The following is a 72,089-nucleotide window of genomic DNA, read 5'->3' on the forward strand; positions in this document are numbered from 1 at the left end:
ACGATGAAGAGGCTTGCATTTGCAAGAAATTAAGTGGGAGCGCTGAGACATATTTATAATACTTTATGTAGATGACATATAATTGGTTATAAATGATGTAATTATATACTTGATTAAAAAGGTTTCATTGAGAAATTAACTTCAATGAAAGGATATGGACTGAAACAAATTTTGTGTCAAGATCTATGAAGATAGATTGAAACACATAATAAGTTTAAGTCAAAGTACATAGAATGGATATTGAAGTAGTTCAATATAGAAATATTAAGAAAATGTTCTTATCATGTGAAGTTTTAACAAGATTTGAGTGTATCTGACACTCGATGAGTAAAAACACATGAGTGATTTTAGATCATGAATAATATGTACATAATCAGATATCTTGTGCTCTAAAATGTTATGAGCATATACCGGGAATGATTCATAAGATGATCATGGGACGATGATAAGAATATCCTTGAGTACTTTAGAAGAACTAAGGATATATATATATATTTTTGTATGAAGTAATGACAAACAAATCGCTGTAAGGTGTTACACCGATATTGGTTTTGTCACATATGAAAATAAAATTTCAAATCTCAAATTAGACTAAGTATTGTTTTAAAAGGTAGCACAATGAGCTAGAAGTTGTCTATGCTAGATTTAGAAGAGTTCTAAATATCGCGACGGATTCTACAAAAGAAGGCAGAGTATGTCATTGTTTTGACAATGACAAAGGATGTTAAGTCAAGAGGTTCTTTGAGAGCTTGGTGTAGTTCCGACAGTAGTCGAACTTTGAAGCTATATTGTGTGTGACAATATTAGTGACATATTTCCATCATGGAATTAAGGTTCCACCAGAAGACCAAACATATTTAATGCCGACTCATTTGGAAATGAGTGATGCGTTAAGACGCAAATGAATTACAAAATACATACGTTTACGAGCATGTCGATCCGTTGACTAAAACCTCTCCCATGAGCAATACATGATAAAGCACCATAAGGCCAAGGTGTTATATCTTTACAAATGTAAACTAGATTATTGACTCTAGTGCAAGTGGGAGATCAAGGAGATATGCCCTAGAGGCAATAATAAAGTGGTTATTATTTATATCTTTATGTTTATGATAAATGTTTATATATCATGCTAGAATTGTATTAACCGAAACATTAGTACATGTGTGATATGTAGACAAACAAGAAGTCCCTAGTATGCCTCTTAAACTAGCTTGTTGATTAATGGATGATTAGTTTCATAATCATGAACATTGGATGTTATTAATAACAAGGTTATGTCATTGTGTGAATGATGTAATGGACACACCCAATTAAGCGTAGCATAAGATCTCGTCATTAAGTTATTTGCTATAAGCTTTCGATACATAGTTACCTAGTCCTTATGACCATGAGATCATGTAAATCACTTATACCGGAAAGGTACTTTGATTACACCAAACACCACTGCGTAAATGGGTGGCTATAAAGGTGGGATTAAGTATCCGGAAAGTATGAGTTGAGGTATATGGATCAACAGTGGGATTTGTCCATCCCGATGACGGATAGATATACTCTGGGCCCTCTCGGTGGAATGTCGTCTAATGTCTTGCAAGCATATGAATGAGTTCATAAGAGACCACATACCACGGTACGAGTAAAGAGTACTTGTCAGGAGACGAGGTTGAACAAGGTATAGAGTGATACCGAAGATCAAACCTCGGACAAGTAAAATATCGCGAGACAAAGGGAATTGGTAATATATGTGTATGGTTCATTCGATCACTAAAGTCATCGTTGAATATGTGGGAGCCATTATGGATCTCCAGATCCCGCTATTGGTTATTGGTCGGAGTAAGTACTCAACCATGTCCGCATAGTTCTCGAACCGTAGGGTGACACACTTAAAGTTGGATGTTGAAATGGTAGCACTTGAATTATGGAATGGAGTTCGAATATTTGTTCGGAGTCCCGGATGAGATCCCGGATATCACGAGGAGTTCCGGAATGGTCCGGAGAATAAGATTCATATATAGGATGTCATTTTATGTGAAATAAAATGTCGCGGAAGGTTCTATGGAAGGTTCTAGAAGGTTCTAGAAAAGTCCGGAAGAAACCACCAAGGAAGGTGGAGTCCACAAGGGACTCCACCTCCATGGCCGGCCAGCCCTAGTGGGGTGGAGTCCCAAGTGGACTCCACCATAGGGGGCCGGCCACCCCCCACATGGGAGGTGGGAATCCCACCTTTGGGTGGGAGTCCTAGTTGGGCTAGGTTTGCCCCCTCCTATGGAAGGTTTTGGTTTCGGGTCTTATTCGAAGACTTGGACACCAACACTTGGGATCCACCTATATAATGAGGGGCCAAGGGAGGGGGCCGGCCACCCCAAGACCATAGCTTGGCCGCCCCCCCTTGAGTGGCCGGCCACCCCCTCCCAAACCCTAGCTTTGCTCCTCCACTTCATATTGTCCGGTTTGCTTAGCGAAGCTCCGCCGGACTTCTACACCGCCACCGACACCACGCCGTCGTGCTGTCGGATTCAAGAGGAGCTACTACTTCCGCTGCCCGCTGGAACGGGGAGGTGGACGTCGTCTTCATCAACAACCGAACGTGTGACCGAGTACGGAGGTGCTGCCCGTTCGTGGCGCCGGAACCGATCGTGATCAAGATCTTCTACGCGCTTTTGCAAGCGGCAAGTGATCGTCTACCGCAGCAACAAGAGCCTCCTCTTGTAGGCTTTGGAATCTCTTCAAGGGTGAGACTCGATACCCCCTCGTTGCTACCGTCTTCTAGATTGCATCTTGGCTTGGATTGCGTGTTCGCGGTAGGAAATTTTTTTGTTTTCTATGCTACGTTATCCTACAATTAATAACAAGGTTATGTCATTGTGTGAATGATATAATGGACACACCCAATTAAGCGTAGCATAAGATCTCGTCATTAAGTTATTTGCTATAAGCTTTCGATACATAGTTACCTAGTCCTTATGACCATGAGATCATGTAAATCACTTATACCGGAAAGGTACTTTGATTACACCAAACACCACTGCGTAAATGGGTGGCTATAAAGGTGGGATTAAGTATCCGGAAAGTATGAGTTGAGGCATATGGATCAACAGTGGGATTTGTCCATCCCGATGACGGATAGATATACTCTGGGCCCTCTCGGTGGAATGTCGTCTAATGTCTTGCAAGCATATGAAAGAGTTCATAAGAGACCACATACCACGGTACGAGTAAAGAGTACTTGTCAGGAGACGAGGTTGAACAAGGTATAGAGTGATACCGAAGATCAAACCTCGGACAAGTAAAATATCGTGAGACAAAGGGAATTGGTAATATATGTGTATGGTTCATTCGATCACTAAAGTCATCGTTGAATATGTGGGAGCCATTATGGATCTCCAGATCCCGCTATTGGTTATTGGTCGGAGTGAGTACTCAACCATGTCCGCATAGTTCTCGAACCGTAGGGTGACACACTTAAAGTTGGATGTTGAAATGGTAGTTCTTGAATTATGGAATGGAGTTCGAATATTTGTTCGGAGTCCCGGATGAGATCCGGACATCACGAGGAGTTCCGGAATGGTCCTAGAATAAGATTCATATCTAGGATGTCATTTTATGTGAAATAAAATGTCGCGGAAGGTTCTATGGAAGGTTCTAGAAGGTTCTAGAAAAGTCCGGAAGAAACCACCAAGGAAGGTGGAGTCCACAAGGGACTCCACCTCCATGGCCGGCCAGCCCTAGTGGGGGTGGAGTCCCAAGTGGACTCCACCATAGGGGGCCGGCCACCCCCCACATGGGAGGTGGGAATCCCACCTTTGGGTGGGAGTCCTAGTTGGGCTAGGTTTGCCCCCTCCTATGGAAGGTTTTGGTTTCGGGTCTTATTCGAAGACTTGGACACCAACACTTGGGATCCACCTATATAATGAGGGGCCAAGGGAGGGGGCCGGCCACCCCAAGACCATAAGCTGGCCGCCCCCCATAGAGTGGCCGGCCACCCCTCCCAAACCCTAGCCAAGCTCCTCTCCTCCATATTGCCCGCATAGCTTAGCGAAGCTCCGCCGGACTTCTACACCGCCACCGACACCACGCCGTCGTGCTGTCGGATTCAAGAGGAGCTACTACTTCCGCTGCCCGCTGGAACGGGGAGGTGGACGTCGTCTTCATCAACAACCGAACGTGTGACCGAGTACGGAGGTGCTGCCCGTTCGTGGCGCCGGAACCGATCGTGATCAAGATCTTCTACGCGCTTTTGCAAGCGGCAAGTGATCGTCTACCGCAGCAACAAGAGCCTCATCTTGTAGGCTTTGGAATCTCTTCAAGGGTGAGACTCGATACCCCCTCGTTGCTACCGTCTTCTAGATTGCATCTTGGCTTGGATTGCGTGTTCGCGGTAGGAAAATTTTTGTTTTCTATGCAACGTCATCCTACAGTATCTTACAAGCATACAAATTGCAGTGTTGAATTCTTTGAATTTCTAGCTAGGCAAAATGACAAAATCTAGTAAACTTTGGTTCTTTTTTAAAATATGCTTAGAATATCAAGTATTTTAAATTGAGATATTCACATCTGTACCATACATCATTGAGTATTTCAAATATAATAAATAAGTAAAATGATTTTAGAAAATAAAAAATAAAGAAAATCAATGGAGCTTGGCAACAAGAATTGTCCGCTCGCTTATAAAATCCACAACTATTAAATACCATGATGATGTTTTTTTGATGCACATAACATGTCAATCAAGTAACACGAATTTCTTGCTTAGACTAATAAAAATGACAATTTAAGTAAAATAAAACCTATCCCGATGTGAATAAAGATAATAGTTTTTATAACAATGGTAAAATTACAGATTAAATAAAATCTATAGATTCACAACCAAAAGTTAACTGATATATTCTCATATAAAAAGTTTGGTTCTGTTTTTTTTTCATGTCCATTTAATTTTTAATTGATATATTCTCATATAAATGATTTTTGATTTTTTTTAAAAAAAACTATAAGATTAGTGGGCTTGGCAGCGAGAAATCCATACTCTGATTACCTAGTGACAATGTGAGATAGTACTAAGATCCTTAACTTCGAAATGAGGTCACCTAATATGGTAGTACTACATGTCTACATGGCATCACGTGAGGTCATTAACAGCATGACTTTTTAGAGCTCTTCAATTAAAAAGAACAGCGTGCAGTACTAAATATCATGGTGATGTATTTTATTTTGTTGCATATAACATCTAAATCCAACAAAAAAATGCAATTCAACAATATCAAGTTTGGACAACGAAAAATTTATAATTTACATAAGTATAAATAAATATAAAAGTTATCCCCATGTCAATTGCAATGTGAACAAAGATGTTTGGTATTATCTATGGAAAAATTATGAGATAAATTCAAATATATATTCGTAAAAAAGTTAGTTGATATATTCACATGTGAAAATTTTGGTTGTGTTTTGTGTAGACACACAGTATCTTTCGATATTTGTTCGGCAGAAAAATATCTTAGCATCATGTACTCAGTATTACTGTGTGTCCAACTCTGTGCACACGGTCGCCGTGAGCACTCCAGATCTGAGCATCGAACCTCAATCAGACGGCTAAAACGCCGTACGGCATCACCTGTAAAACTCTAGGACACCAGATCCGAAACTCTGAATCCCACAGCACACTACTCGGCGCACCCGTCTCGCTGGCCACTCCCCACCCCACTCTCTATAAATTCCCCACCGCTCCCTTCCAATCCCAGAGCACGCACCAGGCGCAGAGCTCGAAAGCTCAAAGCTCTCCATCCAGGAAACGCCGCCGAATTCCATAGCAAAATCTCGTACTAGTACCAAAAATCCGGCGAAGTAGCTACATCCAAGCAACCATGAGCTTCTCGTCCATGAGCAAGCAGCAGACGCTGTGCGCCGGCGGCGGCGAGGAGGACGCGCGGGGCGAGGACGAGGCGATGGAGCTCATCCCGGGCCTGCCGGAGGAGGTGGCGGAGAAGTGCCTCCTCCACCTGCCCTTCCTCTACCACCGCCTCTTCCGCACCGTCTCCTCCAACTGGAACCGCTTCCTCACCGCCGACACGCCGGCCGCCAAGCCCACCTCGCCTCCTCCGACGGTGTCGCTGTCCCTGCCGTTCCTCTTCGCGTTCGCGTTCGACCCGGCCTCGCGCCGGCTCCAGTGCCAGGCGCTGGACCCCTTCTCGCGCCGGTGGCTGCTGCTCCCGCCCGTGCCCGCCCCCTGCGGCGGGGGCGGGGGCGTCGCCGCCGGGTCCTTCGCCGTCGTTGCGCTTCCCTCCCGCGGCGAGATCTACGTGATCGGGGGAGTCGAGGCGGACGGCGGCGAGAAGCCGGTGCGGAGCGTGGCGGTGTACAGCGCGGCGACCAACGGGTGGGGGTTGGCAACGCCGATGCGGACCGCGCGCGGGTACATGTCGGCCGGCGAGGTGGGCGGGCGCGTGGTGGTCGCCGGCGAGGACGGCGACGCGGAGGTCCTCGACCCAGACACCGGCCGGTGGTCCCCGGCCGCGGTCCGGGCCGGGGCGGCGGTCGCGCGGTACGACTCCGCGGCGTGCGGCGGGCGGCTGTACGTGACGGAGGGCTGGGCGTGGCCGTTCGAGCGCGCGCCGCGGGGGGCGGTCTACGAGGCGGCGACGGACTCGTGGGCGGAGATGGCCCGCGGGATGCGGGAGGGCTGGACGGGCTCCTGCGCCGTCAGCGGCGGGCGGATGTACATCGTGGCCGAGTACGGCGAGTGGCGGCTCAAGCGGTACGACGCGGGGCGGGACGAGTGGCGGATGGTGGGCGGCGGCGGGGTGCCGGCCGAGGTCCGCCGGCCGCACGCCGTCGCCGGGGAGGTCGGCGAGGTTGGTGGGGGCAGGCGGAGGATTTACGTGGTTGGTGCCGGGCTGGACGTCGCCGTCGGGACCGTCTCCGCCGTTCAGGGCGCGGAGGAGGAGGAGGAGCGGGTGGAGTGGGAGGTGGTCAAGGGCCCAGCGGAGTTCGTCGGGCTGGCGCCGTGCAACGCGCAGGTCCTCTACGCCTGAGCTCTCGCCGCCGGCGGCACCGAATCCTGGGCACGTCGGTGGCGCGTCGATCGCCTGCGCACGTGGACCCGGCTGTCATAACGCCACCCTGCTGCCGCAGCTCACCGCTGACGCAGACTAGCTAGCTAGCTAGCTGAGGCGAGCGCACGGGCGGCAGAGGCAGAGAGCAGATCGAGGGGCAGGAAGGTCCTTTCCGCCCTTTGTTCTTCTTCCATCCAGGCTCGTCGTCAGAGCAGAGCAGAGCATTGCAGAGAGGGAAGCGTGTGTGTAAAACAAAAATGATTACACCTACAAGTACATACAGTAGCTAGTAGTGCAAGTGTTCCACCGCTGCCACTAGACTTTATTCCACCACTTTACTGCAGACGATCTTTTCCCCGCGTACGTGTACATGGTATTTATAATTTCGTGTACTACTAGTATGCTTCTGGAGCTCAAGTGAAGTGAGCTCGACGTCAACGGCATCCACCACCAAGCATCTTGGACATGGCAAAGCAGCAAACGGAACGAACTGACGCCAATAGCTTGCTCCCGGATTCGTTGCGTCCAATCTCGTCGTCCAGGACGAGACGCGCATATTCCCCACCGCCCCAATCACCATGGAATTGTCAAATTTAGCAGGGGGCGCATGATCTCCATGGATTCCTACTTGCTAAACACAGGATCATTAGCAAGTTCTAAGCAAATAAAGCAGCCGATGTGATTGGGATGGACGGAGAGATTTCACCAATTTGTGTCCTCTCGCTTTCTTTTTCCTCCAACACGCAGCACAGCGGTCCTCGAGTGCCTTCTTTTTTCTTCCTTGAGGGTGTGGGCGCTAATCATGGCGCGATGGCGACATGTGTGGCCGAGGACGCACCTTGCCTGGCTGCCCGTAGTGGGAGGACGAATTGGAATGGAATGGGAGAGGACAGGTATAATGGCGGCGTGGGTGGTGGTGGTAGCCCGCTAGGGTCGGCCGTGCCCACCACTCTTCCACATTACTACAAGAAACTTTGATTCATTTGCTTTTCCTTCGCAAGTTTTAGAGGATTTCAATTCTGATTCAGGGAAAAATTTCCAAGGATCAATTTTGTCTCACCCCACGAGGAAAATTGCATGTTCCACCGGTTTTTCTTCCTTGTTTTACACCAACCACTAGTTCACAGGGCCTTGCTAGAAAAATAGTTGCTTAGGATGGTCGATGGCAACTAGGGCTGGAATTCGAGCCGAGCTGAGCCAGCTCGGCTCGACTCGCTAAAGCTCGGTCAACAGTCGAGTTAGCTCGACTCGACTCGTTTAACAATCGAGTCCAATTTTGAAACTCGGCTCGACTCGCGAGTAACTCACGAGTAACTCGTTTAAAATTGTCAAAAAAATATATAAAAGTATAATGCCATTGTACATGAATATTTGAGCATGAATGATGCACAACAACAATTATGATTATGGTATCAAAACAATATAAACTACAACAATAAATATATCATGAGCATAAGATCGCCATGTCGATAAAACTCAAATATACATGCCTATTATGGTGGGCTTGGGCCGACACGACACTACTTGCTCATTTCAGGCTGGATTAATTAGTTTCGCCAGATTACACAACCTACTATTCATTTTTACCGAGCTAAATGAGCTACTCGCGAGTTCGATGAACTTGGCTCATTTAGCTTGAACTCATTTAACGATAAAATTTAAAACTCGGCTCGGCTCGTTATACACCGAGTTCGAGGCGAGGCGATCCGAGTCACGAGTTACTCGCTTAGCTCGCGAGTTTAGAGTTTTAATTCCAGGCCTAATGGCAACAACTTTTCCGGAAAAAATATGTGGGCTCAAAAGCAATATCTCAGGTTATACGGAAATCTGGAGATTCTCACTTTTGGGCTGGCATTATGGCAACTAAAAAGCATTTTTTTCCCATTCGGTTCCTTCTCCATTCGGAATGGGTTTGAGATAAGGTTCTGTGAGGATAGGTGGTTGGGTACAACTACTCTTCGAGAATAATATTCGGTTTTGTACAATTGTTATCACCAGGATTTGACCGAGTCAGAGGTGGGCCGCGATCAAGATGGACTTGAAGATTATATACGGAAGAAATACGTGAATCGGCCTTATATGCAAAGTTTGGGTTAGTTTGCCCTTGTATCTGTAATATAGTAGATCGCATCTTAGATTAGAAGATAGAGTTTGACCCGTGCACGGTTAGGTGCACGTCTAAATTAGAAAGTCCCCTCGACTATAAATATGTATCTAGGGTTTATGGAATAAACAACAACCAACGTTCAACCACAAATCAATCTCGGCGCATCGCCAACTCCTTCGTCTCGAGGGTTTCTACCGGTAAGCATCATGCTGCCTAGATCGCATCTTGCGATCTAGGCAGCATAAGCTTTTTGTTGTTCAATGCGTTGCTCGTACTGAAGCCTTTTTGATGGCGAGCAACGTAGTTATCTTAGATATGTTAGGGTTAGCATTGTTCTTCGTATCATATGCTATCGTAGTGCAACCCTTGCATATCTAGCCGCCCTTACACCTATCTTAGGTGTAGGGGCGGCACCCCGCTTGATCATTATTTAGTAGATCTGATCCGTTACGGTTGCTCCTTGTTCTTCAAGGATTAGTTTAATATCTGCAATAGTTAGGCCTTACAAAGGGTTGGAGGATCCAGCGGCACGTAGGGTGTCGTTTGCTAGTCCTAGACAGGATGTTCCGGGGATCAACCTCGTGTTGGTTTTTAGGCCCTATCTAGGATCGGCTTACGATCACCGTGCGTGGCCGCGAGGCCCAATCGTGAGTAGGATGATCCGATTATGCGGTGAAAACCCTAAATCGTCGTAGATCGCATTAGCTTTATCTTGATCAAGCAGGACCACCATATATTCGTGCACCTCGTACGAATCATGGGTGGATCGGCTCCTTGAGCCGATTCACAGGATAACCTGAGAGCCGATCGAGGCTCGTATTTAATGTTTACGTGTATGCCATGCAGGAAACTAAGCGAGGCATCTCCATCACCTTCACGACCAGGTATAGGTCAGTGTGGCACGCCCTTGCACCAAAGATCGGACGTGTGTACCAGAGGCTTTGCGGGCCGTCGCTCGGAGGGACCAGGGCCAGCCGCAGCCCTAAGTTGTTCCCGGCTCTACTATGTTGCCCGTCGCTGCCCGCCGGTGGGTTTTGACCGCAACACATTCTGGCACGCCCGGTGGGACCAGCTTCGACATCAACCACATCGCCATCTACATCTGAGATGGCGGACGGCACGCCAGTCACGTACGAGGATCTGCCCGACGAGCTCAAGAAGAAGTATGACGAGGTCAAAGCAATCCTCGAAGCCGACCTCATCGGCTCTTTTCACGTAACCCGTTCACATGGCATCGGTGGAAGGGGTTCTCGCCTAACGGTGCACTCGATGGGATAGACCTCTCGCCCGTCGAAGAACGCACCAGGTCCCCGCGGCAGGAGATCAACTACATGGTGGCTCACTCGCTACACCGCCACTCCGAGAACCTGGTGAACACTTTGGAGCGTGTCGCTCTTCGGGTGATCCAGGAGATCATGAGGCACCAGTACTCGCCGTCAGGACCGGCTCTCGGGACACATCAAGGAGAGTTGCCACTCCAGTCCCGTCCACCGCTGCCATTTGCGTTGGCAGCACCAGAAGTGCCAAACTCACCGGCATTCGTCGTCTACAAGATCGGTGGTGACCCTAGTGACTGCCAGTTCTTGCAGGAGGCGCCTAAGGAGATCCCTCACGGGTACATGTGCACATATGTGCCAGACTGCGGTAATCGGGCGCTCACAAACCAGGCCGCAACATCGGGACTTCGGGAAAGCGGAGGAACGTCGGCAACAGATCTTGAGAAGCGTACGTGGCTAGCTAAATATGCCACCCCGACGAACCTCCGAGCACAGCTCCTGCAGCTTGGCTCGTAGCTGGAAAAGCAAGCATGGCTGGCTAAGTACGCCACCCCGGCGAATCTTCGAGTTCGACTCCGCAGCCAGCACCGCGGATCAGATCAACCACGATCCTCGGGGACCGATTCGGCATGGTGCCGAAAAGGAGGACAATCGGCTATTCCAAGCCGTACCCCGATGAATACGAGTTGGTCCCGCTACCACCCAAGTATCGGCTCCCTGACTTCTCCAAGTTCAGCGGATCAGATGGTTCCAGCTCCATCGAGCATGTGAGCCGATATTTGGCACAGCTAGGAACGGCCTCAGCGTCGGATCCACTACGCGTGAGGTTCTTCGCACAGTCCCTCACGGGATCGGCTTTCGGGTGGTACACTTCGTTGCCACCAGACTCGATCCGGACTTGGAAGCAGTTGGAAGAACAGTTCCACATCCAGTTTCACTCGAAGCTTCCGAGTCCGGCCTTGCCGATCTAGCACGTATACGTCAGAAGCGTGGAGAAACTGTGGCAGAATATATCCAGCGCTTCAGAAATCTAAGGAACCGATGTTATTCGGCTCGTGTGACTGAAAAAGAAGCAGTCGAATTGGCAGTGGTGGGCCTTGCCTCACAAATCAAGGACATGGCCTCCCAAGCAGACTATCCTTCGCTGGCGCACATGGTTCAGGAACTGTCAAGATATGAACAGCGCCACCGGACTTGTACCAGGACAAATTCAAGCGTGCGTAGTCCCGGTCGGGCAGAGGAAGACGAAGTTTCTGCGGGAGATCAAGAGGTAGCAGTGGCTGAATGGACTCGGGGGCAACCCCGTGTCCTGCAAATGGGTTAAGCCACCAGGCCCGCCCAGAGGGTTTGATTTTGACGTGACCAAAACTGAGCAAATCTTCGACCTCCTGCTCAAGGAGAAGCAGTTGAAGATACCCGAAGGTCTCAAATTCCCCACGGTTCAGGAGCTGAATGGAAAGCCATACTGCAAATGGCATAATTCGCTCTCCCATGCCACCAACGACTGCAGGGTGTGGCGTCAACAGATCCAAATGGCGATAGAACAAGGACGACTGATTTTCAACCGCATCGCCATGAAGGTCGACACCCACCCCTTTCCCGCCGTTAACATGGTGGAGTGCACTTACCCTGAAGGTTGCCAGCCAGGATCCTCGTTCAGTATCAACATGGTAGGACCTGGGCACCACTCTGGCAAGGATGGAGACGAGGGCAGCTGCTCTCGTAGCAAGGACACAGAGGAGGCCGCTCCACGCGATCGGCTCCGTCACGATGGCAAGCGCTACGTCACAGAGGGAGAAGTGAAGAACATAAGATATCAGCGACCCATCTCTGATCACCTCCTCAACAAGTATGTGAGTCAGTATGACCAACGCCGACGGTCCAGCGATGATGATGAAAGAGATCGTCTGGCTAGAGAAGCCAGAAGACATCATCGGCATGATCGCGATGAGGAGGAGTGCGAGCGCCGTGCCAAGGAAAAGACAAGGGAGCAAGGCAACGAAGATAGGCATTGGGACTGCCCCTTCTTCAGACACTGCTGGGATTCAGGAATGAGCCGATTGCCCACAATCGGCAATTGCCCAGAATGCAACCAGAAGAAGAAGGAGGCAGCCAACGTGTCCGTGTTCAAACGTCTAGGGCCTCTCCCAACACAAAGCGAACGCGCTGAGTCCCCTCGGTTGGAAGATCTCGAGGATTCGGAAGACGAGGGAGAAGAAGAAGAAGACAGGTACCACCGGCCAAGGTGGTGCCCTGATGGGCTCAGCCGTTCCCAAAAGCGCAGGGTTCAGCGATTGCGCATCTTGGAGGAAGCCGAAAGGTTGTACCTGCATACGCTAAGGAAGGCGCGACCTGATTTGGCTGCGAAAGTTCAGCGAACCCTGGATAAGAAGGGTCGACCACAGAAAATGGAGTGGCGTCCCAAGCAAAGGAAAGCCGATGATGATACATCGGCTGGCACAAACATGGTGCTCGTCCTTCCGACGGAGCTTAGTGCTCCAAGATTACACGATGCACTCAAGGTGGACGACAGCGAGCGCATCGACATGACAAAGGATGAGGTTGGGCTGGTCTTATCCACCGGCCTGATCGTGTAGCAAGAACAAACCGATGAGCAAGTGTGGCGAAGCCGATCCTTGGGATCGGCTCCAAAAAATCTATGAAGGAAAATTACAAGACCTTCATTGAGCGTTTCGATCAATATGGAGGCCGATTTTCAGCAATCGGCCAAAATTATCCTCACCACATGTTCTGCTTATGTTCAACATCAATCTACATGGCAGCGGTCACGTCGGCGGATGAGAGTCAACACGAATCCTAACGGAGCCGACGTGCAAATACAGTGCATTGGCTAACCACGAAGCCGATATCTGCGATCCACCGCGTATTCGGCTCGGGGGGCATCTAATAATCAGATGAACATGTGCAGATAAACATGTGTGCAGTAAAACATTGGGGGCCGATAGAAAAATCGGCCCCGTAAAAAAAAATCTCTAGCCAATGCACAGTCATCGACTCTAGTACAGTTACACAAGACCTACCGGCTATGTGCTCAAGGCCCAGATTTTCGCCAAGATGGTTTTCAGTTCGGCTTCAAGAGCTTCTGTTTCCTTGAAGGGGATGTACAATGAGAGCAGCCTCGGCTGCAATGAGCCGACAACCCTTTGCGCTAAGTTCAGCAGTAACATCAGTTAGGCATGCAAGGCAGCCTCTTTCTCATTAAGCTGGTGGTGTTTCATCTACAACATCAGCGTTCAGTAGAAGAAAGCTGATCAATGGGGGCAAGTTTGGCTGGCTCTTCATGGTGGCTATCTCGGATTACTAGATTACCTGAGGTCAGAGCCTTTTCGTTTGATCTGTGCATCCTTGCCGGTATTCTCGCCTTGATTGAGGCTCGGGGGGCAGCTCGCCCTGAATTTTTTTTTGCTCTGGAGAGCCGATTTTGTTGGAATCGGCTGGTTCTGTATTATAACTTGGAAGCCAATGGTAACACATTTGGCTGATTCGTCGCTGTTCTCGCCTTGGATGAGGCTTGGGGGGCAACTCGCCCGAAAGTTTCTTGGCTCTGGAGAGCCAATTTGGTTGGAATCGGCTGGCTCTACATCGCAACTGTTCTGAAGAGTGGTGCTTTTGTTACAGAGTTATCAGTTTTAGCATCCAAGCTGATTCAGCGACAGTTCCAGGATCCTTGTAAAGACGCCTGTTCAAGACCAAAACTCCGGCCTACTGCGATCGGCTGTGCTATCGTCATCGGTAGGGCTGGCTAACTTGGAGGGATGACTGAATTGACCTGTCTCGTAGATTATCGTGAGAGACCGATGCGTTGCCATCAGTCATTGAGCGTTGATTAGGCTAACAGTCGACAAAGTCAGGTGAGGAAGAATCGGCTAAATCAGCATAGAGGACATCGGCAAAATCAAAGGAAGTTTTCATTAATAATAAGATTTCTTACAAAAAGAAGCCAATTGTTCGACAGAAGGGAACAGATTACTACTGCTAACCCTGTGCTAGTAGATCCCTACTCTAAGGGCTGTTGCTGTCTTCGCCATCGCTGGGGTAGCTACCGTCATTGCTGCTGTCGGCGAGTTCCTCGTTGCTGCTACTGTGACCTTCAGCAGAGGCTTCTTCCTCGTCATCATCATCGTCCTCGTCTGACCAAGCCCAGCCCCGGATGCGTTTTGGCGGCGGTTCGTCGGAGGAGGTGTCGTCCTCCTGTTCCTTCTTCATGTCGGAGGAGATGTCTTCGTCTTCGTCATCCTCTTCTTCTTCTTTGGTGACGGAGGTGAATTTACCTCGGAAGGGAGGGTCATCGTCGTTGCTCTCCGCCTCCAGTGCTCCGTCAACCAGGAACCGGAGGTCATCTTCCCCGTCAGTGAGGGGCATGGCCCCATCTGACCAGACGAGGTCCTCGCCCTCTGGTATGGAATCGAAGTCCCACTCCCGCTTGTCCCAATGCTTGGGAGCACGCCGGTTGTACGCCTCCATCTGGTCATGCTCTGGGATCGACTCGCTTGAGGAAGAGGATTGGGGAGAAACGGAAGAGGAGGAAGAGGACGACATGGCTATGGAAGGAGAGGGTTTTTTGGCTGACGGCTAGTTTGGAGCAGAGGGATGAAGAGGTGAACTGTTCGATGCTGTAAATAAAGGGGATGGGATAAAAATTTATTGCTCGAGCAGTTTCCGAGGAGGTGGAGCCAAAGTTGTCAAATCGTGCAGAGAAGTTGAGAAGGCAGATCATCATGATGAAGAATACTGCTACGGTCCTGCTCTGCCATGACATGACCCCTCGAAGGAAAAACAGAGTGGTTTTGAAATTATCATTACCAAAACCAGGGGGCATGTGTTATCACCAGGATTTGACCGAGTCAGAGGTGGGCCGCGATCAAGATGGACTTGAAGATTATATACGGAAGAAATACGTGAATCGGCCTTATATGCAAAGTTTGGGCTAGTTTGCCCTTGTATCTGTAATATAGTAGATCGCATCTTAGATTAGAAGATAGAGTTTGACCCGTGCACGGTTAGGTGCACGTATAAATTAGAAAGTCCCCTGGACTATAAATATGTATCTAGGGTTTATGGAATAAACAACAACCAACGTTCAACCACAAATCAATCTCGGCGCATCGCCAACTCTTTCGTCTCGAGGGTTTCTACCGGTAAGCATCATGCTGCCTAGATCGCATCTTGCGATCTAGGCAGCATAAGCTTTTTGTTGTTCAATGCGTTGCTCGTACTGAAGCCTTTTTGATGGCGAGCAACGTAGTTATCTTAGATATGTTAGGGTTAGCATTGTTCTTCGTATCATATGCTATCGTAGTGCAACCCTTGCATATCTAGCCGCCCTTACACCTATCTTAGGTGTAGGGGCGGCACCCCACTTGATCATTATTTAGTAGATCTGGTCCGTTACGGTTGCTCCTTGTTCTTCAAGGATTAGTTTAATATCTGCAATAGTTAGGCCTTACAAAGGGTTGGAGGATCCAGCGGCACGTAGGGTGTCGTTTGCTAGTCCTAGACAGGATGTTCCGGGGATCAACCTCGTGTTGGTTTTTAGGCCCTATCTAGGATCGGCTTACGATCACCGTGCGTGGCCACGAGGCCCAATCGTGAGTAGGATGATCCGATTATGCGGTGAAAACCCTAAATCGTCGTAGATCGCATTAGCTTTATCTTGATCAAGCAGGACCACCATATATTCGTGCACCTCGTACGAATCATGGGTGGATCGGCTCCTTGAGCCGATTCACATGATAACCTGAGAGCCGATCGAGGCTCGTATTTAATGTTTACGTGTATGCCATGCAGGAAACTAAGCGAGGCATCTCCATCACCTTCCTGACCAGGTATAGGTCAGGTGGCACGCCCTTGCACCAGCATCGGACGTGTGTACCAGAGGCTTTGCGGGCCGTCGCTCGGAGGGACCAGGGCCAGCCGCAGCCCTAAGTTGTTCCCGGCTCTACTGTGTTGCCCGTTGCTGCCCGCCGGTGGGTTTTGACCGCAACAACAATATTGTTCGCCATAAGGGAGATACTTTACAGAAGGTGATGGAAACCTCTCCACCCTCTATGTCGTTCAGGCGTGGTCTCATGGTCCCAGGCTAGCTTCATGAAATGAATTGCTACTGACATTAGCTTCAATCCAGCTAGTTCAGGGGTGCAATGAATTTCGTTGGAATCTTGCCAAGAATGGTAAATTCTCGATCAATTCCATGTATAAAGCCTTAATCATACCTAGGCAACCGGTTGTTAATAACAAATCCATCTGGAAGATGAAGATACCTTTGAAAACAAAGGTCTTTGCATGGTATCTTTGTCGGGGTGTGATTCTTACTAAATATAACATTGCCAAACGCAACTGGCATGGTTGTACGAAATGTGTTTTTTTGTCATGAACAAGAGAAAATAAAACATCTTTCCTTCAATTGTCGAATTGCTACATCTATATGGTCAATCATTCAAATAGGTTCTACCTTATATCCTCCCCATAGCGTTGCAAACATTTTCGGCAATTAGCTAAACAGGGTTGACGCCAAAACGTATAAAACGCTTATCAGGATGGGTGTGATTGCTGTTGTATGGTCGCTTTGGTTATGTAGAAATGACAAGGTTTTTAATGGTAAACATTCTTCTCTTTTGCAGGTAGTTTACCGCGCTACAGCTTTGCTCCATTCATGGTCGCCACTCCAGCGTTTCGAGGATCACGACCTCTGTACGGAGGTGTCTACACGATTGGAGAACATGCGCGAAGGATTTTATTTTCCAACATGGGTGGCAACATAATAGGCGTCTTGAGGCTAATTTGGCTGTGCCGGGATTATCTAGTGTTTTATCTTTTATTCAACCTTGAACACACTTGTTTGATCCTTTTTGATACTTTGAACGGCTGTGTGCATCTTAGTTATGCAGAGGATGGGTGTAATGCTTAAACTTTTTGAATAATGAAACACCCTTTATCGAAAAAACCCACTAGTTGGACACCTTTTTTTTGCACATATATCTCACCGCTTCGTGATTTAATCTCTTGCAACTTTCACCAGTTTCTCATCTAATCAACAATTTTTGCCCAATTGACTGCAAGACTAACGGCTGGGCTCCGAATGCCAGCGTTCTAACTTATGTAGAGAGATTTTGAATGCTTACAAATTCATAGGAAAATTAATTACTCGTACAAAAATCATGCTTTTGTGTGGATGCAATATAGGCTATACAATTACTTTTATAGGAAACATAAATACTTAGTAAAACAAATTGGTATGATTATTTGCAAAACAAATACTCATGACACACTAAGAAAATGATTGCTCGTCCAAATATCATAAGAATAAACTTTCGAACATAAATTAATAGTATAGCGGTTTGAAAAAATACTCTTCGATGGACAATTTTGTGAAGATGGGTTAAATTAAACTTCTTGATAAACAACTTCTGTTAAAAAATATGTTCATTACATCAGTTAAAGCGCTGATAAAATGAATCTTTGATGGTCAACTATTTGACTATAATTTAATTATTAGCAAGTTTTGTTATTTAGAACTTCCCTTGTTTCCTGTTATTCCAAGCCACTATTTGTAATTTTATTTTGATCGTCAATTATATGTCACATAATTTTCAAATATATATTGTATGATACATTGAATTCATTTTACTGCTGGCAACGTGTATGAATTTGTATGATTATAATGAATTAGCTTTGTTCCTTAGTGAGGTCTTCCCCTAGAGGTGATCTAGGGTTTCCGTGGCCGCCGCCTCACTTCTCGACACTGGACAAAGCACGGTAGATGAATGATTTGAGCGGCCGGGCCTTCGTCTGCTGTATCTCTAGGGCACGACTGTGGTTGATCCTCTCGCGGGTGTCCCGGCTCGGCATGAACCTGGTCCGGTGATGCTCGCGGTTGCTGTGGATACTAAAATAATATTTTCGTGCTCCTTCCTTTGTATGATGTACGACATCATTCATTTTTTTTATAGAAAATGTAATGATTTTCCTACGATGAAAATAGATACTCTTCCTTTGATCCATATTACTTATTGCAGATTTAGTACAATGTTGTACTAAGTCGGCGACAATTATATGGATTGGAGGAGGGAGTAGCATATATTTTAGTCTATTTAAAAAATCTGCAAGATAATTCAATCTATGGTAACCTCAATCAGTGCAAATACAAGGTTTGGTTGGCACTAAAAGCTACTCACACACGCTCGTCTCCGTCTAGGACTTGAATCCTGGAGCAATCAGAAAGAAAGGACAAGAACTCCGCGTCCTGGACGGTGTCGTGTTTTCAGTTTCGCAAACAAGAAGCGTACGTGGGTAACGTGACGGGATGAGCTGTACGTACAATATGTATTGTTGCGATGTACCATCAGTCTATCATACACCGTACTAGTGTACTACTGATATATGATCAGATCTACTGTACATACATTTGTGAGAAGAAAAAAAAAAAAGCAATTTGGAGGAATGATGAGCACTAAAGAATGGAGCAGTTCGTGTTTGCTTGGCAGGACACAGCTGGGCACGAGGTCGATCAGATCAGGTGTGTGTCAGTGTGCGCGTGTGCTTGCCTGTGCACGTACGTGGTGCGGTGATCGATCTGATCGACGCTGGCCCGTACAAAGTCCACTTAATTGTCCTTAAATATATAGTTGAAGACGATGGATCTGCAATAGAAAAATTATTAAGGGAGATAGGTGTATAAACCTGCAAGAAGACAGCTTCCTTCAGTGCAGGGCTTGTTCTTTGCTTGTACTGGAGTATGTAGGATGGGTTATGGGTAGGACTGAATGTTCGTTTTTTTAGCAACGGAAGAGGCAAGAGAAGTACACAATCACATGCTTACAAGTAGTTTAGTTGCGTGTGAAGGGGCGGTGATGTTTCGTGACGGCGATCGCGTCCGCGGCACCCTTACACGTATGGTGGTGACTGAATGACGACAGAGGTGTCGCCATAAGAAAACAAGCGAGGACAAAGTAGCAGTCTCAGAGGTTACACGAAAAGAAGAACCACTTGTCTTGCTTACAGGACGGCTGTCATTGTGGCATCTACAATTTCTTCAGAAAGGAACAACAAAGCTCTGCCTCGTGAGAATGAACCGAGAGGCTGAGCACAAATGGATATGGAGACGAGCTCAGGCAGATTCAGTAATGCAGAGTTTGCTTGCCTCCCGATGGTCGTTCCATGGAAATGGCAGATTGGCCACGACGGACGATCGAGAGGGCAAATGCCCCCATCATCGTCTCCAACAAGTTGCCACGGTCTGTCTGAACGTGAGCTGCCGCGCGTGCGCCAGGCGGCCTGACGGCTTTAGCTGACGAGGAAGGAGCTGGAGGATGATCGTCAGAGTTTGCAGCTTGCAAGCAGCTGCAGCAGGTGCAGGTGGGTCTACGTCGATCGCCGCCACTTGCGCTAGTTGCCCAGTTGATCGCGCGGCCAGGCGATTCTATCCAGGGGCTGGGGCTAGTTGATCGCGCGGCCCAACTTGAAACACTGATACAGGCGGAGGCCGGTACAACTTGCAACCGTCGCCTGCCCGCCAGTGCCAGATCGAGACACCATTTGCAGCCGGAGGGAGTGAGGTTTCTCCGCTTCATTCTTCGCGCGTGGGTGTGCTCTCAACCTCGATCTCTTGTTCGTTGTTCATCAACACAGCTCCAGATCAACTACCATAATGCATTCCTGAAGATTTTTATCTACAAATTTTCCTAAAGATAACTCGTGACCCTTTTCAAAGAAAAGCAGGTCAACGATATCGACGATTAGAATTCAGACACGTTTCATATAAAAAAAATCTAGAATCTAGAAAAGTTATCCTATTTGAGAAATTCATAAAGAAGCTGTTTCTTGATATGTTTTTCAGATTGGCCAGTGTTTGTGTCCTGCTTAAAAGGCATGGCGGCGGTGGCTCCGGCCTGAAAATGGAATAAAGTCATTCCCATATTGCCCCCCTCCTCCCATGTCCCGACGATGCGTCTAGCATCGTTGGAGGGCGAGTGAAGGTGTGCGTCCCAAGGGGGATCTCGATGGATTTGGTCGATGTTACTTATGATCTACATTTCACTTCGTTATCGACGGTTTGTACTCTTGTGCGCTGGTACTTTGAGGTCTTAGCATGATAATTTCCGAAGCTTTACTAAGACATGTTTTGTCTGACTCTAGTGAGGGACGGGCGATGACTTCGGCTTGCTCAATTAATTGTAATTGTTGCTAGGTAGTCTAATGACTTGTGTTTATAACTCTTATTACTCTTTCAGAAATTTCTCCTGTTAATTAGGATTATGAATAGATCGGTGATTTTTTCTAAAAAAAAATCAACAACTTTGATGTTTTCTACTGTAGTAACATAAGTTTAACGCTTCTCAATTCAGCTTTTCTTAGAGCATCCCCACTCGTTGGCGCTCCCCACGCCCAAATCCGGCTAAATTTTCGTCCGGATTGGAGGAAGATTTGGCGTGGGGAGGAGTAGTTTCCCAGCCGCGTGCCCACGCGAAGACGACGATGCAAATTTGAAAAACGGAAACTTGACAAACTACGGCTAAAAACGGGTGAAATTAGACTAAATTTAATGATATTTACTATATAACGGGCGAAGTTCATACATAGAGGCCGAATTCGACTATATTTCGAATTCGGCTAGGGGAATTCAACTGCTAATTTAAAAACACGGCGTTCTACATGCCGAAATGGCGGTAGAACACCGTGTAGTCGCCGCCGTCGTCGTCGACCCGCGGCGGCGCGGCCTGGCTGCTGCTGCCCTGGCCGGCGTCTCTCCACCGAGGCGGGGATGGCTTGTACCATTCGTCGTCCGACGCTTCGAGGTCGACGGAGGAAGTACGAATTCCACCGCGTGTAGTTGTCGGGGTGGTGGCGCGGGTCGGCGCGCTCCTCGTCCGTCATTGTGAGCCGCGCCTCCTCGATGGCGGCGTCGAGGGCGTCACCCCGAGGCGGCGGCGGGATTGGCACGCCGCCACGGCTAAGCCTCCACCCGCCGCCGGGAGGCCTCGTGTTCGGCGGGCAGGGGTACCCCGCCTGGTGGAGGAGGTGGCCCTCCCACTGGTGGAGCGACCGGCGGGGGAAGCCATTGGCGGCGGCGCCGTCGTCGTCGGAGAACGCCATCGTCGTCGGAGAACGCCATCGTTGGAGGTGGAGGAAGAGTGGAGCAGGGGAGGGAGAATGGAGGAAGAGTGGAGCAGTGGCGTCGCGGCGAGCGGAGTGGCTTTAAATAGGCGCGGCGGGCGCGGCGGGGCGGCGGCGATTAATGACGCGTGGAAGACGATGCGTGCGCGGAAGCCGATGCGACGGCATTAACTCGCCGCGTGGATGCTACGCGGCCGGCGAATGCTGACCGGCGGCAGGCTTTTACAGCGCGCGGAAGACGATGCGATGAGGACGACGATCGGTGTCTCTCGCTGACAAGTTGGGGCCACCATACGCGCGGGAAGTTTCCTCGCCGTTTCGCGCGCTTTTGTTTCGTCCGGAGTCCCCGAGAGCTCCCCGGGGGGCCGGGGATGGCCTGGGATCGCCGGATGAATTTAGGCCCAAATCCGGACGAAAACGAGGAACCGGGGACGCGACTGGACCAAATTTCGCCGTCCGAATGGAAAAAACATCGTTGGAGCCTCGTTGGGGAGACGAGTGGAGATGCTCTTAGGGACGCTTCTCAGCTGTTCAGCTAGAGGTTATCCCAGTCATGCCGCCGGCTCAGCCCGTGAACAAATACTGGGCCTCTTCTCTGTACTCGCCAGACTCAGCTGTAAACAAACCAGCGGCCCTCCCATATGAGGCTTTATGGACTTAAGTTCTGCACTCGTTGTTGCTGCATGCACCAGTGTGCAGCTCTGGCCCAATATGTGGTTCCCGTGTGTTTCGTTTTTTCCTTACCTTTTTTATTTCTCTTTCTTGGTATATATTTTTCTTCTTCTACCAAGCCCACTGAACTGCTGGAGTGTCACCAAAAAAGAATTTGGAGAATCGCAAACTAAATCTTAAGTGCTTTTTGTTTATATATGTGAAAAAATGAGGTTATTCTTGTGCAAAAACTCGAGATATTTCCCCTTACAAACTTGTAGTCTTTTACAATGGCAAACACACAAAATTATGTTGGATGTTGTGGTGAATTCCTCGTGCAAGTTTTAGGTTCATCACTTCATCATCTTCTTGCTTCGAATGCTTCATAATCAAATTGCCATGCCAAGATCATATATAATAATATTTTCAGATCCAATTGTCCGCTTCAAGTTGTGGTGTGATGTTATTTGGACTTAATTACATTTCTAAAGCAAGCTTGTGGTTGTTACATAAGTGGATTACATCAATTCAGATTTTCCGACAGGTTTTTGAACAAAATTTCTACACTATATACATGGTGGTATCGCTTTGCTTGATTTAACTCTAAGTATCACCTTTTTCTTTTGCAGGGAACACTAAGTATCGATTTGAAAATACAACTTGTGATATGTGTCATAAACAATATACTGGCATATGAGTTTTTCCAAAAGTCAAACAACGTAGATTTTGACTATGTTTTTCGAAAACAAAATGACCTTCCGGAATACCAAATCAGTAACGTTACATAGTTCATGGAATACTTTTTCATGTGATATCAAGATGGTATTTTAGTTGTTGGTAGTTTTTTTTAAGAAGTTGGTCAAACTTAATATTATCTGAGTTGTGGAAAAAATTATAACCTTAATATGCTTCCGTGCCTTGTGTTTTTTTTTAACCAAAATGATGGTTAAACTGAACCTAAATATGCCTGTGCGCCATGTGTTTTGACAAAATTGGTGGCCAAACTTCTATATCTTTGACCAAATTTATAGAAAATTATAAACATCCAAAATAATAAATAAATAAAACATGAAAATATTTCATGAAAAATCTATTGTACTGATTGCAGTTGCAGATATAGTTTTCTAACAACTTGATCAAAGATAGTCAAGTTCAAAAAACCAATACTCCTTGTATATAAAAGAACAGAAGGATTATTATCTTCAGGTTTAATATTCTTAGAGTGTACAATACAATTGTTTTCATAAATCACAATTACCTCGCTAATTTGTGTTCAAAATTTTAACAATACCCATCTAATTACGGTAATATAATATTGAGATTACAGAGCTTACTGAAATGTACTAGCGGGGACACCGAAATAGTCAACAGATAAGAATACGAATATGAGAGCGTTGTTGCTAGGCTGAACACGCGCCTCCCGTCGTCCGCCGAACAAAGGAGCCAGCTTTCCGATTCCACTCCACAGTTGTCCAACCAGCCAGCCTGCACCGCCACCGCTCCGCCGGCCATGGCCTTGGCGACGCCGCTCCGCCACCTCATCGCCGGCCAACCCGCAGCTCCGGAGTCCACCGGAGCGCCGGCGTCCCTCACTGCGCAACGCGCCTTCCTCCCCCACCACCGCGGCCGCCTGCACGCCAGGTTCACCGCGTCGCCGTCCGCTGGGACAACCAGGGTCGTGGCCACGGCGGCGGCGGGCGCGGCGGGGCGGCCGACGGTGCTGGTGACGGAGAAGCTGGGCGCCGCGGGGCTGGAGCTGCTGCGGTCGTTCGCGAACGTGGACTGCGCGTACGAGCTCACGGCCGAGGAGCTCCGCGCCAAGGTGTCGCTGGTGGACGCGCTGGTGGTGCGCAGCGCCACGCGGGTGTCGCGGGAGGTCTTCGAGGCGGCGCGCGGGCGGCTCCGCGTCGTCGGCCGCGCCGGCGTGGGCATCGACAACGTCGACCTGCAGGCCGCCACCGAGGCCGGCTGCCTCGTCGTCAACGCCCCCACCGCTAACACCGTCGCCGCCGCCGAGCACGCCGTCGCGCTCCTCGCCGCCATGGCGCGCAATGTCGCCCAGGCCGACGCCTCGCTCAAGGCTGGTACGTAGTACGCCTCTCGTTTGTCTCCGAACAAATGCCGTGCACCACTGGTCTGCGTAAACGGATAAGCCGATAAGGTGGATTTGTGGAAGCAATTCGGTTGATCACAAAATGTTATTTTGATTTCTCATCGACGCACATTGTTGACGAAATTCATTTAGCACAACCCATCTGTATGTTAACTTTTTAGTTTGGATATATGTTCTGTTCTGAGCAGTTGATTTTCAGCACAGAATGTAGTGAGCAGTCATGTGCTCTCAAAATTTACCAACATTTGACCCTGTATTGTGCTGCACCTAATAGTAGTTTTCTTTGCTGTTAAACTACTGAATAGTATATGATTGCCACAGCTTCAGTTCTTGATCATCGCCACCTAGATTTCTGGTAAACGATGTTGCTTTAGTACATTGAAATTCTAGACGAAACCGCGTGACGCATTCTGAACACGAAATCAGTGTTGGGTTCAGAAATTTATCAACATGGCAAGGTTGCATAGAAACTCTTTGCTGATGAGAAATGCTAAATAGCAGTGGCGATACTCGTGCTGCACATCCTATACATGTACTGATATAGTGTCGTGATTTGCTCTGTGCATATTCAGGAAAATGGCAGCGTAGCAAATATGTCGGCGTTTCCTTGGTGGGGAAGACACTGGCTATCATGGGCTTTGGAAAGGTTGGCTCAGAAGTGGCTCGCCGTGCGAAAGGACTTGGAATGGATGTTATTGCTCATGACCCATATGCTCCTGTTGATAGAGCCCGGGCGATCGGTGTAGATCTTGTATCGTTTGATGAGGCCATCTCTACTGCAGACTTCATATCACTTCATATGCCTCTTACACCATCAACAACAAAACTTTTCGATGACGAGACTTTTGCAAAAATGACAAAAGGAGTTAGGATTATTAATGTTGCAAGGGGTGGAGTAGTTGATGAAGAAGCTTTGCTAAGAGCACTTGATAATGGGACTGTTGCACAGGTAGTCCTTTTTTCATGGCCATTCATCAAATGTTGATACTGCATATTGCTGTCAAATAGTTATCATTACCTAGATTCTTCTTATATTACTATTATTATTCTTTATAGTGTGTTATTTAGCATCAACGGTACACATTTCATATCTTTTGCTCCAAGAAGTTCCCATTGGTCCTTTTTCCTGACTGCTTTGTGATCTGAGTCAGGCAGCACTTGATGTGTTCTTTGAAGAGCCACCACCAAAAGACAGCAAGTTAGTACACCATGAAAATGTCACTGTGACGCCGCACCTTGGAGCTAGCACTATGGAAGCACAGGTTTGCTGTTTGTTCTGCAACGTTTCTTTGTACGTACCTCATCTGACTAGCTTATTCTTTTAACTCTGCTTGCTGTTCGTCTACAGGAAGGTGTAGCCATTGAAATTGCAGAGGCTGTTATTGGCGCGTTGAAAGGTGAACTGGCTGCTACTGCTGTTAATGCCCCAATGGTCCTTGCCGAGGTTCTTCCATTGCCAAGGACTAGATATTATGTTTACATCATAATGCACAATCTGCTTGTGTTTGAACAACTAATCTGTACCTTCAGGTTTTATCCGAGTTATCCCCATATATTGTCCTTGCTGAGAAGCTGGGCCGGCTTGCTGTGCAACTTGTGGCTGGTGGAAGTGGGATTAAGGGAGTCAAGGTTGTCTACTCATCAGCTAGGGACCCAGATGACTTGGACACAAGGATTCTCCGAGCCATGATTACCAAAGGCATCGTTGAACCCATTTCAAGTGCATTTGTTAACATTGTCAATGCTGACTACGTCGCCAAGCAAAGAGGGCTTCGCATAATCGAGGAGAGAATTCTCCTTGATGGTTCTCCTGAGGTGCCTATAAACTCTATCCAGGTCCAACTTGCCAATGTAGAGTCCAAGTTTGCGGGCGCGCTATCTGATGAAGGTGATATCAGAGTGGAAGGGAAGGTTAAGGATGGCACGCCGCATCTCACGCTCGTTGGGCCTTTCAGTGTTGACGTTAGTCTTGAGGGTAACCTAATACTGTGCCGCCAAGTCGACCAGCCGGGAATCATCGGCAAGGTGGGTTCCATTCTGGGGAAGATGAATTTAAATGTGAATTTTATGAGCGTTGGAAGGATTGCTCCAGGAAAGCAGGCCATAATGGCCATTGGGATTGATGAGGAGCCTGAGAAGGAGGCTCTCAAGTTGATTGGAGAGACGCCATCAGTACAGGAGTTTGTCTTCCTTAAGCTTTAGAGCAAGGAGGTATTATTTTTTTCTATGTAACATCTGCTATATTGGCATGCTAGATATTTTGCAAGTTTGTCTAGTTTTTGTGTAGGGTAACATTTTTTAGTCTATCGAGACAAGCCACTCGTAGATATATCAGTAAGCGCAAAGTGTGAGTACTTACTGTCTCACTTCTCTATTTTTTAAAAAGATCCACCTATCTATTAATAATCATCAAAAACAATACAAAGGAACCCAGAAATAATTAGGGATATTATATAACTGAAACAAAAGAAAGCTCTCTCAAGCCCACAACATTTTGGCCGTCGGATCTATCTTCACTTCTATTCATCAGTCCCAGGCTGGGCCAGATGTCCCTAGGGTCTAATCGGCCCACTATGGTTAACCGGGCCTGAAAACTCAGTAAATCCCCATTTAAATGTGTGGAAACCAATCCACACACCAACCCATTTATTTGAGATTTCCTAAACATTCTATCTAACACATCCTCCAGCAGCATTAAAATACAAAAGGGGAAATGGGGTCACCTTGCCTAAGCCGTTTGTGTGTACCAAAATTCTTCCGCAAAGAAGTATTTATTTTAACACTTAGGGTCCCTCCCATTATAACGTGTTTCATCCATCGACACCAAGTGGAATTGAAACCACTTAAATTCAAATAGTTGAGAAGGAAAGCCAATTAACTTTGTCATAAGCCTTTTTAAAGTCAATTTTAAATATCACACCTTGTTGTTTATTTATTTATTCTGGACTCATGAAGAATCTCATGTAAAGACATAATACATTCATGATATTCCTTCCTTTTATAAAAGCATTCTGGCAAGTCAAATCCGTCTTATCTATAGCTGGATCAAAACAAATTGATAGTACCTTGGTATTTTTTTAAAAAAAACTACATTCAATGAACAAATAGGCCTAAACATCTGAATAGAGTCAACACTTCTTTTCTTGCGAAGAAGAGTAATAACACCAAAAAAATATAGATAAATCTAACTGTCCACTATGAAACTCTTGAAACAAAGAGACTAAATCCATCTTAATAATTTCCCAACATTTCTAAAAACATTTTTTTTTCTTTTCTTCCCATTAGCCACTCTATGTAAGAATTTTGTAGTATTGTTATCTCCCTTTAACAACCCATTTTCACTTTATCTACTATATTAGAAAAGCTCATCTGCTTCATATATACACATTAACTATTTTTGTAAAGTGGTCCTTGTAATCATATCATCCCGAGACACAAACTGAATTTCTTCAAGAATCTCTATATCTTGCAGTTGGGATAGGATTTCTTTCTTTCTTTTAAAGTAATTTCCACTCAGATTAATGCCCCATCCTTCTAAAGACTTTAATCATTTTTAAGCTTTAAAATAAAGCAACTTAGCTCATATTTTCATGTCACTGGTAGCAACCAAGATTTTTTAACCCTATCCGAAAAATCATCTTCTTTTTCAAAAAAAGCTCATTTCTAAAGGTATATGATGCCTTAACATGTTCAGCATTCAAACTAAAAATTAAAGGATTGTGATCTGACCGATCTCGCCTAACTTTGCAACATAACCAAAGGAAACAAACTTTCCCAGTTTTTCGACACCAAAATTCTATCTAGTTTTTCTAGAGTAGGATCTTTTCTATTATTTGACCAGGTAAAAATCCGTCCAGTCATTACCAACCAACAACACCAAGTTATGGCAACATTCTACCATTTTTAGATCCACCTTTCTTTACTCCTTTTTTATTTATTATTTTCCAGTCTAAATACACTATTTCAAGAGCCATTCTTTTCTCAGCATCTGCATCAGAACCTTTTTTTTTTGCGTTTTGTTTAAAGTACTCCTAGCTTCTAAAATTTTTAGAACACATTTTTTCTCAAGATTATACTCATAAAGTTTCACTCCCATTTCAAAAGCTTTATTAGCAAAATCTTCACCATCAATATCAATGGCCCACCTCTGCAAGGCGAGCCGAGGGCTTCAGCTGCATGCGCTGGTATGCGGTGCTGTCAGCCGGTGACAGGGGGTGCTACAATTGTACTTTCTTGCTACGGGTTTCTGGCGGTGTCTCAGATGACGTCCTACTTTTGCTATAACAGTGTTACAATAGTATTTTTTTTGCTACAATTGTTTTGCTCTGTTGCTACTTTAGTACAAAAATCTTGTTGTAGAGGCTCCGGCGTGATCTCCGTCGATGTCACCGGCGAGTTTGGTTTTGCTACAATAGCATAAATTTTTGGTACGACGTCTGCGGCGTAGTCTCAGGTGAGGCCCATGTTCGATGGGTTGTATCTTTCTATTTTTAGTCGGACCATTTATTGCTACACTGAAACAAAAGCGAGAAACTTTTTGCTACAATGAAGCAAAAGTGGGATTTAAACGAAAAAGTTGACACATGTGAGCATGGGAACCGGGGCTGGGAAATCAAATCTCTCGGGGACGCCCAATACTGTCCTACAGTTAACCCTTAACTAAGATAATTCAGATTAGTGATTAGAATGACATTAAAAATGGCCATGATGTTAAAAATGGCCATGATATATATTTTTGGCATAGAAAAACCACAGTACTTGCTTCTTCTATAAGAATTGGAAACAGACAAAATGCAAACGACGCTGGTGAATTTGGTGAAATAATATGCTATGGCTTGAAAAAAAATCTTACACTATTACAATAACTCGCTTCTGTGTATAGTAACATAATTTGTTATTGTTTCCAGCTCGAAATTGTTCATTTACTTACCATTTTTAATGTATCTTTGTCTACATATATATGTTTGAAGCTTACATATATATTTTTCATGACGCTTCTATATTGATATTTTAACATGATCCAACAATTAGCAAGATTCCACCTCACCCAGTATGATCCTCTTACCAATAAGCAAAAGAAAATTTGAATGATCATAGATCCACCACAACATGAATAACAAAGATGCAGACTTTGCTGGATATATGCAATAATGTCCGCCAGTTTTCTTTGATCCCATATATTCGTACTTTATTAACTTTGATAATTATCCTGATAAATGGTACTAATGCACTGCTATATGAAGGAATGAAAATACTTGGAATATTAACTGTCAGATCTTATGACTCAGCAAATTCATTATTACCCACGTCATTGTTTTGAGTATATCTTATCTGGTCCCAATAGAAATCTTATCACATCGTCAAGATTTGCCAAGATGTTAATTAATGGCAGGGACTGATTCATGGGCACTATCCGCCATCATCGTCATCGATCGTGTAGGTTGTGTCGGCGTGGCTTTACCAATGGCATCGTTGATCACTCTCTCACTGCTACCAATTCTCTTGTTCACCATCCTCTCTCCTACACCTACACTCTGCTACGTCGATTCAGACATTGCAGGGGTACACCATGTTGCCACGGGCAGCTCTACTTACATCATACTTGTTGAGCCACCGCCCACGACCTCCGCCGAAGGCGAGCACCGTCGGTGGCATGAGTCTTTCCTGCCGAGCTTGCACACCGACGACGGCAATCCACGTCTACTCCACTCCTACACCGAGGTGTTCAGCGGCTTCACCGCAAGGCTCACTGACACGGAGCTTGAAGTGGTGGCCAGGAAACCTGGTTTCGTGCGCGCCTTCCCAGACCGGAGACTGGGTTTTGTGACCACGCACACGCCGGAGTTTCTCGGCCTAAGGAACGGAACCGGGCTCTGGAGTGAAGGCGGCTATGGGAAAGGGGTCATCATCGGGTTCCTCGATAGCGGCATCGACGCAGCGCACCCTTCGTTCGATGACCGTGGTGTCTCACCACCCCCGGCGAGGTGGAAAGGCTCGTGCACGGCGGCCCGCTGCAACAACAAACTCATCGGCGCCAAGTCGCTCGTCGGTGGCGACTCTAGCGATGATTTCGGCCATGGGACGCATACCTCATCTACGGCCGCCGGGAACTTCGTTGCCGGAGCATCGGCGTACGGCGTGCGCGTGGGCACCGCGGCCGGAACTGCTCCCCATGCCCACATCGCCATGTACAAGGTGGGCGATGCCAGTGGTTCTGATGAATCCGTTGTGCTAGCTGGCCTAGACGCCGCCATCAAGGACGGCGTGGATGTGGTCTCACTCTCCATGGAAGGAGATGAGAGCCACTTCGATCAGGACCCCATCGCAATCGGTGCATTCAGCGCCATATCCAAGGGTATCGTCGTGGTATGCTCGGCTGGAAACAGTGGCCCCAAGATGGGCACGGTTGCCAACGACGCGCCGTGGTTGCTCACGGTGGCCGCCGGCTCCGTGGACAGGAGCTTCGGCGTGAGCATGCGTCTCGGCAACGGCAAGCGCATCGATGGAGAAGCGCTCAAGCCGGACATACTCGCACCAGGGCTAAACATCCTCGCCGCGTGGCCGCGAAATGTGAAACATGGGCCCGGGGCTTTTAGCCTTTTAACATCCAGTCTGGCACATCCATGGCGTCGCCACACGTCAGCGGTGTCGCGGCCCTTATCAAGAGCTCACACCCTGACTGGTCGCCGGCCGCCATCAAGTCGGCCATCATGACGACGTCGGATGCCCTCGACAACACCGGTGGCCTGATCATGGATGAGCAGCACCGGAGAGCTGGCGCGTATGCCACGGGCGCAGGCCATGTGAACCCGACGCGAGCCAACGACCCTGGTCTGGTGTTCGACCTCGGCGTCGCTGATTATGCCGGCTACATCTGCGAGCTCCTTGGCGACCATGCATTGTCGGTCATCGTGCGCAACTCTACCATGACTTGCAAGAATCTGCCCAAGGTCTCCGAGGCGCAGCTGAACTACCCGACCATAACAGTGCCGATGAAACCTACACCGTTCACCCTGTCACGAACGGTAACAAATGTTGGGCCGGCAGAGTCTACGTACACGGTAGAGGTGGAAGCGCCGAGGTCGTTGATTGTGCATGTCTTCCCCGAGATGCTTGACTTTTCCAAGATCGGAGAGAAGAAGACGTTCGATGTATCGGTGAGTAGTAGTCGCAATATGGAAGAAGGTGAACTCTTGGTGGAGGCAAGCTTGAGCTGGGTGTCGGAGAAGCACATCGTGCGAAGCCCAATCGTAGTTGTTGCTAACCTCGGCAGGCCTCCACCATCATAATTGTTCACCGGTACTTTGTCGGTCAGATAAATTGTAACTCTGCATGCTGTGCTTTCTTCTACTCGTATGGAATTGTTTCTGTCTGACAAAAATATTTTTTTCAAATTAAGATAATTTTTAATTGATACTATATAACTACCAGTTGCATGTTATCATCAAAATCTAAAATGTTCAGTGTCATCTTTTTCTTTCAAACACTTAACACCTCTAGATCCTCATTGCTGGAAGTTTTCACTACAATCCCTCCGACAGAACACACATTACAAGTTACAACATGTCAACCTATAGTCAGTCAACGACCTCGGTTTACCACCATGTGATGAGTTCATGTGTAGAGAAATAAATATCGCTCCGATCAAGACTATCAAGCATCCAACAAGTGTAATTGGTATCTTCTGATATTCATATATTTCCATTATCGAAAAATCAAGCAACCAACAAGTGTGGTGAAGAAGAACCCCCTTGGCTCTGCTTTGTCTGCACAAAGCCAGAAACCCATGCACCCCGCCGGACATCACCAAGGTAAATCATGATTTCGTCAGAATTTCTCACACATAGGTCAACAGGATACTCCAGTATATTTTGTTAGATAATATTTATTCATATTAAGTATTAACTCACTTAGTTGGTACCCAGTGGAGACCCGGTTTGAAGGCAAACTAGGTTGCTGGAAAGGCAAATTGTTATCTTATGGTGATAGACTTGTTCTTATCAATTCAGTTTTAACAAGCTTACCGATGTTCATGTTATCTTTCCTAGAAATACCTATTGGGGTAAGGAAAAGATTGGATTTCTATAGATCAAGATTCTTTTGGCAATCTGAGAAAATAAAAGAAAGTATAGACTCACAAAGTGGAACATTGTCTGCCGACCCAAGGATCAAGGGGGTCTAGGTATTGAGGTCATTGAACTCAAAAATAGATGTTTATTGAGAAAGTGGCTTTATAAACTTATGAATGAGGAAGGAGTGTGGCACGAATTGCTACATAGTAAATACCTTAGACAAAAACCCCTATCTGAGGTAAAAGCTAAACCCACATACTCCCCCTTTTGGAAGGGGTTGATGGGGGTTAAGGATGATTTTTTTGCAAGAGGTTTCTTCAAAATAGGAAATGGAATTAATACTCGTTTCTGGGAAGATGTTTGGTTGGGAAAAACTTCGTTAGCCCAAAAATACTCATCCTTATATAATATTGTGCATCACAAGAATGTAACAGTAGCTCATGTGTTAGCCCAAACACCTCTAAATATCAGTTTTAGAAGGTTGTTGTGGGAAACAAATGGACTTTATGGTTACAGTTATGCCGAAAGCTTATGAGGATTACTTTATCTGAGGAGAAGGATAAATTTGTTTGGAATTTGACGACAAACGGTTTATTTACGGTGAAATCTATGTATGAGGATCTTATGAATGACCATACACCTTATTTGAGAAAATACCTATGGAAAGTTAAAATCCCCCTTAAGATAATTTTTTATGTGGTTCTTAAGTAATAAGGTGCTGCTTACTAAGGATAATTTAGCTAAACTACGTTGGAATGGGTGTACAAAGTGTGTTTTTTGTGGTGAGCAGGAAACTATTGAACACTTGTTCCTCAATTGTCCTTTAGCTAAAATTTTATGGCGCACGATTAACTTTACTTTTGTCCTCCCTCCTCCAACCAATATTACGAATATGTTTGGTAATTGGTTAAATGGAGTAGATAGACGATCTAAGGCTTTCATCCGTATTGGGGTTTCTGCCTTATGCTGGTCTATATGGAGGGTGAGGAATGATATCATTTTTAACAAAAAACCTTCTTTTCATTTTTTGCAGGTTATCCATATGGTGTCACATTGGGTCCAGTTGTGGGCTCTTCTGTCACCAGAGGAGCATCGGGATGCTATGGCTACTGGATGCACACGGCTTCAGATGGTCGCTCGGAATATCTTGTGCCAGGCTGGCTGGTGGCACAATAGGCGGCTACAATGAGGCGTAGTTCGTTCTCTTTTGTTTTCTTTCGCTGGTTGATTTTCGTATCAACACTTGGCGATTGATACGCGTACAGCACGCGTCCGTTGGGAACCCCAAGAGGAAGGTGTGATGCGTACAGCGGCAAGTTTTTCCTCAGTAAGAAACCAAGGTTTATCGAACCAGTAGGAGCCAAGAAGCACGTTGAAGGTTGATGGCGACGAAGTGTAGTGCGGCGCAACACCAGGGATTCCGGCGCCAACGTGGAACCTGCACAACACAACCAAATTACTTTGCCCAAACGTGACAGTGAGGTTGTCAATCTCACCGGCTTGCTGTAACAAAGGATTAGATGTATAGTGTGGATGATGATTGTTTGCAGAAAACAGTAGAACAAGTATTGCAGTAGATTGTATTCGATGTAAAGAATGGACCGGGGTCCATAGTTCACTAGTGGTGTCTCTCCCATAAGATAAATAGCATGTTGGGTGAACAAATTACAGTTGGGCAATTGACAAATAAAGAGGGCATGACCATGCACATACATGTTATGATGAGTATTGTGAGATTTAATTGGGCATTACGACAAAGTACATAGACCGCTATCCAGCATGCATCTATGCCTAAAAAGTCCACCTTCAGGTTATCATCCGAAACCCTTCTAGTATTAAGTTGCAAACAACAGACAATTGCATTAAGTATGGTGCGTAATGTAATCAACAACTACATTCTTAGACATAGCATCGATGTTTTATCCCTAGTGGCAACAGCACATCCACAACCTTAGAACTTTCTGTCACCGTCCCAGATTTAATGGAGGCATGAACCCACTATCGAGCATAAATACTCCCTCTTGGAGTTACAAGCAAAAACTTGGCCAGAGCCTCTACTAGTAACGAAGAGCATGCAAGATCATAAACAACACATAGGTAATAGATTGATAATCAACATAGCATAGTATTCCATATTCATCGGATCCCAGCAAACACAACATATAGCATTACAGATAGATGATCTTGATCATGTTAGGCAGCTCACAAGATCCAACAATGATAGCACAATTAGGAGAATACGACCATCTAGCTACTGCTATGGACCCATAGTCCAGGGGTGAACTACTCACTCATCACTCCGGAGACGACCATGGCTGTGAAGAGTCCTCCGGAAGATGATTCCCCTCTCCGGCAGGGTGCCGGAGGCGATCTCCTGAATCCCCCGAGATGGGATTGTCGGCGGCGTCTCTGGAAGGTTTTCCGTATCGTGGCTCTCGGTACTGGAATTAATATCGACGAAGGCTTAAGTAGGCGGAAGGGTAGGTCAGGGGGCGACGTGAGGGGCCCACACAACAGGGCCGCGCGGCCAGGGGGTGGGCCGCACTGCCCTGGCGTGTCGTCGCCTCGTCCCCCCACTTCGTTTCCTCTCCGGACTTCTGGAAGCTTCGTGGAAAAATAAGATCCTGGGCGTTGATTTCGTCCAATTCCGAGAATATTTCCTTACTAGGGTTTCTGAAACCAAAAACAGCAGAAAACAGCAACTGGCTCTTCGGCATCTTGTTAATAGGTTAGTGCCGGAAAATGCATAAATATGACATAAAGTATGCATAAAACATGTAGATATCATCAATAAAGTGGCATGGAACATAAGAAATTATCGATACGTTGGAGACGTATCAGCATCCTCAAGCTTAGTTCCGGCTCGTCCCGAGTAGGTAAACGATAACAAAGATAATTTCTGAAGTGACATGCCATCATAATCTTGATCATACTATTGTAAGCACATGTAATGAATGCAGCGATCCAAGCAATGTTAATGACATGAGTAAACAAATGAATCATATAGCAAAGACTTTTCATGAATAGTACTTTCAAGACAAGCATCAATAAGTCTTGCATAAGAGTTAACTCATAAAGCAATAATTTCAAAGTAAAGGCATTGAAGCAACACAAAGGAAGATTAAGTTTCAGCGGTTGCTTTCAACTTATAACATGTATATCTCATGGATATTGTCAACATAAAGTAATATAACAAGTGCAATATGCAAGTATGTAGGAATCAATGCACAGTTCACACAAGTGTTTGCTTCTTGAGATGGAGAGAAATAGGTGAACTGACTCAACATAAAAGTAAAAGAAAGGCCCTTCGCAGAGGGAAGCATCGATTGCTATATTTGTGCTAGAGCTTTGGTTTTGAAAACAAGAAACAATTTTGTCAACGGTAGTAATAAAGCATATGCATCATGTAACTTATATCCTACAAGTTGCAAGCCTCTTGCATAGTGTACTAATAGTGCCCGCACCTTGTCCTAATTAGCTCGGATTACCTGGATTATCACCGCAATACATATGTTTTAACCAAGTGTCACAAAGGGGTACCTCTATGCCGCCTGTACAAAGGTCTAAAGAGAAAGCTCGCATTGGATTTCTCGCTTTTGATTATTCTCAACTTAGACATCCATACCGGGACAACATAGACAACAGATAATGGACTCCTCTTTAATGCTTAAGCATTCAACAACAATTAATTTTCTCATATGAGATTGAGGATATTTGTCCAAAACTGAAACTTCCACCATGGATCATGGCTTTAGTTAGCGGCCCAATGTTCTTCTCTAACAATATGCATGCTCAAACCATTCAACTCATGGTAAATCGCCCTTACTTCAGACAAGACGGACATGCATAGCAACTCACATGATATTCAACAGAGAGTAGTTGATGGCGTCCCCAGGAACATGGTTATCGCACAACGAGCAACTTATAAGAAATAAAATGCATAAGTACATATTCAATACCACAATAGTTTTTAGGCTATTTGTCCCATGAGCTATATATTGCAAAGGTGAAGGATAGAAATTTAAAGGTAGTACTCAAGCAATTTACTTTGGAATGGCGGAGAAATACCATGTAGTAGGTAGGTATGGTGGACACAAGTGGCATAGTGTTTGGCTCAAGGATTTTGGATGCATGAGAAGTATTCCCTCTCGATACAAGGCTTAGGCTAGCAAGGTTATTTGAAACAAACACAAGTATGAAACGGTACAGCAAAACTCACATAAAAGACATATTGTAAGCATTATAAGACTCTATACCGTCTTCCTTGTTGTTCGACCCTTACTAGAAATTATCTAGACCTTAGAGAGACCAATTATGCAAACCAAATTTTAGCAAGCTCTATGTATTTCTTCATTAATAGGTGCAAAGTATATGATGCAAGAGCTTAAACATGAGCACAACAATTGCCAAGTATCAAATTATTCAAGACATTATACCAATTACTACATGTAGCATTTCCTGTTTCCAACCATATAACAATTTAACGAAGAAGATTCAACCTTCGCCATGAACACTATGAGTAAAGCCTAAGGACATATTTGTCCATATGCAACAGCGGAGCGTGTCTATCTCCCACACAATGAATGCTAGTATCCATTTTATTCAAACAAAACAAAACAAAAGGAAACAGACGCTCCAAGCAAAGTGCATAAGATGTGATGGAATAAAAATATAGTTTCACTAGAGGAACCTGATAATGTTGTCGACGAAGAAGAGGATGCCTTGGGCATCCCCAAGCTTAGATGCTTGAGTCTTCTTGAAATATGCAGGGGTGAACCACCGGGGCATCCCCAAGCTTAGAGCTTTCACTCTCCTTGATCATATTGTATCATCTTCCTCTCTTGATCCTTGAAAACTTCCTCCACACCAAACTCAAAACAACTCATTAGAGGGTTAGTGCACAATCAAAATTCACATGTTCAGAGGTGATATAATCATTCTTAACACTTCTGGACATTGCACAAAGCTACTGAAAGTTAATGGAATAAAAAAATCCATCAAGCATAGCAAAACAGGCAAATGCGAAATAAAAGGCAGAATCTGTCAAAACAGAACAGTCCGTAAAGATGAATTTCTAAGAGGCACCATACTTGCTCAAATGAAAATTCTCAAATTGAATGAAAGTTGCGTAAATATCTGAGGATCACTCACGTAAATTGGCATAATTTTCTGAGTTACCTACAGAGAATTAGGCCCAGATTCGTGACAGCAAGAAATCTGTTTCTGCGCAGTAATCCAAATCTAGTATGAACCTTACTATCAAAGACTTTACTTGGCACAACAATGCAACAAAAACTAAGATAAGGAGAGGTTGCTACAGTAGTAACAACTTCCAAGACTCAAATATAAAATAAAAGTGCAGTAGTAAAATCATGGGTTGTCTCCCATAAGCGCTTTTCTTTAACGCCTTTCAGCTAGGCGCAGAAAGTGTGTATCAAGTATTATCAAGAGACGAAGCATCAACATCATAATTTGTTCTGATGATAGAATCAAAAGGTAACTTCATTCTCTTTCTAGGGAAGTGTTCCATACCTTTCTTGAGAGAAAATTGATATTTAATATTACCTTCCTTCATATCAATGATAGCACCAACAGTTCGAAGAAAAGGTCTTCCCAATATAATGGGACAAGATGCATTGCATTCAATATCCAAGACAACAAAATCAACGGGGACAAGGTTAACGGTAATGCGAACATTATCAACTCTCCCCAAAGGTTTCTTTGTAGAATTATCAGCAAGATTAACATCCAAATAACAAATTTTCAATGGTGGCAAGTCAAGCATATTATAGATCTTTCTAGGCATAACGGAAATACTTGCACCAAGATCACATAAAGCATTACAATCAAAGTCATTGACCTTCATTTTAATGATGGGCTCCCAACCATCCTCTAACTTCCTAGGAATAGAAGCTTCACGATTTAATTTCTCTTCTCTAGCTTTTATGAGAGCATTTGTAATATGTTTCGTGAAAGCCAAATTTATAGCACTAGCACTAGGACTCTTAGAAAGTTTTTGTAAGAACTTTATAACTTCAGAGATGTGGCAATCATCAAAATCCAAACCATTATAATCTAAAGCAATGGGATCATTGTCCCCAATGTTGGAAAAAAATTCAGCAGTTTTATCACAGGCAGTTTCAGCAGTTTTAGCGATTTCAGGCAGTTTTTCACGCTTTGCATTAGAAGTGGAAATATTGCCAACACCAATTATTTTACCATTAATAGTAGGAGGTGCAGAAACATGTGGAGCATTAGCATTACTAGTGGTGGTAATAGTCCAAACTTTAGCTATATTATCTTCTTTAGCATTTTCTTCTTTTTCCCACCTAGCACGCAATTCGGCCATCAATCTTATATTCTCATTAATTCTAACTTGGATGGCGTTTGCTGTAGAAAATGACTTAATATCATTATTTTCATTAGGCATAACTTTAGATTTCAAAAGATCAACATCAGCAGCAAGACTATCGACTTTAGAAGCAAGTATATCAATTTTCCCAAGTTTTTCTTCAACAGATTTGTTAAAAGCAGTTTGTGTACTAATAAATTCTTTAAGCATGGCTTCAAGTCCAGGGGGTGTATTCCTATTATTGTTGTAAGAATTCCCATAAGAATTACCATAGCCGTTGCCATTATTATAAGGATATGGCCTATAGTTGTTACTAGAATTGTTCCGATAAGCATTGTTGTTGAAATTATTATTTTTAATGAAGTTCACATCAACATGTTCTTCTTGGGCAACCAATGAAGCTAACGGAACATTATTAGGATCAATATTTTTCCTACCATTCACAAGCATAGACATAATAGCATCAATCTTATCACTCAAGGAAGAGGTTTCTTCGACAGAATTTACCTTCTTACCTTGTGGAGCTCTTTCCGTGTGCCATTCAGAGTAATTAATCATCATATTATCAAGAAGCTTTGTTGCGTCGCCAAGAGTGATGGACATAAAGGTACCTCCAGCAGCTGAATCCAATAAGTTTCGCGAAGAAAAGATCAGTCCTGCATAAAAGGTTTGGATGATCATCCAAGTAGTCAGTCCATGGGTTGGGCAATTTTTAACCAAAGATTTCATTCTTTCCCATGCTTGGGCAACATGTTCATTATCCAATTGTTTAAATTCATTATGCTACTTCTCAAAGATATAATTTTAGCAGGAGGATAATATCTACCAATAAAAACATCCTTGCATTTAGTCCATGAATCAATACTATTCTTAGGCAGAGATAGCAACCAATCTTTAGCTCTTCCTCTTAATGAGAAAGGAAACAATTTTAACTTTATAATGTCACCATCTACATCCTTATACTTTTGCATTTCACATAGTTCAACAAAATTATTAAGATGGGCAGCAGCATCATCAGAACTAACACCATAAAATTGCTCTCTCATAACAAGATTCAGTAAAGTAGGTTTAATTTCAAAGAATTCTGCTGTAGTAGCAGGTGGAGCAATAGGTGTGCATAAGAAATAATAATTATTTGTGGTTGTGAAGTCACACAACTTAGTATTTTCAGGAGTACCCATTTTAGCAACAGTAAATAAAGCAAACTAGATAAAGTAAATGCAAGTAACTAATTGTTTTGTGTTTTTAATATAGCAAACAAGATAGCAAGTAAAGTAAAACTAGCAACTAATTTTTTTTGTATTTTGATATAATGCAGCAAACAAAGTAGTAAATAAAAGTAAAGCAAGACAAAAACAAAGTAAAGAGGTTGGAGGTGGAGACTCCCCTTGCAGCGTGTCTTGATCTCCCCGGCAACGGCGCCAGAAAAAGAGCTTGATACGCGTACAGCACGCGTCCGTTGGGAACCCCAAGAGGAAGGTGTGATGCGTACAGCGGCAAGTTTTCCCTCAGTAAGAAACCAAGGTTTATCGAACCAGTAGGAGCCAAGAAGCACGTTGAAGGTTGATGGCGGCGAAGTGTAGTGCAGCGCAACACCAGGGATTCCGGCGCCAACGTGGAACCTGCACAACACAACCAAATTACTTTGCCCCAACGTGACAGTGAGGTTGTCAATCTCACCGGCTTGCTGTAACAAAGGATTAGATGTATAGTGTGGATGATGATTGTTTGCAGAAAACAGTAGAACAAGTATTGCAGTAGATTGTATTCGATGTAAAGAATGGACCGGGGTCCACAGTTCACTAGTGGTGTCTCTCCCATAAGATAAATAGCATGTTGGGTGAACAAATTACAGTTGGGCAATTGACAAATAAAGAGGGCATGACCATGCACATACATGTTATGATGAGTATTGTGAGATTTAATTGGGCATTACGACAAAGTACATAGACCGCTATCCAGCATGCATCTATGCCTAAAAAGTCCACCTTCAGGTTATCATCCGAACCCCTTCCAGTATTAAGTTGCAAACAACAGACAATTGCATTAAGTATAGTGCGTAATGTAATCAACAACTACATCCTTAGACATAGCATCGATGTTTTATCCCTAGTGGCAACAGCACATCCACAACCTTAGAACTTTCTGTCACTGTCCCAGATTTAATGGAGGCATGAACCCACTATCGAGCATAAATACTCCCTCTTGGAGTTTCAAGCAAAAACTTGGCCAGATCCTCTACTAGTAACGGAGAGCATGCAAGATCATAAACAACACATAGATAATAGATTGATAATCAACATAGCATAGTATTCCATATTCATCGGATCCCAACAAACACAACATATAGCATTACAGATAGATGATCTTGATCATGTTAGGCAGCTCACAAGATCCAACAATGATAGCACAATTAGGAGAAGACGACCATCTAGCTACTGCTATGGACCCATAGTCCAGGGGTGAACTACTCACTCATCACTCCGGAGGCGGCCATGGCGGTGAAGAGTCCTCCGGGAGATGATTCCCCTCTCCGGCAGGGTGCCGGAGGCGATCTCCTGAATCCCCCGAGATGGGATTGGCGACGGCGGCGTCTCTGGAAGGTTTTCCGTATCGTGGCTCTCAGTACTGGAGTTATTATCGACGAAGGCTTAAGTAGGCCGAAGGGTAGGTCAGGGGGCGACGCGAGGGGCCCACACAACAGGGCCGCGCGGCCAGGGGGTGGGCCGCACCGCCCTGGCGTGTCGCCGCCTCGTCGCCCCACTTCGTTTCCTCTCCGGACTTATGGAAGCTTCGTGGAAAAATAAGATCCTGGGCGTTGATTTCGTCCAATTCCGAGAATATTTCCTTACTAGGATTTCTGAAACCAAAAACAGCAGAAAACAGCAACTGACTCTTCGGCATCTTGTTAATAGGTTAGTGCCAGAAAATGCATAAATATGATATAAAGTATGCATAAAACATGTAGATATCATCAATAAAGTGGCATGGAACATAAGAAATTATCGATACGTTGGAGACGTATCAGCGATGCCTGAGATGTATTAAACTTTGTACTCACAGATTTTGTTTAATAAAAGGCCGTGTGCATCATCATGATGCAGAAGCCGGGGTTTCACTCCCCATTTCGAAAAAAAAACTTAGAGCATCTTCACTTGACCCTCATAAGGCGTCTGGCGCAACTGTATTTTGGCCTATATAAAGGCCGCAGGATGTGAAACCTATAGAATGTGAATCTTTCACGGATTCTCTTGCCACACAGAATGTGAATCCTTCACGTACCCATCTCGTATACATGGCATGGTCACCACTGTACCCCTAAAGGAGGCCACACTAGTGGAGAACGGGCCAGTTATTTTGGTCCGTAAGAGGTCTAGCTGGGCAACCGGAACAGTGGAGGCGGGACAAAATGCTCAATCAACCAGGACATATAGTCAACCACGTGGTCGCCGCGGGGCACGTAGGGGTCACCCCTTTTGTCTCGGCTGGTAACAGACCGTGACAAAAGGTTCCCTACGTGGCACACATATGATGCTACTCCTTTAGGGTTTAGGGGGCATGGACAGAAGGTCCTCTACGTGGCACACGTAGGATGCTACTCCTTTAGGGTTTAGGGCGCGTTCAGCAGGGGTGCAGCCACCCCCCACCGCCACCCCTCTCTTTTATTTCATTATTTCATTTCAAAATAATTTTCATATATTTGTACGCTACTACAAGCTATACATGCACGTTTATGAATTATATATATCGGATAACTTGTATTACGACCGAGCAAACAAATATATATAAATTTTGTCCCTTACATACATGAAGCTCACGACTACCGGGACTAGAGAGTGTCATCTATTCGAACTATTACACGGGGATCATCAGAAGCGCCTATTTACACTAAACAAGTTCTTGTCATCTATTATTTCTCTCATCAAAAATCCCGCCAGTTCCTCCGTAATTCCTAGTAGGCGTTGATGTGGTTGGAGGGTCTCCCGCATGTGCTCGAACTATATAGGAAAATGAGATCAATATGAATATATCAATCTTGATAACAAAATATTGACGGTAATAAATTAAAGTTGTGAATGTATTGCTTACGTCAAATCTACCATCTTTCTTCTCAGTGGTTAACATGCGAATGGACTCGCAGACCTAGTATCCACATAGATTCGTCCCCTGTGGTTGCTAGGCGCATGATACATGAGTAAACATTAGCTCCTCTTTGAAGGTACTACCTTTAACCATCCTCTTGAAACCTCTCCAAACCTTGCCAGGCAAAAAAATGATTGAATGAGTGGATAATTACCTGATATCTCACGAAAGAGATCGATATAACGCGACCGTGATTGAAGTTACCTCTGGAGCAAGTCCTGCAAATTGCGGAACCCTTCCAGGCCTCTATTCAATGGGTCTCTTCCTTCAACTATTACCTTATCAACTTGAATATCTAGCAGAATCTAGTGAAAACTGCACATGTTTATATATACGTCAGTAACTCATGTGTTCCGAGACCATGTCTGTACATGCTAGGCTCGTCAAGGCCACCTTAGTATCCGCATGTGCAAAACTGTCTTGCACCAGTTGTATGTACTTGTTGATTCTATCACACCCGATCATCACGAGATGCTTCGAACCGACAAGACTTGGTAACGGTGCTACTAAGGATGAACACTTTATTATCTTGAGATTTTAGTGAGGGATCATCTTATAATGCTACCGTCGCGATCTAAGCAAAATAAGATGCATAAAAGGATTAACATCACATGCAGTTCATATGTGATATGATATGGCCCTTTTGTCTTTGCGCCTTTGATCTTCATCTCCAAAGCACGGACATGATCTCCATCATCTTCGGGCATGATCTCCATCATCGTCGGTATAGCGTCAAGGTCAATGGCGCCGTCTTCATGATTGTCCTCCATGTAGCAACTATTACAACTACTTTGAAATACTACTCAACATGAAATTTAAAGACAACCATAAGGCTCCTGCTGTTTGCCACAATACAATAATGATCATCTCATACATATTCATCATCACATTATGGCCATATCACATCACCAAAACCTGCAAAAACAAGTTAGACGTCTCTAATTTGGTTTGCATATTTTACGTGGTTTAGGGTTTTCGAGAGAGATCTAATCTACCTACGAACATGAACCACAACGTTGATACTAATGTTTTCAATAGAAGAGTAAATTGAATCTTCACTATAGTAGGAGAGACAGACACCCGCAAAGCCTCTTATGCAATACAAGTTGCATGTCGAACGAGGAACAAGTCTCATGAACGCGGTCATGTAAAGTTAGTCCGAGCCGCTTCATCCCACTATGCCACAAAGATGCAAAGTACTCAAACTAAAGATAACAAGAGCATCAACGCCCACAAAACCATTGTGTTCTACTCGTGCAACCATCTATGCATAGACACGGCTCTGATACCACTGTAGGATAACGTTGCATAGAAAACAAAAATTTTCCTACCGCGAACACGCAATCCAAGCCAAGATGCAATCTAGAAGACGGTAGCAACAAGGGGTTTATCGAGTCTCACCCTTGAAGAGATTCCAAAGCCTACAAGAGGAGGCTCTTGTTGCTGCGGTAGACGTTCACCTGCCGCTTGCAAAAGCGCGTAGAAGATCTTGATCACGATCCCTCCGGCGCCACGAACGGGCAGCACCTCCGTACTCGGTCACACGTTCGGTTGTTGATGAAGACGATGTCCACCTCCCCGTTCCAGCGGGCAGCAGAAGTAGTAGCTCCTCTTGAATCCGACAGCACGACGGCGTGGTGTCGGTGGTGGTGGAGAAGTCCGGCGGAGCTTCGCTAAGCGTGCGGGAAGTGGAGGAGCGGGGCGGCTAGGGTTTGGGGAGAGGGGGGCGCCGGCCACTAAGGGGTGCGGCCACCTTGGTGGTTCTTGAGGTGGCCGGCCCCCTCCCCTTGTCCCTCATTATATAGGTGGAAGCCCCAAGGGTTGGACTACAAGTCTCCGAATAAGACCCGAACCCAAAACCTTCCATATGATAGGGAAACCTACCCAAGCTAGGACTCCCACTAGAGGTGGGAGTTCCACCTTCCATATGGGGGGGTGGCCGGCCCCCATAGGGGGAGTCCACTTGGGACTCCTCCCCCACTAGGGTTGGCCGGCCATGGAGGTGGAGTCCCTCCGGGACTCCACCTTCCTTGGTGGTTTCTTCCGGACTTTTCTAGAACCTTCTAGAACCTTCCATAGAACCTTCCGCATCATTTTAATTCACATAAAATGACATCCTATATATGAATCTTATTCTCCGGACCATTCCGAAACTCCTCGTGATGTCCGGGATCTCATCCGGGACTCCGAACAAATATTCGAACTCCATTCCACATTCAAGTTCTACCATTTCAACATCCAACTTTAAGTGTGTCACCCTACGGTTCGCGAACTATGCGGACATGGTTGAGTACTCACTCCGACCAATAACCAATAGCGGGATTTGGAGATCCATAATGGCTCCCACATATTCAACGATGACTTTAGTGATCGAATGAACCATTCACATACAATACCAATTCCCTTTGTCACGCGATATTTTACTTGTCCGAGGTTTGATCTTCGGTATCACTCTATACCTTGTTCAACCTCGTCTCCTGACAAGTACTCTGTACTCGTACCGTGGTATGTGGTCTCTTATGAACTTATTCATATGATTGCAAGATATTAGACGACATTCAACCGAGAGGGCCCAGAGTATATCTATCCGTCATCGGGATGGACAAATCCCACTGTTGATCCATATGCCTCAACTCATACTTTCCGGATACTTAATCCCACCTTTATAACCACTCATTTACGCAGTGGCGTTTGGTGTAATCAAAGTACCTTTCCGGTATAAGTGATTTACATGATCTCATGGTCATAAGGACTAGGTAACTATGTATCGAAAGCTTATAGCAAATAACTTAATGACGAGATCTTATGCTACGCTTAATTGGGTGTGTCCATTACATCATTCATATAATGATATAACCTTGTTATTAATAACATCCAATGTTCATGATTATGAAACTAATCATCCATTAATCAACAAGCTAGTTTAAGAGGCATACTAGGGACTTCTTGTTGTCTACATATCACACATGTACTAATGTTTCGATTAATACAATTATAGCATGACATATAAACATTTATCATAAACATAGAGATATAAATAATAACCACTTTATTATTGCCTCTAGGGCATATCTCCTTCAAATTCCCCATATGCATTGGCAGTTCTTCCAGCCTGTTTTTACTGACCAAGTCATCCACGTAGACAAATTTAGGGGCTATAACACAAAAGGATAGTGCATTATCTTGGGAATTCAGCAATTGCTCCACGGTACAATTCATTTCAGCCGCTAGCTTCGCAGCTGCTTCCATATCCAAACCACCCTTGTACACGAAGGGAACATTTAACACCTTGAGGGGTGTGATTGATTGTTTGGCCTGTTCTCCGAGCTAGAAAACATCCTTTCTTTTCCTATTTGATCCCGCTTGCTGGGCCTTGAGGGGTGCCTTACTTGTACTTTATTTGTTCCCGGCTGCACTTTTAGTTGATGATTTGCTCCCGCTAGCATGTTTCCTCTCTTTCGTGCTCTGCTCAATTTCCTTCGCAAGTGTACGTGTATAATCATCCTGCTTTTGGTGTAATTCATATTGCGATGGTGTGTTAAGAAAATCAAGAGCATATTCTAATTGCTTCTCGGTGCATGGCAATGGGGGCTCAGGATTTCCCTTATGAAAATGTGCAAGCGTTTCACTCTTTCAGATGGCATTAGTCTCCTCGTCAGTACGATCGTAAGCATGGGGGGAGGAACCTTTGGTACCCTTGGGAGGGGCGGAAGTCGGCGGATAGGACTCTTGACATGCTTCCGCTTAGTGGCCCGCTGAGTCTTAGCGGGTGCAGGCGGTGGAGAAGGCGGATGAGCCGACGGTGGAGATCGAGATGGACTAGGGCTGTGGTGGTCGTAGTCATGGGGTGATGGTGACCTGCGACCACTCGAAGGAGGTGATGGTGACCTGCGACCACCCGGAGGAGGTGATGGTGACCTGCGACGACTCGTAGGGGTACCCATCTTGGAAGCTTGATGTTTTTCTTCTCCCAAAGAATGATGTCACGCAGTACTTCTCCAAGTGTACCCTGACCTTCAGGTCCAGGGATTTCAAGCTCCATTGACCCAAACGACGGTACAATTGAATCCACCCCGACACGAGCATAGCCAGCTGGAATCTCATTGGTATGCCATAGTGCGGGCCTACCTTCAAGTCCTAATGAAGGTAAAACAAAGCCGGCCACCACCTACAGAGATAGGTTCCTGAACTCCTGTCGGGACAAAAGGGGTCGATCCGTGGGTGCAACAAAATCCAACGGCTCCGGCCGTTTTAATCCAACGTCCTGGAGCTCGATCCGTGGACTGGGGCTCCAGGCCAATGGGTGTTTTTTTAAAAAATTCTAAAATCCTAGTGTTTTTTCTGGGTGTTTTTTCTAGTGTTTTTTCTAGTACTTTATTCTAGTGTGTTTTTTCTGTTTCTTTTCTAGTGTTTTTCTAATAAGATAAAATCGCGCGGGAAAATTTCCCGCTCCTGCCACGACGCTGGCCGCACGGGATAGTTTCCCGCCACGACACCGTGTGGAGATTTCCCACCTACACGCCTCTATAAATAGCTCCTACATCCCCGCCTCCCACGTCACTCACCCAACCCCGTTTCACAATACCGCCGCCGCCGCACCCGTCGCTGGTAGAGGTGGACTCGAGTCTCTAGGAGCTGCATAAACGGCGGCGTGTGCGGAGTTGGATCGTGAGGAGATGCATACGCGTCGTCGTAAGGAGGAGCAGCAACAACAACTGCGATAGGAGGCGGCAACTAGGAGGGCAGCAGCCGATGCATGGAAGAACTAGTCGTAGTTGTTTTAGTTTAAATTTAGTTAAAGTACGTAGTTAAAGTATTTAGTTAAATTTAAATAAATTCGTAGTCGTTATTTTAGTTTAAGTGTAGGTAAAGTATTTAGTTAAATTTCAATAAAGTCGTTGTCGTTGTTTTAGTTTAAATTTAGTAATCTGAGGGAGGCTTATCTGGTGTGGTGGCTTCGACCGAGATGGTGGGTTAGTTTATATACCCCCTTTGTCCCGTGTGGGGGCTCAAACCGGGACAAATGGGGGGGGTCTTAATCTGGGGGAGGTTATCTGGTGTTTGCCTTATCTGGGGGTCTTATCTGGGGGGGGGGGGGGGTTATCTGGGGCCATGCCGATATATATAGCCCCTACTAGGAGAGCAGAGAGAGCAGCCCAGGAGTAGAGAGAGGAGACAACGACCATGAAGGAAAGAGCCTCTCCGGCGGAGCTTCTCGAAGATGTCTTAGATGGCCGGACGTCTTAGACATCTTCGTAAGCTCCGCCCGAGGGAAATCTTCCCGCAAGCAGGGCTCCCGGCTGGGAGCTGCTATAGTATACACCCAAAAACCAGTAGCTCAGGGAAAAAGAGGAGGGGAGAGCAGAGAGAGCTTCCCGGGAGCTGGTATACACCCGGCAACGGCGACCAGGAAAAAAAGAGCCTCTCCGGCGGAGCTTCTCGAAGATCTCTTAGATGGCCGGCCGTCTTAGACATCTTCGAAAGCTCCGCCTGAGGGAACTCTTCCCGCAAGGAGGGCTCCCGGCCGGGAGCTGCTAGTATACACCCAACAATCAGTAGCTCAGGGTACAAGAGGAGGGTTCTCATTATTACATAAATGTAAAGATTGTCTTGGGAACTATTTAGAATACATTATTACATAAAAGGTTTAAATATCACCAATATCGCCATCTACTGGTGTGGTTTTCTTCTGCGTGGTAGCCATGGAGAATCTTCATCATTTAGTACGATGCTTGGGTCAATTTTCACAGTGAAGGGCGGAATTTCATGGAACTTATTATAATCTTGTGACATGTTTGTCTTGTCATCCACTCCCACGATGTTTCTTTTCCCTAAAAGAACTATGTGGCGTTTTGGCTCCTCGGTTGATGTATTTTTTTGCTGATTTCTTTTTCTAAGTTTGCTAGACATGTCCTTCACGTAGAAAACTTGAGCCACATCATTGGCTAGGACGAATGGCTCATCCATGTACGCAAGATTGTTGAGATCCATTGTTGTCATACCGTACTTATCGTCTACCTATACCCCGCTCAGCTTCACCCATTTGAACCAAAACAAAGGGACCTTAAAAGTAGGTCCATAGTCACGTTCCTATATCTCCTCTATGTACCCATAATATGTGGTGGTCTGCCCATTCTCATCTTTTGCATTAAAGCGGACATCACTGTTTTGGTTGGTGCTCTTTTTATCTTCGGTGATCGTGTAAAATGTATTCTCATTTATCTTATACCCTTGAAAAGTACATATGTTTAAATATGGTAACCTGGCCAACAAATACAGCTGCTTTCCAATAGTGATGTTACTCATGAGATGTGTCTGCAACCAACTACCGAAGATCTTCATGTGTTGACGTGTAATCAAGGACTCAGGCTAGCCCGGGTTTAGTTCTCGTACAATATTCTTGTGTTTCTCGATATACCGAGACACCAAGCTGGAATTGTATAGAACTGTGTAGTGTGCTTGATTGAAAGAAAGCTTGTCCCTGCATACAGTTGCTTTCCTTCCTAGTGTGCATTTTCCAGTTAGCCTCCCCTCATACCGAGATTCAGGAACACCAATCGGCTTAAGGTCAGGAAGAAAGTCAACACAAAAATCAATGATCTCCTCTGTTCCGTAGCCCTTTGAGATGCTTCCTTCTGGCCTAGCGCGGTTATGAACATATTTTTTTAAGACTCCCATGAACCTCTCAAAGGGGAACATATTGTGTAGAAATACATGACCGAGAATTCTAATCTCATCGACTAGGTGAACTAGGAGGTGCGTCATAATATTGAAAAAGGATGGTGGGAACAACAACTCGAAGCTGATAAGACATTGGACCACATCAAGCTGTAATCCTGACAAATTTTCTCGATCCATTACCTTCTGAGAAATTGCATTGAGTAATGCACATACCTTCACAATGGCAAGTCGAACATTTTCCAGGCACGAGCATCCTTTACATGATTGCTTTCATGTAGTATGTTATGGGAGTTCAAAACGGGTTTGTTTTCAACCCATCAAACCGATGTGTAGAATCCTGGGGAAGATGAATTAAAATATGAACTTATGACCGTCGGATAGATCTTATACTTCTGTTATTTCAGTTAATCTGGACAAGCCACTCTGGTATGTTTCCTTCTTAGCAATGCTACTTAGAATTTTTTGCCTCAAATGTCGGCCACGAAAAAGTATTACTAACAAATTTCTGGCTTATGACTTCACTTGAGGCTGAACTGAATTTTCAAACTGCTTAGCTGATCTGTCAACAGGAATACATTCTGGGACATCTACTCTTCGTGTTTGATTCAGATGTTTTATATATCTCATGTACATTTTAGTTAGTTAATGAAGAAATGAAAAGATTTCGAGTATTAACCGCCATGTCTCCTGATTAAGCATATTCATTATATGCACTTAAGCAATGATTTCAAATCCAGAGGTTTAATTTTTGGTAGATATCATTGGTTTAAGATATATCTAGCCTATCAATGAAATCTTATCATATCGTCCAGAATATTTGCCAAGATTACAACATATCAGATATGATATATAGACATTAAATACAGCACGTGCATAGTTTATAAGCACTATACTGTTGGTCGTCGTTCGATGGTAGGTTGTGTGTGTGTGGCTTTACCAATGGCGTCGCTTATCAGTCTCTCGCTACTAGTAATTCTCTTGCTCACCACCCTCTCTCCTACACCTACACTCTGCTACGACAATCCAGCCGTTGCTAGGGTACAACAGGTTGGCACGGGCACCTCTGTCCAACGCACTTACATTATACTTGTTGAGTCACCGGGCACAAACGCTGACGAAGGCGAGCACCGCCGGTGGCATGAATCCTTCCTGCCGAGTTTGCACACCGCCTCTGGTGATCCACGTCTACTCCACTCCTACACCGAGGTGTTCAGTGGCTTTGCCGCGATGCTCACTGACACCGAGCTGGAGGTGGTGGCCACGAAATCAGGGTTCGTGCGCCCCTTCCCCGACGAGACAATGACTCTCATGACCACGCGCACGCCAGAGTTTCTCGGCCTAAGAAAAGGCTCGGGTTTCTGGAGTGATGCTGGCTACGGGAAGGGAGTCATCATCGGGTTGGTTGACACCGGCATCGACGCGACACACCCTTCCTTCGACGACCATGGTGTCTCGCCGCCCCCGGCGAGGTGGAAAGGCTCGTGCAAAGCGGCCCGCTGCAACAACAAACTCATCGGTGCGAAGTCGCTTGTTGGAGGCGACTGTAGAGATGACTTCGGTCATGGGACACACACCTCAGCTACGGCCGCTGGGAACTTCGTTACGGGCGCATCAGCATACGATGTACGCGCGGGGACAGCTGCTGGAATTGCCCCCGGCGCGCATATTGCCATGTACAAAATGGGCGATTCTACGGATATGTCCGTTGTGCTGGCTGGCCTAGACGCAGCCATCAAGGATGGGGTGGACGTGATCTCACTCTCCCTTGGGATGGATAAGAGCTACAAGTTTGATCTGAACCCCATCGCCATCGGCGCATTCAGCGCTGTATCCAAAGGCATCATCGTGGTGTGCTCAGCTGGTAACAAGGGCCCCGAGATGGGCTCCGTTGAGAACGACGCGCCATGGTTCCTCACGGTGGGAGCCGGCTCAGTGGACCGGAGCTTCGGTGCGGGCGTGCATCTCGCCAACGGCAGGCACATCGACGGAGATGCGCTTAATCAAGTGGGGAAATTTGATTCGAAACCCCATCCTCTGCTCTACACTGACGAAGGGCGCTATTGCGAGTACAAGGATGACCATACCATCACCGGAAAAATTGTGGTTTGCGAGATAAATGATGATATCGACACCCAGGAGCCCAGCATCATCGATATCATAGGGGCAGGTGCCGCCGGAGTTGTCTTAGCGAACGACAAAACGAGTGGCTACTCCACCATTCTTCGAGGAGAGTACAACTCTAGTGTGGTGCAGGTGAGTGCAGCTGATGGCGGTGTCCTCAAAGCTTATGTGGAGTCCGCGAGCAGCTCCATGGCCACTCTCACATACAACAACACATTGCTCGGTGTCGGTCCAGCCCCGGTGGTAGCATGGTTCTCTTCCCGGGGTCCAAGCTCCATCTCCCCGGGTGTGCTAAAGCCGGACATACTGGCGCCGGGGCTAAACATCCTCGCGGCATGGCCAACAAATTTAATTAATGCGCCCGGCCCTTTCGAGATCCAATCCGGCACATCCATGGCGTCGCCACATGTCAGCGGTGTTGCGGCCCTTATCAAGAGCTCACATCCTGACTGGTCGCCGGCCGCCATCAAGTCGGCTATCATGACGACGTCAGACGCCCGCGACAACACCGGTGGCCCGATCATGGATGAGCAGCACCGGAGAGCTCCCGCATATGCCACTGGTGCAGGCCATGTGAACCCGACACAAGCCAACGACCCTGGTCTGGTGTTCGACCTCGGCGTCGCTGATTATGCCGGCTACATCTGCGAGCTCCTTGGCGACCATGCATTGTCAGTCATCGTGCGCAACTCTAGCATGACCTGCAAGAATCTGCCCAAGATATCTGAGGTGCAGCTGAACTACCCGACCATAACGGTGCCAATGAAACCTACACCGTTCGCGGTGTCCCGGACGGTGACGAACGTCGGCCCGGCGGAGTCGGCGTACAAGGCAAAGGTAGATGCGCCCAAATCCCTCACGGTGCGCATCTCCCCAGAGACACTCATATTTTCCAAGGTCGGAGAGAAGAAGACGTTCAGTGTGTCGGTGAGTAGCCACGGCATGGAAGGACATAAACGCTTTGTGGAGGCAAGCTTGAGATGGGTGTCCGAGAAGCACATCGTGCGTAGCCCGATCGTCGTTGTTGCCAACCTCGGCAGGTCTCCACCAAAGCATTGGACTGTTTAGTTGCGGTGGAAAACATGGATGTAATTGTTTCACGGGTGCTTTTCCGGTCAGATAAATTGCCAATCTGTATCCTGTGTTTTCTTCTACAATGGAATGGAATTGTTTTTGTCTTAATAAAAGATATTTTTTAAATTAAGTTAACTATGTACTCCCTCCCTCCTAAAATTATTTGCTCAATATTTTCTAGATACAGATATATTTATAACTAAAATAGGTCTATGTGCTTCCTTATCTAATTCAAGTCGAGGAAGTTATTTTTGGAAGGAGAGAGTACACTATAAAAAGGTAGGCACAAGGATGAGATTACTCTCCTAAGTCCCATGTCCCAACAAGAGGTTTCCAAGATGCTTAGCGCCTGCTAATCCTCTTAGGATTTGTCAATCACTCAACAAACTTGTTCAATTAGTGTATAGAAGTTTCACTTAGCTTCTTGTTGAGAGAGAAAGCTTTCTGCTCAAACATAAACGAACATATAGATGATATACTGGACATGGCTTGCTCTGTCTGTGTTAGGGCATCTACAATGTAGACCCTAACAACACAAGCTAGGGAATAAATCCCCGCCGTTTTCCTCAAATCTTGATTGATCGGTGGAAATTTGGTTGCGTCGATGCCTAAGTTTGAGTCGGCGCTCCAGTTTTTCTTTCCGTGTGCGTTTGTTTCGACTAGAGCCGGGCGCTACCGTGGACGCTAGAAAAGAAGGACCTGGAGAGAATCACACGGATCTTGGTACACCAGAATCCGGACATTGAGAGAAATTTAAAGGTAGTAGGCCACTGTGTTTTCCTACTAAACTTCCCTGTAGAACGTCGATCCATGCATACTGATCTAAGCAATACGGTACTTGTACATATTTTAGTGAATTGCACAGTGAATCTACATAAGATTGCAGACGGGAGGCTAAAGATCCCCAGCAAGAATGCTTTTGATTACCAAAAGTAGTAGTACTACCGATTCCTAGAAGTAGTGCTTCTGGTGCCTAAAATTAATCGTATGATGCTGCAGATGATTGGCCTGAAGATGGTCAGGACCTTCACCTATGTTGTGTTTCTTCGGATGATTGACCTGGAGATCATCAGTACATTGTGCCTGTGTCGGTGTCCTCCTCGTCAGATAAAAGAATATCTATCATTTTCTTTGCATGCATTAGAAGGCAAAAAATTTGGTCCACCAACCTACCAGTTTCAGTTGTAGACTTTTTAATGAATGGAAATCATATGAAATAATTAAATACCGGAGTGATATGCAGGAAAGAAAAACCATATCAAGTTTGCAAAACATTGAAGGTGGAAGTAGGTCTCACCTTGCAAGTTAAGAATGGCAAAGGAAATGGTAGAGAAAACAAAAAGCGAGGGGGATGCCAGTAATTATAGATACACAGAACTTTATAAATGATAGGAGCTCATAGCTTCATGGGCAATCAGGGCCTAGTACTTCATATTTGCACATCAGAAACATCAAATACTAATGGAAGGGACTGTTCTGCCGATAAAATAGCTAGGTAGCATATGGGTTGAGAATACACAACGGTATAACCTAATTAATATTTTGCCTCTCTTATACAAAGGGGTGATCTGAAGATACATAGTAGAGCTAGTTCTTCACTACATTTGTAGTCTGTAAGGGTTAAGAATAATAATAAAAGTACATATGTGTCTAGTTTCAACATTGAATAAAGAAACTAATAAATCTAATCTAGAAGCCTAACATAATTTGACAATACCATGTGAATAGTTATACAGATCCGGTCCATCACTGGTAAGCTATCTACTTTGATATCCTCCCATAATGATGCTTTTGTGAATAAAGCAACTATGATTGCTGCTCCGTGCAATGGTGTCACTTTTCACATATCATAGACAATAGTTCTAATGGCAAGGGAACATTAAACATGAAAACATTGTTTGATATACAATTCTTTTACCTACACAATCATCCTGAACAAAGGGATAAACGTTTGCCAAACTGGCAAGCCAAGATATAAAAAAATGACTCATAGGTCTGAAGGAACAAAACGGTGGTTCTACATCTAAGCAAGTAGAGAGAAGGATAAGTAGCAAACCTGCGATAGTCTCATACGACACATCAGCGACACAGAGATAAACAAAAATGAATAAAGGGCCTCATTATGAAGAATCTTCTGATCAATGGTGTATATATAAATTAACAGGACATGGAAGAGTTAACAAACAGATCCACGGGACTAAATGCTCTCTACATATTGGCAAAAATCTTTTTTCCAAATGAACTAAATGGTGCATTTAGCAAAAGAAAAATGGAGAGGAAAAGCTTCACGATATCATACCTCAAACATCAAGTCCACAATCTCCAAAAACATAGTATAATCTGAGCTCCAAACATTGGAGAATCCTTTTATTAGAGCATAGTAGTCTGAAAGGGTTTCAGCTATGCATTAAAATATTGTAGTGCGAAAGTTTTGTTTTGTTCGACCTCTCACATACTGAAGGTGTGCGAGTTTAGGGTTAAGCGATGCACTTTGTCTCGTGCCGCGTTCCGTGTTATATAGGCCGAACAATGGCTGAAGATTACAACAGAATTTAGTTACAGGGGAGGAAGAGATAGATACGTTCCTATCTTTATAAACTAGATAGGAACAGATACAACGCATGAGATATATCTCTAACAACTAATCTTAACACCCCTCCTCAATCACAACCTTTCCTAAGATTGAGATTGTGTTTAAATTCTTCAAGCTGCCGTGTCGGCAATGCTTTGGTGAAACCATCCGCCACCTGATCCTGAGAAGGAATAAACCTGATTTCAAGCAACTTGTTTGCCACTCTTTCTCTTACAAAATGGAAGTCAATTTCTATATGTTTTGTTCTTGCATGAAAGACAGGATTAGCTGATAAATAAGTTGCTCCCATGTTGTCACACCATAAACAGGAGACCTGTCTTCTTTGTATACCAAGTTCTTTTAGAAGGGATTCAATCCATATCACTTCAGCTGTGGCATTTGCCAGTGACTTGTACTCAGCTTCTGTACTTGACCTTGAGACTGTTGCTTGCTTCCTAGCACTCCATGAAATCAGATTAGGTCCAAAGTAAACTGCAAAACCTCCTGTTGATCTTCTATCATCAACACATCCTGCCCAGTCAGCATCTGAAAAAGCACTCACAAGTGTAGAAGAAGATCTTCTAAATGTTAAACCAAGATTGGCTGTTCCTTTGATGTACCTCAATATTCTCTTCACAGCTGTCCAATGAACAGTAGTAGGTGCATGCAAAAACTGACACACTTTGTTAACTGAGAAAGCAATATCTGGTCGAGTTAATGTTAGGTACTGAAGTGCTCCAACAATGCTTCTATACCTTGTACCATCTTCCGGTCCAAGGGGTTCACCTTCTTTAATTGACAATTTTTCTGAGACTGATAAAGGAGTGGGACAAGGTTTGGCATCCTTCATATTTACTTTTTGCAACAAGTCTAAGGCATAATTCTCTTGAGTTAGAACGACACCACTATCAAACCGTCTAACTTCAATTCCCAAGAAATAGTGCAAATCACCTAGATCCTTTAATGCAAAGGCAGTACTTAAATCATGCAGAAGTGCAGTTATGGCCTTATTGGAAGAACTAGTAACAATGATGTCATCCACATAGACCAGCACATAAATGGTGATACCTGACTTGTTGTAAATGAATAGTGAGGTGTCTGCCTTGGATGCCATAAAGCCAAGTTGCTGAAGCTTAGAACTTAACTTTGCAAACCATGCTCTTGGTGCTTGCTTGAGGCCATAAAGAGATTTGTCAAGTTTGCACACATGATATGGTGCATGAGGATTTTCATATCCAGGTGGCTGCTTCATATAAACTTCTTCTTCCAGAACACCATGCAGAAACGCGTTCTTCACATCTAATTGCCTTAAGCTCCATCCTCTAGATACTGAAACAGCTAGAACAAGTCTGATAGTAGCAGCTTTAACAACAGGACTAAAAGTATCTTCATAATCTATGCCATATTTTTGTTTGAAGCCTTTTGCTACCAATCTAGCTTTGTATCTATCAATTGTACCATCTGCTTTCTTTTTAATTCTATATACCCATTTACAATCTATCAAATTTATGCCCTGCTTATGAGGTACTAGATGCCAAGTTTTATTGTCAACTAGAGCTTTATATTCATCATCCATAGCATTTTTCCAATTTGAATCTGAGAGAGCTACTTGCAGATTTTGAGGCTCACTAGATATAGACAGGCCATACCTGACTGTACCATCTGTGTACAGTTTTGGAGTGCTGTTACCAGTTTTTGATCTGGTGCGATATACCGAAGGAATTGGTGCAGCAGCAGGATTGGTTGTGGCCGCAGAAGATCCGCCTGGGGCAGATTGATCCTGGCGCTGCCTGGTGCCGGTCAGCCTGGTCGGCTGTGCCCTGGATCCGCTGGTCCCCGCAGCAGCAGGGGCGCGCACGGGTGGTCGAGCGCGTGGTTCGCGAGCGCGTGGCTCGCTTGTCTCTTGAGACGCAGAGGAGCCGGATGAGGTGGCGCCTTCTGGGTGGACGCGCCGAGAACGAGGGGAATCCTCGTACGCCTGAGATCCCCCGCCCGTCGCTGCTCCGCCTGACGCTGACGGATCACCCGATCCCGATGGAGATCCTTCTGAACTGGCGGGAAAATCATCCTCGCTATCCGTGCTGCTGTTGTCACTTTGTGTAGAGGCAGTTTGTTCTCTGTTTGGATCCAAATCTTCATCGAATTGCACCGAATTTTCTCCTGCAGCTCGTGACTGATCCTGAGTAACATTATGAGACAAAGAACTGGTAGAGGTATTAGGTGTTAGATCAATGCATTGTTCTCCCCCTTGAGCTAAGACCGAAGAGGACCGAAGGAACTCAGGAAGGAGTAGAATTTCTTGGCGCAGCCTAGCGCCAGCGTTTGGGTGGAGATTTGCAAAAGGGAACACCGTTTCATCGAAGACAACATCTCGTGATACATAGACACGTCCAGAAGAAACATCTAGACACTTGACACCCTTGTGCATGTTACTGTATCCTAAGAAGACACACTGTTTTGAGCGGAAAGCAAGTTTGCGCTGATTGTAAGGTCGAAGATTTGGCCAGCATGCACACCCAAAGACTCGAAGAGATGAATAGTCAGGTTTGTCTTTGAATAGGCGTTCTAGGGGACTTTCATTGTTGATGATTGGTGAAGGAAGCATATTTATGAGGTATGTGGCTGTCAAGAAGGCTTCATCCCAGAATTTAAGTGGCATGGAAGAGTTGGCGAGTAAGGCTAGACCAACTTCAACAATATGTCGGTGTTTGCGTTCGGCAGAACCATTTTGTTGGTGAGCATAAGGGCAGGACACATGATGGGATATGCCAACTCGATTAAAGAAGGGGTTTAATTTTTCATATTCACCACCCCAATCCGTTTGCATGGCAAGGATTTTACGATCAAATTTGCGTTCAACAAGATTTTGGAAGTTTTGGAAGACTTGGAAAACTTCAGATTTTCGTTTGAGAAGGTAAATCCAAGAGAATTTGCTAAAATCATCAATGAAACTCACATAATAAGAAAATCGTCCAACAGAAGTTGGTGCTGGTCCCCACACATCGGAAAACACAAGTTCGAGAGGTGCAGTAGAAACACTAGTAGACCTTATATAGGGTAATTGGTGACTCTTTGCTCTCTGGCAGGAATCACAAACAGACTCAATGCTAGACTCTTTGGAACAAATGAGCTTATTTCGACTAAGAATTTGCTTAACAACTTTGAATGAAGGATGACCCAAACGATCATGCCACCTTGTAGCTGAAGGCTTTGTGGCGCTAAAGACTTGTTTATTCGAGCTTGATGATGAGGACACCAATGGGTAGAGACCTCTTGTGCACCGGCCTTTAAGAAGAATTTTCTTCGTGTCCCGATCCTTAACATAAAAATACCACGGGTGAAATTCAACAAAGACATTATTATCTCTTGTGAGACGATGAATAGAGACAAGATTTTTGGTAGCGTGTGGAACATGAAGAATGTTGCGAAGTTGTAAGATTTTTGATGGGGAATTCACAAATGCATGACCAACATGACTAATACTCATACCTGTTCCATTTGCAGCATGGATCTTGTCACGGCCGGTGTACTTCTCTTTCATGGTGAGCTTGTCGAGCTCGCTGGTGATATGGTCGGTGGCACCGGTGTCACTGTACCAGTTGGTGTCCACGCCGTAGGATGCAGAGTTGGCACCCCTTTCTTCTTCATCATCTTCCTCGTACCGATCCCAGCACTTCCACGCAGGATGGCCAGGCTTCTGACAGATTTGGCAGATGAGGCGTTCGCGGTCACGGTCACCACCGTTCCCACGACCTCTGCCGCGGCGCCCATTGTTGTTGTAGGAGCTGCCGCCGCCGCCCTGGTTCGAGCGACCATAGCCGCGGTCACCGCCGCGATCATAGCCACGGTCGTAGCCGCGGTCACCACCACGGTCATAGCCGCGGTCACCGCCTCGTCCTCCTCCGCGGCGAAAGTTGCCACGGTTGCCACGGCCTCGTGGTCCGCCACGTCCTCGTGCAGCAGCGTTGGCGGAGGACGGGTTGTTGTTGTTGTTGATGCCGGCCGATCCGTGGAGTAGCTCCATGCGGTTGTCATAAGCATTGACTTGCGCATAGAGGTCGCTGACGGTGAGCTCTTCGTTGGCGTTGGCGCCGATTGCAGCGAAGAGGGCGTTGTAGTTGTCGTCGAGGCCAGCCAAAAGATAGCCGACGAGATCTTCCTCGTCGAGTGGCCTGCCTGCAGCTGCAAGCTCGTCAGCGAGACTCTTCATCCTGGCGAAGTACAGATGAGAGTTGGGGAGGTTCTCCCGCTTGGTGTTGATGAGTGCCACGCGCAGATTTGCAACGCGCGTGCGTGACTGGGACGAAAACATCGCCTTGATTGCTGCATACACCTCAGATGCTGTCTCGAGGCCGGTCACGGACAAGAGGATGTCCATGGACAGCGTGTTAAGCAGATAAGAAAGGACCTGCTGGTCCGTGGTGATCCACTTTTCATAGGCTGGGTTGGATACTTTTACCTTGCCACCCTTTTCATCATCGACTTCGATGGTTTCTGCAGGCTCCTTGGTCGTACCATCCAGGTAGCCCATCAGCCGCGCTCCACGCACGGCAGGGAGGACTTGGGACTGCCACACGAGATAGTTCGTGCGGGTGAGCTTCTCTGAGACACTCTGGCCAGCGAGGGGATTGGTCATGGTGGCGGCGGTGGAAGAGGAAGCTAGGCTCATAGATGTGTTTGGAAGATTGGCTCTGATACCATGTGCGAGTTTAGGGTTAAGCGATGCACTTTGTCTCGTGCCGCGTTCCGTGTTATATAGGCCGAACAATGGCTGAAGATTACAACAGAATTTAGTTACAGGGGAGGAAGAGATAGATACGTTCCTATCTTTATAAACTAGATAGGAACAGATACAACGCATGAGATATATCTCTAACAACTAATCTTAACAGAAGGGCCTGCTGCTAAAAAAGCAATAGACTGCTAACTTCACGATATGCGAATCAACATTTTGCCATAAAAATATCACAGAAAGGTCAACAATATGATATATGTTATCTAACAATAGTGATAAGAACAGAATAATAATAGGCCAACCTAAACTATGACTTGATCTGCATATTTGAAACGTGTCTATACCAATGCAGATTAGCATGCCTTCTACATGACACGAATGACAGGAACACTAACTCATGCAAACACACATACTACAAATGAAACATCTTTGTCCATGTCAATTTATTTGGTCATGCAAAATAACTTGGTCTAGGCTTATAGATGAACTTTCTTTTCAGTACTTGGGGTGTCTATATAAAATGCCTTTCTGGACTCAAGCACTGGTGTGTCAGCCAGCAGACAATCAGACATTTGGCTGCATTGATGCTTCCCATTTTTTCAGAGCAGTTGCAAAATTAATTGTTTTCCACATGATCAAAAAGAAGGAAAAAATAGACACTTGTCTAATACGTTTTATTCAGGAACAGGATACAACACTTGTGAAGTTAAGAACGGGAGGGAAGATTGTAAGGATGTTGATGTACCTTGTTCTTACAATATGTTCTTTTCCGGCATTCTTTGCATGCTAGATACGACCAGTCCTCCCTAGAGGTCAGCTCGGTGAGTAGGATATTCAGTATGCAACGCTCGCCCTGAAAATTGGTATTTTGTGTAAGTTTGATTTGACCAATACGTTAAACTTGAACCGGTAGTAAAGACCAAAGTTTGAAAATGTCTTGATATAACATCCAGCTCGTGTTGCTTATGATGAAAAAAGGAAAAAATAAAGTAAGCGCTATATACTAAAATCAGATATTGTGGACATAGGTGAGGGCCTAACCTGAGGTAGAAGGAGGCTGCAGGGAGGAACTCTCTCAGCTTAGGGTTACAGAGATAGAAGCACCTTATATAGGTCACGACTGGGCTGGGCCAGATGGGCCACAACAGAGAACAAGAAGACAGCCCAACAGATACTCCAACACTCCCCCTCAAAATGGGTGATAAATGTCAATCATCCCCATCTTGTCACAGGCAAGATTACACTCCTTTGATCCTAGTCCTTTTGTTAAACAGTCTGCCACTTGTTGTCTTGATCTCACATAAGCCAATGAGATAATTCCTGCATCAATCTTTTCTCTAATGAAGAATCTGTCTATCTCCACATGTTGGACAGGGTTGTTTGCTATGTTTATGTCAGACATATTATCACACCACACTTTCAAGTTTCCTCGCCTTAAAATTTTCAGCTCTCTTAGAAGGTTTCGTACCCACAACATTTCACCCAGGCCCTGTGACATAGCTCTGTACTCTTCTTCAGCTGTTGATTTCGAGACAACAAATTATTTCTTACTTCTCCATGACACCAAATTTTCTCCAACAAAAACACAATACCCCGAGGTGGATCTTCGATCATCTAGGAAGCTAGCCCAATCTGCATCACAATATCCATCTACATTTAGGTGTCCATTACTTCTAAACCACAATCCTTTTCCCGGAGTGCCTTTCAAGTATCTCAAGATTCTTTGAGCTGCTTCCAAGTGTCCATCCCTCGGATCATGCATATAGCGACTCACTACACTCACTGCAAATGATATATCTAGTCTTGTGTGGCATAAGTATATTAGTCTTCCAACAAGTCTTTGATATTTCTCCTTGTCTATGGGTTCTCCAGACTTTGATGTGATTTTATTATTTTGGTCAATAGGGGTTGAAGCCACTCGGCACCCAAGCATGCCCATATCATCTAAGAGATCCAATGTATACTTTCTTTGAGATAGTGATATCCCTTTTGACGATCTTGCAACTTCTATTCCAAGGAAGTATTTAAGTTTTCCCAAATATTTCACCTCAAAGGCTTGACTCAAGCATCCTTTCAGTTTTGCGATTTCAACATCATCATCTCTCGTGATAATAATATCATCAACATACACAACAAGGATAGTGATTTTCTCGCTCGTAATGTACTCAGAAATAAGGTATGGTCTCCATTGCATTGACCATATCCCATGCCACACACCACTTGTCTAAACCTATCAAACCAGGCCCGTGGAGATTGTTTGAGACCATATAGAGATTTCTTCAGTCTACATACCTTCCCTTTAGTTTCAGGTATGACAAATCCTGGTGGCATCTCCATATACACCTCCTCTTGAAGATCACCATGCAGAAATGCATTTTTGACATCAAGTTGATGCAAGGGCCATCCGAAATTTGTTGAACAAGAGATCAATATTCTGACAGTGCTCATTTTTTCCACTGGTGCAAACGTCTCATCATAGTCAATACCATAGGTCTAGCCTTATATCTCTCCACTTTTCCTTATGCGTTTTGTTTTACAGAATAGATCCACTTACAACCTACTGTATTCTTTCCTTTAGGGAGATCTGTCAACTCCCATGTTTTATTTTTCTTCAAGGCCTCCAATTCTTCCATCATAGCATTGCACCATCTCGGGTCCAACCTGGCTGCCTTCCAATCCTTAGGAACAGATACAGTTTGCAGTGAGGCAACAAAAGCCCGAAAAGAGGGTGACAATGCCTTGTAAGACATATAATTTCCTACGTCATAGTCATCATAACTCAATCGCTTTGGGGGGCCAACTTTCCTTACCCCTTTCCTTATTGCAATTGGCCAGTCTAGGCTATTATTGGACTCGGTCTGAGATTGATTCTCCTCAGCAGAATATACACTTCTGCTTCCTTGTTTTTCAGGTCCAATAGGTTGCTCCCCCTGCCCCTGGTCTTGTTGCTCCTCCAGTGCATCTACTTGCTCCCTTTGTACTTGTCTTCTAGAGTACACAAGTGGATTCTGCAGCCATCTTTGTGGTGGTACGGGTCTAGGTGGTGTAGGTGTACCTGGAATTGCAGGAATCTCCGCCACAATAGGAATTTGTTGATGTTGCTGTTGGTCACCATCTTGCTGCTCTTGATCACCACCTTGCTGTTGCTCCCCCTCTTGAGCATCACCAAGATGGTCAAGCCCCTGGAACAAGCCACTAAGATCACTCTCACCATCATAAAATGGTTCTGACTCGCGAAACGTAACATCCATTCTTACAAATGTCCTCCTGTCAGTGGGACTCCAACACTTGTAACCCTTCTGTTTGGAGGAATAGCCAATAAAGATACATTTTATAGCCCGATGATCTAGCTTGCCAACAGATGGTCTGTGATCCCTTACAAAACATGTACAGCCAAAGAGTTTGGGTGGTACAACAAAGTCATTGTTATTTAGAAGGAATTGTCAAGGAGACTGCATACCTACAATATTTGAAGGCATTCTGTTGATTAAATACGTAGCAGTCATAACTGCCTCACTCCATAAGAATTTGGACATTCATGGTAAACATAAGAGATCAAGCCACTTCAAGTATGTGCCTATTCTTCCGCTCAGCAACTCCATTCTGGGGAGTAGTGTCAGGACATGAAGTCTGGTGCAGTATACCTTGCGAAGATAAGAAATTAGCAAAAAGTTTGTTGATATATTCAGTACCATTATTAGTTCTGATCACTTGCACCTGAACATTGAATTGGTTTTTCACATAGGCACAAAAACTCTGAAAACAAGTGAACACTTCATCTTTGTGACGCATAAGATAAATCCAAATCATTCTGGAATAGCAGTCAATAAAAGTCACAAAGTACTTCATGCCACTTACTGACACAACAGGACACGTCGATACATCAGAGTGCACTAACACAAATGGGGATACACTTCTGATCCCTCTACTAACATAAGAGGTTCTCGGCTTAGCATACTCGCAGGCATCACAACATAATTTGGTTTTGTCCACTCCATTCATTACATCAGGAAAAACTCGAAACATTTTATCAAATGCCATGTGGCCCATTCGACAATGATGAACTAGTGCCATACTCTCCTTTCCTCCAACAATCGCATCAAACACAGAACTAGCATCATGCCCCATCTTGTCACGATCTATGTGCCAAAGACCTCTATGCCTGGTTGCAGTCCCAATCTTCCTGCTGCTCTCCCTTTCCTGAATTAAACACATATATCTATCAACTATTATACGGTAGTCCTGCTGATCAATCAGGGCACTTAGAGATAGCAGATTTACTGGAAAAGCAGGAACATGTAGAACTGATGATAATTTTATGTTGGGTGTACATTGCACCGACCCCTCTAGATTGTGATGTGCCATCTGCTGTTTGGATAGTGCCTCTATGTGTGGGAGGATACTTAGTATAAGAGTCAAACTCAATAATATTCCCAGTAACATGTTTGGATGCTCCAGAATCAAGAATCCAATCTGAATTAGCATTATGAGTGGATATAGAAACTCGATCAATATTACCTTCATCTTTGTAGACATAGTGAGCAAAGTTCCCAAAGGTTGCTTCATTCTGTCCTTCCTCCTTTTATTGTCCGGTAGTTGGCTCTGAAGCTGCTGCCATATGTGCTTTGGGTGATATAGCGTGCTGTTGTCCACCACCCCTGCCATACTATTATCCATATGGTTGTCCACCACCTCTGCCATACTGATGTCCATATGGCTGTCCACCACCTCTGCCATACTGTTGTCCACCACCTCTTCCATACTGCTGTCCATATGGCTGTCCACCACCTCTGCCATCACCTCTTCCTCTATAGCTTCCTCTGCCATGTGTGTATCCTCCTCTCCCCCTACTGGGTGTAGCAAAGGAGGTACACTGATGCTTCAAGTGTCCCTTCTATCCACAAGTATAGCAGTCTCTCATCTCTTGTCTCTCGGTAGTGTAGAAGGTCGGATGCGGCACAGAATCGCTTCCCTTTGTCATATTCAGACGCACTTCCTCTCTGGACATAGCTGCAATGGCTTCTTTGAGAGAAGGGGTAGTGGTTTGATGCAATAAAGCAGCCCTTCTCCCCTCAAAATCTTGATTAAGACCTTTCAAGAACTTCATGACTCGCCGATGTTCAATCCAGCTTGCAGCAGCACTCACACATTCCCCATGGGAAAGTTCAAGAGGATCAACATGATCTAAATCTCCCCAAAGATGCTGCAACTCAGCCACATATGCCATCACAGTTTTGTTTCCTTGTTGCAAGTCATGCACTTTATCCTCAATCTCAGCAATCAACATAATGTTCCCCTTTCCAGAATATAGATTTGATAAGGTGTCACATACCTCTGAAGTTTTTGTGAGTGCCTCTACAGAAGCAGCAATGTTAGGAACCAAAGAGTTAAGCAACTATGCCAGGCATTCCACTGTTTCCATTCCGGACTGGCCTTGTCCGCTGGTTCTGCAGCTTCACCACTCACACGTTCATCCAGCCCTTTCGAGTTCAAAATCAACAGCGCCCTCCTTGACCACCGGAGATAGTTGGCCACTCCTTCCAACTTGATTTCATTCGCCGGCTGCTCAAGTTTCTGACCGATGTTGGTATGGGGAACGATTGCTCCCCCTCCAGCAGATCCTCCTCCTACATCTCCTTTGGTAGTGATAAGTTATACCAGCTTCTCCAGAGCCTTGGCCAAATCCCCGTTGTCCCCCATGCTTGACACCAAACTAATCTCTCAGAAACACCAAAGGGCTTACCCGCAGGATGCCCTCTTTGTCTCCTTACTCGTCACTGCCTTCCCGACCCTCCTTGCCGCCGCAGCAGCCAGCTCCCTTCCTCTTCATCCCAGCCGCCGCAGCAGCCTACTTCCTTCCTCTTCCTCTTCCTCCTAGCTGCCACAGCAGACTAGGCTTCTAGATTGGCAATCCTTCCCGTCTTTTCCCTCACTGCCCCTTGCTCTGATACCATGTGGACAGAGGTGAGGGCCTAACCTGAGGTAGAAGGAGGCTGCATAGAGGAACTCTCTCAGCTTAGGGTTACAGAGATAGAAGCACCTTATATAGGTCACGACTGGGCTGGGCCAGATGGGCCACAACAGAGAACAAGAAGACAGCCCAACAGATACTCCAACAGATATATAAATTGCCTAGTAAATTGATCAGGTCTTCATCTGCATGGTGGCAGTAAGGATGTCCACTAATTTTGATTTCCCTAGTCAGCTACTCATGGAAGAATAAGAGCAGTTGGGTAAAATAATGATGTTTTCTCATGCATTTTCCTCCTCTTTTCTTCTAGTTAATTGTAGGAAAGACTCAAATAATAATGTAAAAAAGAATCGCAAGATTCTGAGCAACCAACCGGCAAACATCTTTCAAATCAAAGTTTATCCAAATAAGCTACAAAGTCATTTGTATGGACGTTTGGTGGTGTTAACTAAACATTGGAATCATATATCAACAAAAGGAGAATTCTCAAAAGCATTCCTAACAAAAAAAAGATGCTAGCTTTCTATTCAAGAAAATGCAAGAGTGAGTAAACTACTTAGCTGCTCTGTATAGTTTTTAGTGAAAATGAAAAATCACAGCATACACAGTATCAACGATTGTGTGTGCCATTACTGGAAGATGGGGGTCTAACAGGATATCTCATATAGCTACATTGCACATCCAGATCAAGAAAACAAGATTTTCCTAACTGAGCTCGCAGAAGCCGATGCTCTTGTACATGTCTAGGTCTAGCGCCGACAAACCACTCACAGGGATGAATGCCTTGCTTCCCTTTGCTGATCATCGTGGAAGGAGCACCCAGGGGAGCGACTATGCCCCGCCACGGGGCCAGCGGCAGCAGCCCTCCGGGCGCGCGGCGGCGACAACCCTCCGGGGCGGGGATCTCACATAATGGGATGCGGAGTTTGAGGGTTCGCATGGTGGGGGGGGAGAGCAGGGGCAGCAAGGTGGAGTTGAGGAAGCAGAGTAGACGCGACGGGGGTGGATCACAAAGGCTCGCCATAGAAGTTCGTCGGGATGTTGCGCGCTTGACGGAGAAGAAAGAGAGGAGATTGAGATTTCGTGTGGGTTCCAGAGATAGACACCCAGAAGGATACAATCAATCAAAGCGTTGTATGGCAACCTCTTCCCAAAACGTGTCCATCGCTGTTCCAACCAGTTATGGCTACAACCACACCACGAGGAAACACAAAACCTGTATAGGAGAGAAACAAAACTCTCCCCAAAATGCTACGGAGCACCAAACGCTACACAGGAAAAATCAGCTGTAAACAAACCATGTGAAACAACACCACGATGTTTACTCCCTGTGAGTCTCAAAAATCTGAGAAAAAAAGAAATTGTTCATCTTTAATATAGTAGTAGATACTATACTTATCCGTGAACAGCTTTGTTTTTTCTCAGAATTTTGAAGCCTTCTCAGAATTAATATGGTGCCACGTATGACTATTGGATGTTTTGATTGCTGCTGTGTACAGTTTGGATACCCTCTGGCAATTTTCGGGTGGTGTGAGGCTTCTGCGCAGCTTTTCGTATGTTGCTTCCCTGATGTATTCTCTTGGTGTGCTCGCCGTGTGCGTGTACCTGTGCAGAGATCTAGGAGTGTTTAGGCTGCATGCAGTTTTGTTTTGATGTCTCTGGTGAGGCCGATGTATCTTGGGTCCTGTGTATGTATCTGTGGTCAAAGCGGTGCCCATGTCTAGGATAAAGCCACCGCTTATTGCTGCAGAGAGATAAACAAACCAAAACCACCAACCAACCGGTGCCCCCATCTCTCCCATCTTCTCTCTCATGTTTCCTCCACCGCCGCCGCCATCCTCGCCTAGCACCCGCATCCTCCTCTTCTTCCATCGATGCAACAACCCCTCTCTCCCCCAAGGCGACTAGCGGCGCGATGGTTCAGCTTGGCGTAACCTCTCCTTCCCGAGGCGGACATCAGCGCAGAGAAGGACTTCCAACCTTCTCTATCCTGGCGCCGATGGCATCACGCTCACTATCGCGCCCAGTGATGAATACGAGGCAGAGGGAGGCATCTCTTTCGGCCGCTTCCCTACATCGCAAGAGATGTCGTCACCCAGCAGTTCCTTCCTTCCGGTGACGACGGCGCCGCCGCAACATGCGTCCGTTGGAGCGACAGGGGCATCACAATGGACGAAGAGCCAGCGCAGGCCACGAGCTCACGGTGCCACAGCGAGGCACCACCACCAGCAATTGATGCATGACAGCGGCCACTTCGGTACGTCCACTTCCCGTCGGATCATGATCTTTTCCATTCTCTTTCCTTGGGTTCTGATTTGTTGGATTTTTATCTGTTTTTTTTTTTTGCGTTGGGTTGGGATATATTTTGCTTTGGTGATTTTCCTGTGTTTCCTGTCGATCTCTTTACCTCCTTCATCGGCTAGAATTTGTTTTGTTCCGATGATTTTTCCGTTTCTTTGGTTCCGTTTGTAATTGATTCTGACATTGCCGTATAGTTTTCTTTCTCTTACAATCTGTGGTTTTTTTTGCTGTAGGTTTTCTTATGAGTGCACGCCTCATTCGTGGCTGTTGGCGAGATCGGCCTCCTTCTCCATCGCATCCTCCGGTTAGGCTTTCACTTCTTTGCTATTGCTGTCCTTGCCGATCTTATGCTGCTTTGTATTTTTGATGCAGGTCGTCAAGTTTTGTTACCGTCTACTCTGTTGAAAGCTGCCTGCCATGGAGCTCCGACCGTCTCCCAGTCCGGCTTCCCTGCCACAGCTCCTCATCTAGGCGGTATCCCCCCAGTCCCAAACCATGCCAACTGGTCCATCAGAGTTGTTAGCACTAATCTTGATATCTTGTATTTGAATTGTTAATCTGTTGGCTGCATGTAAGTAACGAGTTAGCTGCATGTGCATGCTAGGCCTAGTCGTAATATTCCAAGAGTGATTCTAGGAGGAATTAGTCAGGATTAGTTAGTGGGTTAGTGCGTGCGTTAGTGGCCGAGAGGTGTGCGTAAGTGCAGGGCGTGGAGTTAGCCTGTGTGTGCTGCCTATTTAAGACATTGTATATTGTTTGTTTAATCAATGAGAAAGAGTGGAAAATGTAGCACTTGTGGTTGTCAAGGGAGTCTCACGGCAGAGCTGCTGTTCTTCCTTGGTACATGTGTGTGTTGGTGGTGTGTGTTCTTGTGAGAGAGTAGAGAGAGGAAGAAGATGGGGCTGCGAGGTGCAGCCCCAACATTTGGTATCAGAGCGAGAAGATCCAAGGGACACGGCGGCCACATCCAGGTCGGCACGATGGCGTGCGCGGCGGCATCCGTCGGGGCGGAGCTACATGGGGCACCGGCGGGAAGCCAGGTGCAGCACCATGTTCGCACCCAGGACGGTGAATGGCGACACGACCATGCCGAGGCTGTTTGCATGACGGCATGTGTTCTGTGCACCGGAGGCAAGGTACGTGGCTCGGCGATGCGGTTAGTAGCTGCGGCGCACCAACCGGCAGGCTCCATGAGATGTGGAGGTCGCAAGTGGCGGTAGACTCCATGCGATGTGGAGGCCGCAAGTGGCGGCAGAGTCCATGAGATGTGGAGGGCGGTGTAGGCGGTCCAGGCTACCATCGCAGGAGGAGGGTTCGTATGATGCTGATGGTGAACACAAGAAGATGGGCAAGATGGCTTGTCCTTGGCGTTGTGAAGGCGTTGTTTTGTGCAGGTGTTGCGTGCGGCAAGACGTCTCTGTGGGTGATCTACTATGAAGAATCGAATATCAAGATTAGGGGGTGATTGTTAGCACTAATCTTGATATCTTGTATTTGAATTGTTAATCTGTTGGCTGCATGTAAGTAACGAGTTAGCTGCATGTGCATGCTAGGCCTAGTCGTAATATTCCAAGAGTGATTCTAGGAGGAATTAGTCAGGATTAGTTAGTGGGTTAGTGCGTGCGTTAGTGGCCGAGAGGTGTGCGTAAGTGCAGGGCGTGGAGTTAGCCTGTGTGTGCTGCCTATTTAAGACATTGTACATTGTTTGTTTAATCAATGAGAAAGAGTGGAAAATGTAGCACTTGTGGTTGTCAAGGGAGTCTCACGGCAGAGCTGCTGTTCTTCCTTGATACATGTGTGTGTTGGTGGTGTGTGTTCTTGTGAGAGAGTAGAGAGAGGTTGAAGAAGAAGGGGAGCTGCAAGATTGCAGCTCCTTCAAGAGTTTAGCGCATGACGACCAGCAATACTGGCTGACTGCTTTGGCTCAGAGAGCACAATGTGGATTCCAACCCGCCCCACTGTAACATGGATGACCACCAGGTTGCCTGTGACACCGTCGGCACACAGGAGTGGAGAGGACAATGGTAGTGGAGGAGGCGTGCAGTAGGTAGACCTACGACGCTGGATGACCACCAGGTTGCCTGTGACACCGTCGGCACACAGGAGTGGAGAGGACAATGGTAGTGGAGGAGGCGTGCAGTAGGTAGACCTACGACGCCGTCGGCAAGCAAGAGTGCAGAGGACCGTGGCAGCGGAGGAGGCGTGCCATAGGTGTTGTGCAATAGAATGAAATGTGGAGTGGGCAGGTAAGAACATGTGCCGATGGCATCGGGCACAGATGTGGTGCTCCATGTCACCATGTCAGGATGCTCATGGGTGCCATTTGGAGAGATGCCGTGGGGAGCGGCTGTTTGTGGAAACAGAGCGATGTGGTGACGTTCTGTTCGGTTATCGATGCTCGACACAGTTACAGAGGCGACAATGGTGTCGATTGTAGATTGCAGATCCTGTCATTCATTCGTTGCACGCTTGATCTGCTGTACATTCACTTGGATTGGTCAAATGTAACTGGAAGGGTGAAGTAATGATATTGGTCAAATATTCCTTAATGTTTTTGTCTGAACGGGTACTGATTCTAACTTTTCTAAGGTTTGCTACCTATAACTGGAATTAGTCAAATATAACTGTAGGTGTGAGGTAATGATATTGCACATTATATTACTTTTCTTGCTGGAGGTACAGTACATGCTTTGGTTTATTTGAAGGTTCTACCTGTGTTCAGCAATAACTAAAAGTTCAAGGAAAGTGTCAATTTAAAGCATGATATTTTCAGGTCGTATGTACTCACCTTTCACTTTCATGTGTTTTCTCCTTTCTGTATACATTTAAGGGTTTAATTCATGCCTCAATGTTACCTAAGGAATGCAGAGTTCTGGGAATGGATATGAAAAAATGGGCATGCACTTAAGTTTTCATTGGTGCCCTGGAGTTGAACACAGTTTATGAATGATCCAAGGAAGTCAATTGTGGATTCTCTGTAATGTATCACGTCCAGCCTTTAGATCGATATAGCTTGCAAGTAATACCTTCTTCTCTCTTTCATGCACTTTTTATACATATATTTCAGATGTACACTTCACAGATCAATAAGTGTAGGCCCACTTGGTGAGATGATCCTGGTAATATATTCAGATTTTGTAATGAGGCCAAATTCAGCTGTTTGCATCAACACCTGATTGTCCTTTCTCATTATTGAAGAACGCCTTTCAGACCACTGACATTACTCTCTCTCTCTCTCCAATTCTTTTAAGCATGTTGCATTGACAGTTTTCCTCTGTCACAACACATCGCATATTTTCAAATCATTAAAAATGCCCTGTAAACCTTAGAAGTTACCCCTAGCAGCAATTTTTAGCTACTGGCTCCTAAATACATATTCTTGCGGGGAAGACCCTAGATATTCAGTATTGGGTCTCTCATTTATGTCCAGATCCATGTGGACTAGAGACTTCACAAGAATGGTGCCTGGAGGGCAACATGGCATATAGAGGAATGACAAGCTATCAAGCTAGCATATGTGGGCGATACTAGGTTCATTTGCGAGTGATTTGATTTATGCATTCATGTTAATGTGCATTTAATTTCCTAGCACCACCTACCTTGAAATCATTGCGTAGTTTTTTTACAACCATGTATCTATGTTATATTATTTGGGTAACAATTGTTGTGCTTTCAGTACGAAAGTCTGAGCATCTGCTTCCTAATTTGTTTGCCTCGAAGTACCCATGAGGCCTCAA

General features: G+C 45.5%; 4 protein-coding genes and 1 pseudogene across 4 annotated transcripts; 4 read left to right on the forward strand and 1 right to left on the reverse strand.

The window, feature by feature from the left end:
- The first annotated feature begins 5,724 nt into the window (after positions 1–5,724).
- On the forward strand, positions 5,725–7,741 carry LOC127311707 (F-box protein AFR). The gene has a single exon (XM_051342167.1). The coding sequence runs from the start codon at positions 5,862–5,864 to the stop codon at positions 7,026–7,028; it is 1,167 nt and encodes a 388-aa protein (XP_051198127.1). The 5' UTR covers positions 5,725–5,861; the 3' UTR covers positions 7,029–7,741.
- A 15,867-nt stretch (positions 7,742–23,608) lies between these two features.
- On the forward strand, positions 23,609–26,684 carry LOC127311701 (D-3-phosphoglycerate dehydrogenase 1, chloroplastic). Its single transcript, XM_051342158.2, has 5 exons — positions 23,609–24,301; positions 24,903–25,279; positions 25,482–25,592; positions 25,679–25,774; positions 25,861–26,684. The coding sequence occupies exons 1-5, from the start codon at positions 23,728–23,730 to the stop codon at positions 26,530–26,532; spliced, it is 1,830 nt and encodes a 609-aa protein (XP_051198118.1). The 5' UTR covers positions 23,609–23,727; the 3' UTR covers positions 26,533–26,684.
- A 3,086-nt stretch (positions 26,685–29,770) lies between these two features.
- LOC127313904 (subtilisin-like protease 1) lies at positions 29,771–31,696 on the forward strand (annotated as a pseudogene).
- Positions 31,697–50,517: 18,821 nt separating this feature from the next.
- Positions 50,518–52,767, forward strand: LOC127315016 (subtilisin-like protease 1). Its single transcript, XM_051345560.1, has one exon. It carries the CDS (start codon positions 50,518–50,520, stop codon positions 52,765–52,767), a length of 2,250 nt encoding a protein of 749 aa, XP_051201520.1.
- Positions 52,768–55,433: 2,666 nt separating this feature from the next.
- LOC139834029 (uncharacterized) lies at positions 55,434–63,331 on the reverse strand. The gene is made up of 4 exons (XM_071824414.1): positions 62,742–63,331; positions 58,835–60,036; positions 56,297–57,784; positions 55,434–55,984 (listed from the first exon to the last, which is right to left on the reverse strand). Exons 1-4 carry the CDS (start codon positions 63,329–63,331, stop codon positions 55,434–55,436), a joined length of 3,831 nt encoding a protein of 1,276 aa, XP_071680515.1.
- Between the last annotated feature and the right edge of the window lie 8,758 nt (positions 63,332–72,089).

The sequence above is a fragment of the Lolium perenne genome, chromosome 7, assembly GCF_019359855.2.
Source record: "Lolium perenne isolate Kyuss_39 chromosome 7, Kyuss_2.0, whole genome shotgun sequence".
NCBI lineage: Eukaryota > Viridiplantae > Streptophyta > Magnoliopsida > Poales > Poaceae > Lolium > Lolium perenne.

Excerpts from the sequence above, each read along its gene's own strand:
- LOC127311707 (XM_051342167.1), top strand. The coding sequence starts at position 5,862 with ATGAGCTTCTCGTCCATGAGCAAGCAGCAGACGCTGTGCGCCGGCGGC.
- LOC127311701 (XM_051342158.2), top strand. The coding sequence starts at position 23,728 with ATGGCCTTGGCGACGCCGCTCCGCCACCTCATCGCCGGCCAACCCGCA. Across the intron at positions 25,280-25,481 it reads ATAATGGGACTGTTGCACAG|GCAGCACTTGATGTGTTCTT; the intron begins GTAGTCCTTTTT and ends GATCTGAGTCAG. Across the intron at positions 25,593-25,678 it reads CTAGCACTATGGAAGCACAG|GAAGGTGTAGCCATTGAAAT; the intron begins GTTTGCTGTTTG and ends GTTCGTCTACAG.
- LOC127315016 (XM_051345560.1), top strand. The coding sequence starts at position 50,518 with ATGGCGTCGCTTATCAGTCTCTCGCTACTAGTAATTCTCTTGCTCACC.
- LOC139834029 (XM_071824414.1), bottom strand. The coding sequence starts at position 63,331 with ATGGATGTTACGTTTCGCGAGTCAGAACCATTTTATGATGGTGAGAGT. Across the intron at positions 60,037-62,741 it reads AAGGATTGGAAGGCAGCCAG|AGCCAATCTTCCAAACACAT; the intron begins GTTGGACCCGAG and ends ACATGGTATCAG. Across the intron at positions 55,985-56,296 it reads CTTTGCATTAAAGGATCTAG|CTGTGAAGAGAATATTGAGG; the intron begins GTGATTTGCACT and ends TTCATTGGACAG.